This window comes from Pinus tabuliformis, chromosome 4_1 (assembly GCF_031772625.1).
Source record: "Pinus tabuliformis cultivar Carrire ecotype Pingquan chromosome 4_1, CPIR1, whole genome shotgun sequence".
Lineage (NCBI taxonomy): Eukaryota > Viridiplantae > Streptophyta > Pinopsida > Pinales > Pinaceae > Pinus > Pinus tabuliformis.
The window spans coordinates 876,531,620-876,603,708 of NC_142303.1; the positions used below are offsets into that span (position 1 = coordinate 876,531,620).

General features: G+C 40.6%; 1 protein-coding gene across 1 annotated transcript; it reads left to right on the top strand.

Moving 5' to 3' along the window:
- The first annotated feature begins 26,060 nt into the window (after positions 1-26,060).
- Positions 26,061-29,266, top strand: LOC149178979 (uncharacterized). The gene is given in 2 exon segments (XM_089422311.1): positions 26,061-28,221; positions 28,224-29,266. Coding segments are annotated over 2 exon segments (3,204 nt in total).
- The last annotated feature ends 42,823 nt before the right edge of the window (positions 29,267-72,089 follow it).

Sequence of the window (72,089 nt, forward strand, 5' to 3'; positions counted from 1 at the left end):
CCACAAACCAATCTTTGGACTGCAGGTCCTAGCCTACCTGCAGTCAGAGAGGGCTCTCTCTTTAGGATTTAGCTTTGTTTAAGGGATGATTTTAGGCTAGATATGGTGCACATGGGTTTTGTTTGAGTTTGGTGGGATGGTTGATCTATTCAAGCAGAGTTGGCATACAAAGTGTAAGAAGTTCAACCATTGGGCATGGAGTCAATGAATGTGAACTGAAGGGTGCATTTTCCTTGGAAGAAGAGGGGAATATGGAGCAGGATAGCTACGCATGGCACAATGATTAAATGCTGGAACAAGGATGAAATGGAGGTTAGGGGATGAGAGGCAATTAAGGATCTCTCATCCAGCCAAAGAGGGAAAGTGTATGAAGACTATATAGGAGCAATGAAGGATTCCTAAACAGCATTCAGAAATGAGAAATAGCTTAAACGTGATCAATTAAGTATGCATATTTATCACTAATTCAGAGGAAAACATAGAAAAGTTACAAGAATTGAGCACAGAGCACAAAGAAGGAATTCTGAGTTATTCTTTCTTTCTGTAGCTTAGATTGTGATATATAGATGATACAAACACATATAAACTGATAAACAGAGGGAGGAAAGACTTATTGGACCATGAGCAAGCACGAGAATTCCATATCAAGCTCTTCAGCCATTGAAAGCACAACCAGCCAGTTCAGATGCAAATATTCCAGCAATCTTTGATTACAGAAGTTCTTAAGATTATAGCGCAAGTCTGGAATGAGAAATACAACCAACCAACCCTTTACACTATCCAGAGGGTGGTATAAATACAGAAAATATCTACATAATATCTACAACAGTAGATCTGATAGCAGATCTGGAGAAATGAATGCTTCTAACCTAACATTTATTGAAAATAAATGAAAGAATGCCTATCTACCAGCTGCGCAGGGACAACAGCCTCAAGAATGAATTAATATGGTCCTTTGGAGCTCTGCGCTGGCAATTTGCCATAACTGCGCCTTGGGAACTTGCAGCGCTGCTCTCAGGTGTCTTTATACACTGTTCTGGCAATAACTGAGCTTTAAACACTTGAATTGCCCCTCTAGGGAGCCACAACCCTAGGAGAACTAATGAACAAGATAATGAGGTCATTATTGTGTCTGCTGGGAGGGTTTTGGGTAGATGCAACCAACGAGGAAGAGAGGGTCTAATTGAGACTAGGCCAAGTAGGTGAAAGGTGTCTTAGGCATAAAATCTGTGGGTATTTTCTCTGTTGTAGGGCGAAGTGTTGCATTGAAAGTGGAGGTGGATAGAAGGCATGTTTAGGGAGGCTGAGTAGGCTACAGACTCCCTAAATTAGGTCATGGACATATCCAGAAAGAACGCAAGGAAAGGAGACCTCTAGTGTGGAGAAAATTTGAGTTAATGCAGACCTTGTATACCATAACTAGGCCAAGACTTGAGGTTTGGTTTTTGCATGGATTTGAGGGCAGAATCATTGTTAGAGGAGTTGAGTTCTCCATGTACATATTGAACAAATTCTAGGTAATTTTCATGGTGTTTAAGGTGTGGGGAGACCTTCAATAGAGTCGCAAGCACCTGTAGCTTGGCATTCCTAGGTCGAGTCTGTAACATCTTGAGGAGAGGGCTGGAAAGCCTATAGATCAAGTGCAGATTTTCCATTAGGAAAAATGAAGGGAAGTGAAGTCTATTGGAGGGATGTCACAGTTGTAGGAAGGCTTGTTGGAGAATGGAACAAGGTTGACATGATCTGTAGTTAACCCTAACTAGAAACAACAACCTACAATAGAATCACACTATCCCTAGAGGTATGCATTAATGATGAGTTTGATGGGTAGTTGTAGGAGAACTTAAGAGTTGTTTGGAGGAGCCCACGTCGATTGTTGGGAGGCCTACCAAGCAGCCAAGGTGACAACATGCACATGAAGAGAGAGGCAAGAGGACAACAACAAAAGGAGTTGCAAGTGAATCTTGTATGATGGGTTGATTGTGTCCTAGGAGAGGACAGGTTGCTGGTGCCCAAGTTTGTTCAATAGCTCCTCTATTGCAGAGAAAAGGGAAGATTTGTGGAGTCCGTTGGAAAACATGTGTAAGGTTCTGCTTAGTGTGGGGATGACCTAATTAGGTGCATATGCTAAAGTGTGGACTTAGTCTCTTGTAGACTGTTGGAGGGCAGCGTGAGAGAAGACCATGTGTGGACATGATTGGGCACTTATGGTCTGCTGGAGGACAACATCATAGTGTCTGAGTTGGAGCTCGATGACCAACACCTTGATGGAAAAAGGTAGTTGCAAGAGAGGCGGTTGTTGAGCTCAAGGGTCTGATCAACCAGGAGTAGTTTGTGGAGCTCGAAAATTGTGTGTGCAGAAGCGGTTCTACAGTAGATGATGAATAGTACTCCTAGCTTGGTTTTCATCGGTGCAACATCGGAAGACCATAGTGGGATGATGTCCCTGAGTAGGTGAGGAGTAGAAATGGGAAGATCGAGAGTTGTTCACAAGTGGAGCTATGAACAACTCGACAAGAGTATTGATGTGTTGTGTCCTTTATGGACGAAGGCACAGCTAGAGAGGATATTGGATAACCTAGATTTAGTGGCCAGATGCACTTGCAGCATTGATAGAGACAAGAGCTGCAGATCAGGAGCCGAAGGGCCGAGCAGGTACAAGGTACGATCGAGAGGCATTGAGAGAGGAAGAGGAGGTACAAGGTACGAGCGAGAGGAGCTGAGAAGGCTTTTGAGGATTAGCTGGCAAGATTTTGACAGGTTTTGGTGGAGCTTTCTCTCTCTTATACTCTTGGACACTTAGAGTTTTCTTGGATCACTCTTGGAGGAGTGTGGCATACTTGAATTTTGGAGCAAGAAGGAAAGGGAAGAGTAGGAAAGTGCAAGAGGACATCAAGATCAGTAGCCACATCATGCTTTTCTTGCAGGTACTGAGTTTCATGTATGTTTTCCCCACTAGTTTGGGCATGCATGGCATATGCGTGTGGTTTCTTAGTTATGATTCATCATTGGGAGGGATGATTGCTTGGATTCATAGTGGACGTGCGTAGCCTTGTCATCTCTTGGATAGCCATGGTGTTGTGGGAGTCTTTCCTTTTGTTTTCTGCTTGGTTCTCATGTTCCTTTCGTTGTGGGTCGAGTTACTAGTTCGTGGAGCCTTAGTTGGAAGATCTCTCTCAAGCCCTATAACATCTTGGGTTGAGTTACTAGTCCTCGAGCCTTGGTTGGAAAATGAAGTGTGGTATTTCTCTTTTCTCATTTTAATATGAAGATGAATGGTACATATATAGTGGATGCTCTCATCACATGACTGGAGATAAGAGTAAAATGGTGTCTCTCATGAAAAACCAACATGGTAATGTTATTCTCGGAACTAATGTTTCAGTAAAAGTATTGGGACAAAAAAGCTAGAATCAATAACACTAGAGAAGCAACTGATGCTTTATTAGTTCAAGGGATAAAGAACAATATTCTAGGAGTAGGTAGATTGGTAGATAAGGGAAATATAATTGTGTTTACATCAACCAAGTGAAAGGTTATGAATGAATTACTTGGAAATTTCATAGCAAGAGGATATAGAAATCCAGAAAAAATTATATGTATTTGAAGAATGGAATTCTCATAAATATGAGAAAGATTCAGACTCAGAGTAAAAGAAGATGGTGCCTATTGCAATCCCTTATTCTTAAATGAATATTTCTAATAGTGACTGCAGAAGTGGTGAGAGGTACTTGACCTCATGAAAACAGAATATGATTATCAGGTCCTCAGAATCAGTGATGTGTAATCTCAGGGGGAGTAATACATGTTTGTCTTGATGATGATTCCCATGGTTGTTTCTTATTTTCATGTTGCTAGTACTACTGAGTCTGTTCTCTCTATGTATAGGTATAGACAGAACAGACTCAGGGGGAGTTGAAGGTGTGAAATTTCAATATTTCACTTTATGTATGTGGATCCTATAAATAAAAGTCATGTGTATATGCGAGTTATAAACTGAACAATCATGTATATCCTGGTATGATAAAGAAACAGTGGGACTGACTCAGGAAAAGGGTTCGATATGCTTCAGTCAATTATTGTTTGGCTTTCCTATTCTAAAGGTTATTAAAGTCTGTTGTTGATATTTAGAAGTGATTTTGGCCTTTATAAGTTGTTGATACCTTGATGGATGACTGGTTGATGAAGATTCTTTGATGATTCTTACTGATATATGACATGATTTGATTAGATATGACAGTGAATAGTTGGCACAAGTTCAGGGGGAACATTTTCTATGCTTCTAATGCATTGTTGGCATTATGTTTCCTTTATACATAATGATGCTTATCAATGGTGATGTTGCTTAAGTTTATGAAGTTCTTTATTAATGACGAAGAATTGAATGTTGTTGATCATATTGTTGTTAACAGATGCTTATGGTACAGATCATATGTGGTGTATGATGGTTATTGATGATTATAATAGTCTTATTTAAGTCTTTATCTTGGTTATAAATGTCATATTTATAATCTATGTAAAGGTCATGTAAATACCTACCATGTAATCATTGTCAAAATAAGTCATGTATGGACTATAGTGGTCATATTTTTGGGCATGTGATGTAATATGTAACCCCACTGTGATTGGGTGATTAATGTAAGTTTGAGTCCTTGGTGATAGGAAAAGTCATAGTCAGTTGAGTCATAAAGTCATGTACTTCATTATTTTAGCATGTGCTCAAGGGGACCATGGTCAGTATTCATTGTTCATACTCAGCAGTTCAGATCTACAACACTCAAGGGAGAAGCCTTCATTCAATATTGGTCATCCCTTTGCCCTTGATGTCAAAGGGGGAGAGGAACTTGGTGTTTGAAAAGATTGGTTCTTAGCTTGATGTGTTTTACAGGTGTCTACAAGTTGTGGTGACCAAAGTCCAAAGTGGTTGCCATCAAGTCCAAAGGGGGAGATTGTTGGCATTATGACTGATTTTTTGTCCTTCATGGAAACCTACTTGATGAGTTATCCTTTAATGGAAACCAACTTGATGAAGATGTGAATAGGATGCTTCTATAGATGTGACAAATAGTTTGGTCAAAGGCATAGCAGTTCAGAGGTAGAGGAATGAAAAAGTTGAAATTTCAAGAAGTATACATAGGTTTTGTGAAGCAAATCCGTGTACACACACGGGTATGAAGAAGCAAAGGCACGTACAATGTCCACACCATAGTATTCTAAATACCAAGGGTCCTTACCATGGTATTTCCCTATGGTATTGAGCCCAACAATGGATGTTTTGATCCCATCTAAGAAAACCATCAAGTAGAGTATGGTTTTGACCTGTGGTATTAGATAAGGGCTAAGCTATATAAGGAGATGAAGATAAAAGTGGTAGACATGTGCAAGTGATTAATGTTTTATGAATATTTAAGATCTTAAGAAAATATGAATGTAATGGGTTGTTTATGTTTTGCTTAATCTAAAACTAAGTATGCATCCGAGAATTTGACGATGGATCAAATCTAATAGATATGATATGAAAATCTTGATTATGAGGAGATTTGATCTGTGCTGATAGTGACTTGATGCGTCATTAATTATGTATGCTGAGATCTGAGTATGTTTGAATTTCTTTGTTGCAACAAAGGTTTGAGCGAAAAATTGCAAGATCTGTATGTGGTTTTTATAGTCTGCAAGCCGCGTACACACGCGGGTGTGATACTGGTAAGTCGTGTGTATTTTCTGATCTATATGTGGGTTTGTTTCCTAAAAAGCGTGTATACACACGAATATTATTTGAGGAAAGAACGTATAGAAAGTATGGTTTTGATGAAAAGGATTTTTGATCAGTTTAATTAGTCTTTCTATGTTTATGTTGTCTGTCAATGAAGTCCTCTTGATGACATGAGCTTAAACAATGATGTTTTGATTATGAAATAATTGATTGAAGAACGTTGAAGGTACTTGTTGTTTGTGATTGAAGTTCAGTGAAGGTTTTGTGGTTGTTTTAGAATAATGTAGTAGATCTGAGTATGATTTAGTATTTGTTTCATAATGATAGTGGTTTAGTTTTCATAATCCAGTGGTTTAAGATCTATATGTGGGTATGCTTCATGCAAAGCGTGTACATGCACGGGTTTGCTACTGTAAAGTAGTGTATATATTTTTATATATGGTTGATGAGGGTTGGACAAACATAATCTAGTTTTTGTGATGTGCAGTATGTTAATTGGTAATCTGGTGTTGTGGCTAGCAACAACCCCCCTTTTATTTAGTGTTATTTCTAATACTAAATAATTGGGGACCCTTATTTAAAAAATCAATTTAATGCTTAAATTTCCTTTTCAAATAAAACTTACCATCATAAGCTTAGGAAATCCCCTTGAAAAATCTAAAAAATCTAAGTTTTATGATAAGGTAAGACAAAATATTTCCTTAGGAAATATCATATCGCAAAAAGATGACAGGATACCACCTTACAAACTGAATTCAAACATTGCGAGATTGCTATATGCGATAATAAAATATCGCATCACATACATCAAGCACAACTTACATTTGAAACACTTTAATTTGCCGATATGCGATGATGTTGATCGCAAATCGCATTTCGCAGAAAATAGAATAAAAAAGATTGCCATATATCACGTTCCTACGATCTGTGATATTGCGATATTGCGATTTCGTGATACAGCGACAATGCGATAATGCGATGTCACGAGCGATCAACTCTGTGACGTTACGATTCTATGATGTTGTGATTTTACGATATTGCGATTTGCGATATTGCGAAGCAAAACGCAAAATCGCTTCATCGCAGATCTTTCTGGCGCGTGGTTCAAAAAAGCATTTTACATAAACTGACACCTGGTTATGCGCTTTAATGATAATAAATGAGTTAGTTGCCAGTTATTAATGGAATATGGTTTCGTTTTTATCGAAAAATCATCTCACGTAAGGTGGTATACTTTATCTATCTTCGACATTTAAAACTTTCCCATCACACTGCCTTATCATTATTTTCACTTCACTTGTGAATTGCACGAATGGAGAACAGAGAACGATACAAAGCAATACGCAGGATAAAATGGGAAAGAAAAGCAAAGCTCCAAGCTCTTAATAAAAAGAAATGGTGCCCTTGTATACAGACATGGCCTGCAACAGAGACGCAAGAATTGCTATGTGGGAGGGCATGTATAATTTTCTTGAGGAGGAGAATCCAAGAGTAATGGAAGTTACCACTACTGCGAGCTCAAATAGTTCTTCTGAGGCATCTATCATAGAGCTAGCTTGCTCATTCTTACACCGGATAGCAGCAAGGCCCAAAATTCTCCCATACACGGACATGGTCAAGTGGATACTGGACAGCGTTGATATCAGAAATAGACAGTTTAAGGCTCAGGGTCAAGAGCTTATGGAATCATTATTTTCACAAAATTTGAACTTTATATCCGCTAAAAGGAAAAAATGCAAAAGGCGAAAAATGCATCAAGGAAGCTCGGATCAAGAAACGGAGGTAGTTTCCGATGCTAATCGCGCATCACTTAGAAAATTTCTCAAAAAGGAAAGCTTCTAATTGCTCAGTCACGTGGAAGCCCCGAAAATTGCAAGAAAGCGACGATAGAGACCGAATGGAAGTAGAAGTCCCAAGAAAAGGCAGAAGTAATCCAAGGGTTAACCAAGTTGAACTGGGATTATTACTGGGCATACCTGGTAAAGCCACATAGCCAGTGGATGACTCTTAAGTGTATCATCAATTCGGCCGAAAAGATGGCGCCAACTCTTGTCGATTCAGTTCTCTCAGCTCAGCTAAAATTAGAACTCGGCCAACTGACTCTTCTCAAACAGATGCTGCATGCGTGCGATTTCAAAAACCAGATACAAAAGTAGTTTTAATTTTAGATTAATTTTAGTTTTAATTTTATTTTATTTTCCTGAAATGAGTATAGTCATTTAAACCATATCCTACATTTTTGTAATAATATATTTTTAGATTTAGGTAGTAGTATTTAAACACTTCTCATGCATTTAGAGAAGGGTCTTGAAATTTATCAAAAACTTGTCCCCAGAACATGCACTTTTGTACCCTCTGAGGAGGTTTTGATGAATGAATGGAATAGGATTTATTGATATTTTCATTTGATATCTGCTACTAATGTTGCACTTTTGTACTCTTAGTGGATGTTTGATCAAGAAGAGATAAATCATTATCGCTTGAAGCTCATGAGTAGGACTAGTTATAAATGGTACTTATATCTCTTAACTATTTCTGCCCTTGTGTTAAAGTGATTTTCATGTCCAGTTATTTATATATTGATGTATGAATGCCGGAGTTATCATTTGGCACTTTTGTACGGTGATAGCTATTTATTTATGCTTAATGTATGAATAGCTTACCATGCGATATGTTTTTCACAACTGTTTCATCTAACTTTTTATACGAAGTGGTTCATCTTTATTGAATTCTTTTCTCATAACAGTTGAATGATCTTTATTACCAATTGTTATTTGAAATTATTTTATATCGCATAAAAGAAAGGTTACACCCCGGGTTAGTGTAGATTTAGATATTTCTGCTTATTAGAATAAAATTTCCATATTATTAGATTAGAGTTAGAGTAAAAGTATTCCATTTAGAAATTGTTAGAAAGAGAAATATCAGTCCATCATACACATACACACAAATTGGGAAACTAGTCCCATATCCCCAGTCGGACCCACTATACCAAACGGAAAAGGAGCTGCTAACCAAGGTCTGGACCGGGTGGGTATCCCCCTTGTTGTAGACCCGATTTTCAAGGCTTCAACATATTTTTCACTAGAAGGACGGCCCCGAATTGTGAATGGAAAGTAAATCTAAATCTAAACACCATTCTGAGAGAAAATTTCCCTCACCATCTCCCCCGACTTCTCCGTTGCATTTAAATCCAGAATCAGATGTCGCTGGAGAAACAGCCGCTGCTACAAACCCTGACATTTCAAAACAATCTAGTATTGAACCTCCTGAAGTTGAATCTTTGATTCACAAACTTCAGCGATTTTCTATATCTCCTCAAAAATCTGATAAACCTCAAGGCAGCGTGACTTCGCAATATAACCCTGCTCATCTTCTTACCAAGTTAAAAAGCAAAAAGTTTGGTGTTCAACCAACCAAATTACCTTTACCTACAAGGAAGAGAGAAAGGAAGTCTCCTAAAGGTTCCGATAATGAGACTCTTTCATCATCATCATCCATCTCAACATCTTCACTGTGAAGTCAACCATCCACTCCTCCACTTCAGATCAGGAGGATGCGTGGAGTATTTACAACAATATCGGGTCAAAACATGGGCTTTGAGCCCTGAAACATGCCTTGGGGGGATTCCATGCCCAACAGGCCCCCAACACAAACATCTTGACTTGCCCTCAAGTCACTCGGTTGGCACGACAATCTTGGCGTGGAGTCCCTCCAACTGTTCTTGAACTGTGCTGAGGTCCACAGTGCACTGAGTTGTTGCTTGCTGGATCTACTGCATCCACTATTCTGAGACCTCTGTGTCTAAACTATTTCCATACATCTATACCGATATCTATTGCATATGTTTATAGTCTTGCGCCTGCCCACCCGTGTAGGGCTTCAAGCGGTTGCCATTCACCCTTCAATATTTTGTAGATATTTTGAATGTTAAAAGCCAAACAATATCAACTCATTAACGACGTTCTTTTTAGAATAAATTATGATTCTATTCTCCTTAGATGTCTTGAGAAAGCTGAAGCTGAAAAAGTCTTGCAGGAACTCCACGATGGGCCAGCAAGCAGACACTACGTTGGAGATGCTACTGCTCATAAAATTTTGCACGCACGCTATTACTGGCCCAAATTATTCAAATACGCACATAATTACGTGAGGAAATGTCAAGTCTGTCAAATCGCTACTGGGAGACAAAAGAAAACATCCTTGCCATTGCAACTAGTTACCATTGAACAGCCTTTCGATCAGTGGGGATTGGACATAATAGGTGAGATCGTTCCTCACTCTTATAAACATCATAGGTACATCCTTATAACAACAGATTACTTTACTAAATGGGTAGAAGCAGTCCCACTCAAGACGGCTAATGCTGAAAATATCATCGAGTTCATAGATCAATTCATAATCACTAGGTTTGGGTTGCCTTCGCTTTAATGTTTGATAATGTATCGTATTTTTCGGTTAATGCAATGACTGAATTTGCACTCAAAAGGGGTTTCAAGCTTAAATACTCTGCTAGTTACTACCCACAAGGGAATGGGTTAGCTGATTTTACAAATAAGAACTTAATTAGGATAATTAAGTGAACCATTTACCAAAATCATAAAAATTGGCATAAGTCTTTAATGCTTTATGGGCAGATTGAATAACGCAGAAAGCCTCTATCGACACTTCTACCTTTAATTTAGTTTATGGGAAATAAGTGGTTCTTCCAACACATCTGTCAATTCCCTCTTTAGCCTTGGTTCAATATATTGATGAAGCACCAACTTCTTCCTTACAGAAAAAGCAGCTAGAATTAATTAAGTTAGAAGAACAATGAGAACGGGCTAAGATAACTCACACCCATCACCAAGCATTAGTGAAAGCCTCTTTTGATTCCAATATGATATCCATAAAAGATTTTCAAATGGGAGATCTAGTTTTAAAATGGGACAAGGCTCATGAGGAAAAGGGTAAACATACAAAATTTCAAAGAATGTGGCTTGGTCCTTTTCAAATCATAGAATTCATAGGTCCGTGTACTTTCATGTTACAAGATTTAATAGGGAAGAGAGATTCTCTACCTGTTAATGGTCAGATACTCAAAAAATATTTTCCATAGAAGATCATTCTTCTATTTTTGTAGAGTACTTGTTTTTCTTTCCATAATAAAATCGGTTGTAAATGGTTATATTTGAGATTCACAAAAAAGACGCAAATTCTCTTCTATATTTTGTTTTTTCACTTGTATAAATAGAATTCTTTCTAAAAAATTGATCATTACTATTGAAAGGTACAGTTAAAGACTCTAGACTTAGAAATGATATTAGTTTCGACTTTGTAAATTTGATGAAAAGACGCCTTTAGTTAGATATTGTTTCATTTCAGTCAAATGAAAGGTATCAATAACTAAAAAATGAAGGTTCTCTATAGAAAGGGTCTTTCCAAAAACTCTATCATTGTCGTCCAGATCTGTCTTAAGGAAACAATGACTTCCTCCCCACCTAGGAAACTACATTATTCATAGAATGAACCAAAGATACACTTTAACTTAAAGAGTAAGAGGTCTCATCACGAACCGACTTATCATGATCATAGATGTTATAGCTTGCTGACTTTGCCAAATACTGCATACCACAACAGGGCAATGACTCAATATTGTTGCAATCAAAAGACAAGGGTTCTCATCACGAGCCAACTTGTTCATCGAAGTTATAAATTGTTGAATGATTGTTTCATGAATTGGCTACCAAACCAAGACAGTATTCTTTAAGGATAAAAAAGAAAATGAAAGCAAAAAGTGTGGAAATGGATTTTTCTTTGAAACGTTGTAAATTTCTCTAAGTAGGATACAGGATCATTGTTGGATAATAGGTAACCCTGTCAAAGATATAAACGCTTGCTAGCAGCATGTGATTGGTTGTATTGGATAGGCACCTAAACATTAGTGTTGCCTTGTTGGGGCCTGACCCAGGTTTAGAGGTGATTTAGCCAAACAAATCTCGTTAATACTGGCCCTTTCGGCAATAGTTCATGGAGTGTGGACTGAGGTCTCACCCGAAGTAGTATGGGAGGGTGCTAGAACCAGGTTTCCACACCCTGTAGATGTCTGATGAGTTCAAGTGGTCCGTGGTTCGACCTTGCGTGCACGTCGCTACATGCACTTACTGTACCTCGCAACCTGAGATACTGCCTTCGTGTAGCCCTACTCGGGGGTTGAACATTGTTATTACCCAAGTCCTTAATAGTATTCTGTTGTTAGTTGATTAACTTAGCCTACTTCTATGCGTTAAAGTATACTTAGCAATATAAATCATTGATACAAGTGTGTGGAGTAAATAAATAGTATATTTGCAATTTATATCAAACATGCAATAACCCAAGAACAGATACACAAAATTAAGATAAAACCTCTCTTTATTATTTTCTTCCTTGGTTACAGTCTCAACTCCACCCTACGCACTTAGCTATAGGGGTCCACACACTCAAATGCAAACTACTAGGCCTCTGCGCACTCAGCTGCAGAGCCTTCTCCTACTCTACAACCCAAGACACACTTAGACACTTAGACTCTTACTCTTTTCTTCTACTTTTCTATCAGTTTTCTTTTACACTTAGAGCCTCACTCTATTTATACAATGCCATGGTCCACGGACCATGGGTAGGCCGACATTACATTACAAGACTAGGGCGGACAACCCTATGAATCTTTCATATATTTCACGCTCCGCACCCACAATGCGTGGAGTCTTTACAACAATATCGGGTCAAAACATGGGCTTTGAGCCCTGAAACATGCCTTGGGGGGATTCCATGCCCAACAGGCCCCCAACACAAACATCTTGACTTGCCCTCAAGTCACTCGGTTGGCACGACAATCTTGGCGTGGAGTCCGTCCAACTGTTCTTGAACTGTGCTGAGGTCCACAGTGCACTGAGTTGTTGCTTGCTGGATCTACTGCATCCACTATTCTGAGACCTCTGTGTCTAAACTATTTCCATACATCTATACCGATATCTATTGCATATGTTTATAGTCTTGCGCCTACCCACCCGTGTAGGGCTTCAAGCGGTTGCCATTCACCCTAGGAAGGGTTCTCCATTTAGTTTGACTAGCTGGACCGTGCCTCTATCTATGACCTCCTTAACCACGTATGGTCCCAGCCAATGCATTCTAAATTTTCCCGGAAATGTTTCAAAATTACTGTTGTACAGCAACACTAAGTCATTTACCTTGAATGTGCACAACTTAATATGGTGATTTTTCCAGGAATTTTCATGCTGCTTTTGTACCTACTGATGAAAACTAGCCAAGAACCATTCCTCCTCAAGTTCTTCCAATTGCGCGAGCCTTTCCTCCAGAGCTTCATGGTTCGTCATCCCTGTGAGTGCTACTATGCACAAACTAGGTATGATATATTCCATTGGCATGACAGCTTCCACGCCATAAACTAACCAGAAAGGTGTTTGTCCCGTTAGTTTCTTGCACGTTGTCCAGTAAGCCCATAGCATTGCAGGTAAGCGCAGGTCCCAATTGCTTCGTTGCGCGTTGCATACTTTGGTTAGCACAGTCTCCAGTATTTTTTTGAATGCTTCTATAGTCCCATTAGCTTGTGGGTGATAAAGTGTACTTTTCTAATGATACACCTAGAACTCTTCTGTGAGCGCGCTGATGGTTTCATTCAAGAAATGTGTTCTGCGATCACTCATTAAGACTTTTGGACAGCCAAATCGGGTCAACACGTTTTCAAATAAAAACTTTGCAGCCGTAGCATCCGTGCAGTATTTGAGCAGTGACGCTTCTACCCATTGTGTCAAGTACTCTGTTTTAGTGATGATGCAGCATGGGCACATCTTTCCCTGAGGTTTGATAAGTCCCACAAAGTTGATTTCCCATTTCTCAAATGGCTGTAATGTCATTTGTGGATTCAACGTCATCTCATTCCTCCACGATGGTTTTCCAGTCCTTTGACATATATCGCGAGCCTTACAATGTGCTTATGAATCCTAGTGAAGGGTTGGCCACCACAACCCTACGCGAAGAATATTTTGTATGGTCGCTCATCCTGCATAGTGTCCTCCTATAGTGCCCCCATGTGCTTCCATGAGGATCTGACTTCGTTCAAATTCAGGTATGTATCTTCGCAATATCTCATCATTTCCCATTTTGTATAGGTGCCCCGTGATGACAGAAAAATCCGCCGCGTGCACCACCAATTCCTTCTTCTGTTGGACATAGTATTCCTTCGGCGCAGTCCCTATTTTTAGAAAGTGGATTATATCTTTGAAGTAACCATCCGTGACGCGCACAACAAAGAGTTGTGCATCACGTAATCCTTCCTCCAAACTAGTAGGTTCCTCACCCGTCTCAATATGCGACAAGTGATCTGGTCCAGTGTTCAGGCGTCCATGTTTTACCATGACCTCAAATTCATATTCTTGGAACAATAAGAGCCACATACATATGCACCCCGCCAACACAGGCTTAATGACCAAGTACTTTAGTGCGGAATGGTCTGTATACTTCTTGAAATTTCCTCTTGGCAAATAGTGCCGATATTTTTGGAGCGCGTACACCATTGCCAACCCCTCGCGCTCAGTTGTGGAATAGTTATTCTCAGCTTTGGACAATTAGTGACTTGCAAACATGATAGGATGATCCAAGCCCTCTTCGCCCTCTTGTGTGAGCACTACTCCTAGTGCGATACATGATGCATCAAAATGGACATGAAACTCCACATCCCATTTTGGGAAGACCAGGATTGGAGCAGTGGCCAATTTTCCCTTTAGGACATCCATGCTCTTCATACAATCATCATTCCAGCAAAATGTGACATCCTTTTTCAATAGTTTTTCCATCGGTGCAGTGATTTGGGCATAGCTTTTGAGGAACTTCCTGCAGTACCCCGTGTGTCCCAAGGTAGCGTGAAACTATTTAACACTTCGCGGTGCTTCCAAATTTAGAATCACTGCAATCTTCGTGGGGTCCACCATCAGTCCCTATTTGCAGACCAAATGTCCCAATAGGTTCCCAAAGGGAATGAGGAATGTGCACTTTTGAAGGTTTAGCACAATTTGGTGTCGTCGACAAGTATCTAGCATCAAGCATAAGCTTGCTACGTGGTTCTTAACCAATCCAAAGATATTCCAATCATCTAGATAGACCTCCAGGAACTTGTCAATGTATTCTTTGAATGCGGAAACAACAATGCGCGAAACGATGGCTAGCTTGTTCTTCAACACAAATGGCATAATGGTGTATTGAAAGCCACCCCATTCCATTGTGAATGTCATATTGCTCCTGTCTTCTGATGTGATTTTGATCTGGTGGTACCCTGAGAACCCATCCATGAATAAGTATGCTTCTTGTCCACCAACATTTTCCAATACTTCATTTGTGAATAGTGTCACGAATGGGTCATGTACATAGGTGTCATTCAGTTTCCTGAGGTCCAGGCATATTCTTATTTCCCCCGTCTGCTTTTTCTCCTGCACTACCATAGGGCTCACCCAATCGGATTCTTCCACCAGCTCAATAACTCTGGCTGCGAGCATTTTGTCTAGTTTTACATGACTTTTCCTTATACTTCATATTCAAGTGGTAAGGCCTCTATTTGGCCGGATTCACGTCGGGTTTTAGGGTGATCTTCATCATCCTTAAGTTGCCAACGATCCCTTTTACATCCATAATTTTTGTCAGGAATAAGCCTTGGTACTCACAGAGTAACTCAGTGACCTTATCCACTGTGGCATCATCCCAATAGTCATCGAGCATTGCATATTTTGGTTTGGCCTCTGTGCGAATGTTTACCTACTTTGTTTTTAGTGGCGCAGTGATGTCAATATCTTCAATCAATGGTACTCGCACCTCGCGACAGCCTTCAGTTTCTGGAATGTTAATTTTTCGTGGATCCTCATTATCCTCCTCAACATTTACATTGTAACACTCCAGCGCACAACTCATCTGGGTCACCCATTCTGGCTGAGGCACTTCCATTTCCTCCTGGGGTATTTTGAACATAGCTTCTTTTACTACTTGTAGCACATCATCAACAGTATCCCACCAATGATATTCAAACGTGAAGGTTAACAGGAATCCTTCGTGCAAGATATCCCATTCGCTTGTGCCATGGTGGAGCTTCATCTTAGTATACCAATTCATGGGTATGATATCCAGGGTATGACAAAACAGATATACCCATTTAGGTTGTGGCTCTTCCCCATAGACCTTAGTCCATTTCGCGAGCTGTGCACGTGGGTCATCCCGTCCGTCATACTTGTTTGTTAGCCACATCTGCGGTTTCCCAATCGTAGTCACATCATCCTTTTACATCCCTGCAAGTTCTTAAAATTCTGCTGGTGCGTATCCCACCACCTTGCGGGTGTACCATGTAGTACCCATTTCAGAGCATCGAATCGCTGCTATTCTGGCACCTCTATTTCAAATTTGTTCAGGAAATCATCCACCGCTGTCAACCCATCATACATAGGAAAATCTCTTACCTCTATTGTCACGCAGTGCAGTGACCTCATCATCATGTTGCAGTTGATCGTGGTTACCTCGTGTAATTGGTTCTGCCATCGTTTCTATTTCCTCGACCGAATCTAAGGTGCAGGAGCTTTCATGCTCCCAGGAAATCCTACCATCTGTTGTAGGATTCACCTAGTCTTTCTCCCAAGTAGTTAGCTTGTAGATATAGTCTAGATCGTCGTTGTTGTCACAGTCGCGCATTGGCTCTGTGTAGCGTGATCGTTCCACAGGGTCTAAAGATACCACTACGCGTAGTGACTTTTTCTCAAAAATAATCTTACGCTTCTTTAGATTTATCACTCCATTCATGTTAGTGGCCCAATCAATTCCCAGTAGTGCAGGATAGGGATTTCTGTCATCAACAATCTCTATCACTTCGAAATCTGCAAGCGTGCTCGCACCTTCGATATCTACCATTATTCCCTGCATTCTTCCCATCAGTATGATCTTCTGTTGCTTTGCCATTTGCAGTTGAATAGGAGACCATTGCAACGTGGGCTTGCCCATGCGCTCCCATGTTTGCTTTCGCAGGACATTCGCGTCTGATCCTAGATCCAAAATCACTTGATCCATTTCATATTCCTCAATTTGCGTAGTCAATCTCATCTCCCTTCCTGTTCACGTTGTGTGCTTTCCAAGCTTCCGGAGTACGCACGGTTCTCCTAGTCCAGCACATCTAGTGATGAGTTCTTGTGGCCCCTTGTTAAAATTGGCAACCAGGGAAAACCTTCATGTGGGTCATCCTATTCATGGCTGATAATATTTTTATTAGATTCCTCTCGTCGAGAGGTGTAGGATTGATATAAGGATCATCCAATTCCGATAAGTATTCATGGAGATATGAATTTATTTTGATTATGGAATTATTATCAAGCCGACCTACAACTCATGTAGGCTCAGAAGCCCAACAGTCGCATCTATTCACCCACCAACGTTGTGTATAAATATAATACTTTTCCTCATTTGGACTCACTCATCTCATCACATCTCTCTCTCTCTCTACTGCACAGATATGAGTCTCTTCTCTACTGCGCTGAAATGGGTCTCTCTCTCTCACACATGTGAAGTCGGAAGCTGTTGAATTTGAAGCTGCAACTGCAGAAGTAAAGATTGACTTGCATGGCCTAGAAGATCTCCTCTTTGGAACTGAACTGTAGGTTCATCTGAACCTCCTTTGAAAGCCGCAACTTTTGGTGGTGGAATGAAGTCAATCTGACGAACGGTTTGCAAGATATCGACTGCCCTAGTTTGAAGCCCGAAACTGCTCAAACTGAAGCTACAACCGCAGAAGTAAAGATTGACTTGTGTGGCCTACAAGATCTCCTCATCTGAACTGCGCTGTAGGTTCATCTGAACCTCCTTTGGAAGCTGAAACTTTTGGTAGTGGAATGAAGTCAATCCGGCTGTCGGTTTGTGAGATATGGTCTGCCCTAGTTTGATAATGAAGCCGCTAATGCTGATGCTACTGATCTAGGGTTTGATACTGCTGATATGAATCAGATTTATTGTCCTATTTCTCTCTGTTGAATTATTGAAGATAAAAGAATATTTGATCAAAGGGTTTCCCCACACATTGTGGGGTTTGTCCCTGGCTAGCTGCCACATCTTGTGTCTCTTGTCTTGGCTTGTTTTCTGTCGATCGTTTAATGTTCTATCTGCACTTCACTTTATGTACATGTGATTGATAATCGGTGGAATATAATAAGAAAAAGAAGTAACCTGTTATAAGCATAGAACATACCATAACTTAACATGGTATCGGAGCTGAGGTGAAGACAAAGCCCGAGCAAGAGCAAGAGCAATCATTGAAGAGAAGATTGGCAAGGCTATCCTAAAAGAACTATGGGGTCCTCAACACTCTTTCCTGCCGAAGACAAGCTCTGTGGGAATGCTGACTATCACGGATGGAAGATGTCTATCAATCTAACCCTTGAAGATCAAGGAGTGCTGGACCATGTAAGAGGCAATATTGTTGAGCCTTCATCAAATGCATCTGCTACTGCCTGGAACAAATGGAAAAATGGAGAAGTCAAAACAAAGAAGATCATCCGGGAATCTATCGACAAGCGCTTGGTGGCCTACATCTCTGATCTAGACACCTCCAAGGAAATCTACGACAGACTGGTGAGTTTATTTAAAGTTAATGATGCAAATCAAGTTTTGTTTCTTAGAAATAAGTTGAGGGAAATCAAGAAGGGTAAAGATGAAAGTATGCAACCATACTTCTTAAGAATCACCGAGATCAAGAACGATCTCCTATCTATTGGGGAAACCATTACTGATAGAGAAATGGCACTCACAACTCTCGGATGATTACCATCTGAATGGTATGTGTTCAAGACTACTCTTCTGAACAATAATGTAATTCCTAGTTTCGAGGAATTAATGGCTAGATGCATTCAAGAACAAACAAGGGTAGAAGAGCAGGAAATGCCCTTGCTTAAAGGTCCTCCTACTGCTTTTTCTTCTCATGCTAAGTGTTATCACTCAGGTTGTCCCTTTTGACTCCCAAAGGGATACGGCCGAGGTAACCACAAACCAATCTTTGGACTGCAGGTCCTAGCCTACCTGCAGTCAGAGAGGGCTCTCTCTTTAGGATTTAGCTTTGTTTAAGGGATGATTTTAGGCTAGATATGGTGCACATGGGTTTTGTTTGAGTTTGGTGGGATGGTTGATCTATTCAAGCAGAGTTGGCATACAAAGTGTAAGAAGTTCAACCATTGGGCATGGAGTCAATGAATGTGAACTGAAGGGTGCGTTTTCCTTGGAAGAAGAGGGGAATATGGAGCAGGATAGCTACGCATGGCACAATGATTAAATGCTGGAACAAGGATGAAATGGAGGTTAGGGGATGAGAGGAAATTAAGGATCTCTCATCCAGCCAAAGAGGGAAAGTGTATGAAGACTATATAGGAGCAATGAAGGATTCCTAAACAGCATTCAGAAATGAGAAATAGCTTAAACGTGATCAATTAAGTATGCATGTTTATCACTAATTCAGAGGAAAACATAGAAAAGTTACAAGAATTGAGCAGAGAGCACATAGAAGGAATTCTGAGTTATTCTTTCTTTCTGTAGCTTAGATTGTGATATATAGATGATACAAACACATATAAATTGGTAAACAGAGGGAGGAAAGACTTATTGGACCATGAGCAAGCACGAGAATTCCATATCAAGCTCTTCAGCCATTGAAAGCACAACCAGCCAGTTCAGGTGCAAATATTCTAGCAATCTTCGATTACAGAAGTTCTTAAGATTATAGCGCAAGTCTGGAATGAGAAATACAACCAACCAACCCTTTACACTATCCAGAGGGTGGTATAAATAGAGAAAATATCTGCATAATATCTACAACAGCGGATCTGATAGCAGATCTGGAGAAATGAATGCTTCTAACCTAACATTTATTGAAAATAAATGAAAGAATGCCTATCTACCAGCTGCGCAGAGACAACAGCCTCAAGAATGAATTAATATGGTCCTTTGGAGCTTTGCGCTGGCAATTTGCCATAACTGCGCCTTGGGAACTTGCAGCGCTGCTCTCAGGTGTCTTTATACATTGTTCTGGCAATAACCGGGCTTTAAACACTTGAATTGCCCCTCTAGGGAGCCACAACCCTAGGAGAACTAATGAACAAGATAATGAGGTCATTATTGTGTCTGCTGGGAGGGTTTTGGGTAGATGCAACCAACGAGGAAGAGAGGGTCTAATTGAGACTAGGCCAAGTAGGTGAAAGGTGTCTTAGGCATAAAATCTGTGGGTATTTTCTCTGTTGCAGGGCGAAGTGTTGCATTGAAAGTGGAGGTGGATAGAAGGCATGTTTAGGGAGGCTGAGTAGGCTACAGACTCCCTAAATTAGGTCATGGACATATCCAGAAAGAACGCAAGGAAAGGAAACCTCTAGTGTGGAGAAAATTTGAGTTAATGCAGACCTTGTATACCATAACTAGGCCAAGACTTGAGGTTTGGTTTTTGCATGGATTTGAGGGCAGAATCATTGTTAGAGGAGTTGAGTTCTCCATGTACATATTGAACAAATTCTAGGTAATTTTCATGGTGTTTAAGGTGTGGGGAGACCTTCAATAGAGTCGCAAGCACTTGTAGCTTGGCATTCCTAGGTCGAGTCTGTAACATCTTGAGGAGAGGGCTGGAAAGCCTATAGATCAAGTGCAGATTTTCCATTAGGAAAAATGAAGGGAAGTGAAGTCTATTGGAGGGATGTCACAGTTGTAGGAAGGCTTGTTGGAGAATGGAACAAGGTTGACATGATCTGTAGTTAACCCTAACTAGAAACAACAACCTACAATAGAATCACACTATCCCTAGAGGTATGCATTAATGATGAGTTTGATGGGTAGTTGTAGGAGAACTTAAGAGTTGTTTGGAGGAGCCCACGTCGATTGTTGGGAGGCCTACCAAGCAGCCAAGGTGACAACATGCACATGAAGAGAGAGGCAAGAGGACAACAACAAAAGGAGTTGCAAGTGAATCTTGTATGATGGGTTGATTGTGTCCTAGGAGAGGACAGGTTGCGGGTGCCCAAGTTTGTTCAATAGCTCCTCTATTGCAGAGAAAAGGGAAGATTTGTGGAGTCCGTTGGAAAACATGTGTAAGGTTCTGCTTAGTGTGGGGATGACCTGATTAGGTGCATATGCTAAAGTGTGGACTTAGTCTCTTGTAGACTTTTGGAGGGAAGCGTGAGAGAAGACCATGTGTGGACATGATTGGGCACTTATGGTCTGCTGGAGGACAACATCATAGTGTCTGAGTTGGAGCTCGATGACCAACACCTTGATGGAAAAAGGTAGTTGCAAGAGAGGCGGTTGTTGAGCTCAAGGGTCTGATCAACCAGGAGTAGTTTGTGGAGCTCGAAAATTGTGTGTGCAGAAGCGGTTCTACAGTAGATGATGAATAGTACTCCTAGCTTGGTTTTCATCGGTGCAACATCGGAAGACCATAGTGGGATGATGTCCCTGAGTAGGTGAGTAGTAGAAATGGGAAGATCGAGAGTTGTTCACAAGTGGAGCTATGAACAACTCGACAAGATTATTGATGTGTTGTGTCCTTTATGGACGAAGGCACAGCTAGAGAGGATATTGGATAACCTAGATTCAGTGGCCAGATGCACTTGCAGCATTGATAGAGACAAGAGCTGCAGATCAGGAGCCGAAGGGCCGAGCAGGTACAAGGTACGATCGAGAGGCATTGAGAGAGGAAGAGGAGGTACAAGGTACGAGCGAGAGGAGCTGAGAAGGCTTTTGAGGATTAGCTGGCAAGATTTTGACAGGTTTTGGTGGAGCTTTCTCTCTCTTATACTCTTGGACACTTAGAGTTTTCTTGGATCACTCTTGGAGGAGTGTGGCATACTTGAATTTTGGAGCAAGAAGGAAAGGGAAGAGTAGGAAAGTGCAAGAGGACATCAAGATCAGTAGCCACATCATGCTTTTCTTGCAGGTACTGAGTTTCATGTATGTTTTCCCCACTAGTTTGGGCATGCATGGCATATGCGTGTGGTTTCTTAGTTATGATTCATCATTGGGAGGGATGATTGCTTGGATTCATAGTGGACTTGCGTAGCCTTGTCATCTCTTGGATAGCCATGGTGTTGTGGGAGTCTTTCCTTTTGTTTTCTGCTTGGTTCTCATGTTCCTTTCGTTGTGGGTTGAGTTACTAGTTCGTGGAGCCTTAGTTGGAAGATCTCTCTCAAGCCCTATAACATCTTGGGTTGAGTTACTAGTCCTCGAGCCTTGGTTGGAAAATGCTCTGGATCCCTTCATAGGTTGAGTTACTAGTCCTAGAGCCTTGGTTGGACAAACACTTTAGATCTCACCAACAATTGTGGGTTGAGTTACTGGTTGTGGAGCCTTGGTTGAAACAAACTCTTTGGAGCCCTGGAGAGCTTGGGTAGAGACAAATATGGTGATGGCTAGTGATGTATGAACGTGGGGTGGAATCACTGGTTGAGGGTTTAGGTGGTTTTTCTTGTAGAATCCCTGGATGGTTTTGATTGATTTGTTTTATGAGTTCTCACATTCATGCTTGGAATATGGCATGGGGGTGATTGACTAAAAGAAAGATTTGGTTCAGCCTAGTCTATGGTTGGGTGGTTCATGGAAGTCCCATACGTGGTCGGTTTATGCAATCATCAATAAGATCTCTCTTTCTCCTTAGTATTTTATGGCTAAATATACTTGTTTATATGTGGATTACATGGTTGTTATATCCCTGATATTTCTATTGGTTATATGTTGGTTATGAATCAATTTTATGACAATGAAAATGTATGACTCCCATCATGTTTTGGTTAATCATTAAATGTACAATGAATATGTGACTTAAAAGATGGTAATGCAGTTGTTGTAATGACACATCAATGCTTCTTAGTGATTCTCAAATAAGTATGTGACCCCTATGCTTAGATATGTTGTTTAAACCTATAAAATCCATATTTGTAACATGTTTGACGAAATGCATGTCATGGTTAGTAGGGGTCCAGTCAAGTCCTTGTTCAATTAATTACATGTGTATCATTATTGATGTTATCTTTCATTTCTGGAAGTGTCACGAACTTATGGGCAGTGACTTGAGCCATGGGCCAGAAAAAGTGGCACAAAATTCAGAGTCGTAGGCACAAAACTGCTTGGGAAAGTCCCCATTCACAGGCATACCAATGGTCTGGGAGCAATTGGAGGGTCCCAATCCCACTCATGCCCTTGTCATGGGAGTGACTGGGGGATTAATGCAGTAAAAATGTTAGTTTGTATGAGGGGCTAGTCACCTGGAAGATTTGGATGGTTCCTAGGGGTTTTGTAGTAGGTCTAGAAGGTATGTGTTGTTGTGTTCCACTGGTTATAATTCGTTAACTGACACATGGGGAGTGTAATCATATCATAGTAACTCTTCGTCACATTTTACCTCGGTTGGTCGGTTACATGGGTAGATGTGGGAGGAGGGCGTTACATGCCCTATTGCTTTTTATTTTATATGTAGTAAACTCAACTTCAATATTCATAAAAAAGAGGGGGATTACTAATATTTCATGGCATCAAGACATGTTGAAAGAGTGGCATTAAATTCCTTAAGGTGTAAAAAATCCATTTCCAAGTAATATACTTATGTATATTGTACAAATTGTTAATACATGGATACCACCAACTTTTCGCTTCCTATGTGTTAATTTCACATCATTTATTTTGAATCAACAAGCTCAAGCACCAAGCTTCAAAAGCCATGTTCCTTATTTCAGTGTTCACAGTCATTAATTAACTAACTTTCTACATTTTTTGAAGGTTAACTTTCACCACTATACATGAGTTGACTTAGAATAAATGTTGACAACTACTAATGTTGTCATAGTTATAGTCCATTAACAACGGACTAATATATAACATATACACATTGACACCCATACACATATGGACAACCACCGATATACATATAACACATATTTTCCGTGATGTGTTTTCTATTTTGCAATAAATGATTGAGATCAATTGTTTGAAAACTAGCTTTCAATGTGTATACAACATGGTATAGTTCGCTCAAATTGAGCCAATATTTTCTCCTTACCTCTAGGATAATAAAATTCTAACTATCAAACAACATCCAAAATTTATTCATTTGGCATTGTATTGTGTAGGGGCTTTCCAAGGCTAATATGCATTGATTTTGGAGCAGTTTGTTTAGTAAAATTTAAAAAACATATATAAAATATTGAATAAAATTGGGAAAATATACTTATTAGAGCCTTATTTCAACCTTTTCTTTTAGGGATACTTTCTAACATCATATTTTAGTTAGCTGGGTGGATTGTTTATTCTTCTCTGCACCGAGATTTATTTTCACAAAATATATATTAGCCAATTGTAATAATCCTAAAAGCAAAGATGCAACCGTGAAGTGGGATCCCATGTGGGTGTGTCTATAAACATAACGTCTCTAAGTCATAAATTTCCTACTCAACACTAATTTATAGGTTAGAGTGGCTCTTAAATGATCCAAACTAAATAATCTTAAAAAATTATCAATTTCTCTAAATCTTTAAAAAAATCAAAATCAATATCATGCCCAATTTGCGATATATGATTGCACCCTTCATAAAATATAATATAATTTGATTTCTTACAAGATTTTGTGATAACATCATCAATGCTCCTGTGCAAATTGAGAGTCTTTCCACTAAAATAACGGTACAAGGATATTCTAAACTGAATAATGAGAATTTTTCCTTAGAAAGATGTACAAGGTATTTTATTGGAAATCCTTAAAATCCCTCAATGGGGAAAACACTCTTAGTTTCATCATCAAAATTGAATTTTGCAACACTACATTTAATAACTATGAGTTATTAAGTTACATTTATTATTAAAAATAACTATGAGTTATTAAGTTACATTTATTATTAAAAATATATATTTGATTTAAGATTTAACCGATGGAAAGAATTAATTGTATAAATTTTTTATTTTAAAATGTTAATTGAAGCTAAACCGACCCACTATAAATTAGAAACGGAATATTCAAACACGGTTACAAACACGGTAAGTAACTCAAATAAGTTAACTCAATTTAGAACCTTGACGGACCCACTATTAATTAGAAACGGAATATTAGAACCCAAGCACACCCCATATTGATTAGAAAACACTTTCTTCGTGGGGCGTCCACCATTTCATCTAGCCGACCACATGGACTTGAAAGAATCCATGTATTATTAAATCTATAAAAGGAATGCAATGTACCATTGGGAGGGTGTTAATACAAGGTGCCATTCCGGGTCAGTTTGGTGACATTTTCAACTGTACGAGCTGTAACATCTCCACACGACGCAGCGTGCTAGTCTCGGCGGGGTCTGCTACTGTACAAGTCTTTCATCCGGCCAACACTCTGAGTAAGAAGCCGTTTATTGTGAACGGAGTAAGTTTATCGCATAGTGAAGAATTTTTTAATAATGTGATAGAAATGCAGATATTTCAAATTCTCACTAGATTTCAAATTTTCCACGATATAATTGTATTGCGAGATTTTGTTAAGTTGAATCGGCCAACTTTTTCCAGATAGTCAAATTTTAGATTTGTAAAATTCTAAATTGATAGGAGTGGTAAATGTTTCAGATCTGCCCAGATTTACTATAGAATTCAAGATTTTGTTTATTTGAATCGACCAATTTTGTTAGATTATCAAAATTCTATACATGTAAAATTCTAACGTCTTCGGTCATCGCATTCGAGATACAATAAGAATTTAGTAGCCGATTATATGCACAAGGGCCTCATCGTAAAATCTCCACACGACGCAGCCTGTTAGCCTCGGCGGGGTCTGCTACTGTACAATTAAAATGCCTTACCGGATTAGATCATAACTACCATCCGCATAGCCAATATTCCTAATCTTTTACCGATCTGCATGAATTGACGTTTTCTGCAGGTTGCGACAATGGACCACAGCCGTTGATTCCTTTCCTTGAATGCGTTATCATCACCCACGTGGTTGATATTCATAGATATGTCATGACCGGATTATTTGGGAAATCATAAAAGTCTAAAGGAAACCCTAGGATCCAATTTACGGTGTCCGTCCAATTTGGAAATCATAATCATTATTGCTTCCTCAGGCAAATCCCTGGCTTCGACCATTCTGAAATATTCTCTTGGCCTATCTGTACTGTAGGGATTAGTCCAAATGCAATACTCTCCTATGCCTCTGGAGATACATCTGAACTTTCGTAGATCGGATATTTTATGCAATTTATTTTGTTGTGAAATGTAGTTGATCTTTTCTTAATTGTATTATGAAATTATTTTTCTTGGTTGAATCTTTCAAATTATTCCTATTATGGTGTTAATGATTTCTGCACCTGTCTTTTTTGAAACGTTGATCATTTTCATATATGGACAGGAGGGACTGTTGGAAATAATACGTTCTCGCAGGCTGGCGATCCCTGAAGTGGGAATGGGAAACCAAACAGAATATAACATTCTCAGATATTCTGGTGAGGCTGATTGCTCCCACTATGATGCTGCTGGTAAGACCATTTTGGGCACCCACGATGATGCTGCTGGTAAGACCATTTTGGGCACCCACGATGATGCTGCTGGTAAGACCATTTTGGGCAAACGCAGGATTGAAGAAAACCCGAACATGGATGATTCCCTGAAACATGTACATTTATCTAAGCTCAAGAAGCAGAAGTCTGGTAAGAGTGTCAACCCTGATCATAGTGAAGTTCTAAATAAAATTGTAGGGAAAAAGATAGTTGAAAAGGACAACAACCGTTCAGAGGAAAGTAATCTTATTCCTGAGCTTAAGAAGCCAACCAAACCATCTGCAGTCAGGGATTTTCCTCCTGGCTGTGGGAGATATATATCTACTGTTGCACCTGCGAGTTATAAATGTTTGCCACAAAAAAATTTCACGCCACCAGTTTCAGATTCTGCATATTATACCTCTAGTAATGGTAGAATTGTTCCCTCAGTGAGGAAGGAGCAGTACCAATTATCCGCTTCCCCTGAGACCCATACGGGCGGTGTTAAGGGCAGCAGTCAACAACATTCTAATTTTAAAAATCATTCAAGTGCTAAAGAAAGTGTCAAATTTAGAGGCAACCTTCAGCCGGATTGTGTGAACAAAGATGTTGCTAGAAACAAAGAAGATGGTTTTGGAAAGAAAGAGAAGAAAAACATGGTGTATTCTAATTTTAAAAATCATTCAAGTGCTAAAGAAAGTGTCAAATTTAGAGGCAACCTTCAGCCGGATTGTGTGAACAAAGATGTTGCTAGAAACAAAGAAGATGGTTTTGGAAAGAAAGAGAAGAAAAACATGTTGTATTTTAGAAACAGAAAGGGCGACCTTCAGTCGGATGGTGTGAACAAAGATATTGCTAGAAACAAAGAAGATGGTTTTGGAAACAGAGAGAAGAAAAACATGCTGTCTTTTAGAAACAGAGAGAATGAGAACCTCCAGCCTTGTAGACCAGCGTTGAAAGAACCACACTATATTTCTCAGCATTCTAGCCAAGTAAAGTACAAAAACTTGCAACATTTCCAGGTGCGACCCAAAACAGAGAATGCTAATCAGGTGGCCCATATGGTCAAGAAAGAAGCCAACCCAAGACATTCTACAGTCAAGGTTCAAGGGTTATGTTCTCAACATAATACAATTGGAACCAATAGAGTGGCTCCATTTAAGGGTGTGTCAACCCCTAAGCAGCTCTCTTCAAAAAATGTCAGAACCAGAGATCCACCAATTGGAACCAATAGAGTGGCTCCATATAAGGGTGTGTCAACCCCTAAGAAGCTCTCTTCAAAAAATGTCAGAACCAGAGATCCACCAATTGGAACCATTAGAGTGCCTCCATATAAGGGTGTGTCAACCCCTAAGCAGCTCTCTTCAAAAAATGTCAGAACCAGAGATCCACTGTATCCGCATAGTCTTGTGACAAATACCCCAAAGCTTCCCCCATCTAAATCTCTGACTAATGCAGTTCTTAAAATTGGAGAGTCCCATGCCCGGTCAAAAGTTAAAGAAACCGTGCGATTATTTCAAGTGGTTTGCCGGAAATTGTTGCAGAATCATGAAGCCCAAGTTCAAGACCATGCACTAGCTGGTAAATGTTTCCGTGTGGATCTAAACGCATCCAAAATCTTAAGAGATAATAACCTTTATGTCAATACGGGTAAACAAATTGTGGGATCTGTTCCTGGAGTAGAAGTTGGAGACCAATTTCATTATAGAATTGAGCTCTGCATTGTGGGTCTTCATCGGCAGGTACAGGCTGGGATTGATTTCTTGAGACAAGGAAATGTGACACTGGCTACCAGCATCGTGGCATCAGGTGGTTATGAAGATGATATAGACGGTGGGGATGTGTTGATATACACTGGCCATGGTGGAAATAACTACAGTGGGGACAAAAGGCAATACAAACACCAGAAACTTGAACGCGGAAACTTGGCACTTAAGAACAGCATAGACAGGAAGACACCCGTGAGAGTTATCCTGATGTGCTCTATGATGTGCAAACATACTGGCTCGATGAAGGGGAATCTGGATACTCAGTATTCAAGTTCCAGTTAAAAAGACGGCATGGTCAACCAGAAAGACGGCATGGTCAACCAGAGCTGGGCTTGAAGGCAGTGCAATTTATAGGGAGCGAACAAAAACATCGAATTCGTGAAGGTCTTAGCGTTAAGGACATTTCTGGAGGCAAAGAGAGAAAATGCATTTGTGCAGTGAATACCATTGATGAGGAAAGTCTACCAATTTTTTTTTATACAACTAAGGTTATTTATCCATATGGGTGTAAGCCTGAGCCTCCCAAGGGATGTGAATGTAAAGACGGGTGTTTGGATCCTTCCAAATTCTTCTGTGCTTCGAAAAACGGGGGAGAATTTCCATTTAATCACGATGGTGCTATTGTGTTTCCTAAGCCTATTGTATATGAATGCGGTCCTTCTTGTAAATGTCGTGGGACTTGTCACAATAGAGTGAGTCAACATGGTGTTCGATATACACTTGAGGTTTTCAAGACAGATAAGAGAGGTTGGGGGGTTAGATCGTTAGAGTCCATACCTTCTGGTAGCTTTATTTGTGAATACACTGGTAACCTTCTTTCTGATACTGAAGCTGAAAAATGTGTTGGGAATGATGAGTACCTCTTTGATATTGGTCGCAATTGCAATAGCAGAGATCAATCTCTTTGGAGTGATCTTTCTAGTTTGATGCCCGACATTGAGGCTAGTGCAACCTCTGACATGATGGAAGATGGAGGATTCACGATTGATGCAGCCGAGTGTGGAAATGTGGGTAGATTTGTTAATCATAGTTGTTCTCCTAATCTGTATGCACAGAATGTTCTTGATGACCATGATGACAGAAAGTTACCACATATCATGCTCTTTGCTGCTGAGAACATTCCTCCTATGAGGGAGCTTTGTTATCACTATAATTACAGTGTGGATGAGGTTCGTGATTCTGATGGTAACATAAAAACGAAACCCTGTTACTGTGGCTCTTCACAATGCACCGTGAGGATGTATTAAGTGCCTGGAAGTTCTGGTTGCAATATCTGATATACAATTAGAGATTTTTTCCCAGGTACAGAACCATTCTCTGCATTCATAATTCTTATGCTTTTTAAATTTGCTTCAATCAGCTATTCAATTAATCAGCAAATGATGTATTCTGATTTGCTATAGTCTAGATTGATTTGCTCTTTAACTAATGGTATATTGAGAATGAAACACTTGGGAATGGGATTGATTCTTAGAATATATACTGTGTTGGAACAGGTGGACTTTTACAGGTGCATGGATTTTTGTGTTATTTGAAAGCAATATATCTACGGAGATTTTTGTGTTATTTGAAAGCACGATATCTACAGGCTTTGTTTGGGTCAGTGTTCTAAGTGTGTTTTTGTTGCTGGGAAGCTTTGCTATGCATATAAACCAGAATTGTAGTCATTCTATACAAAGTATTTAGCTCTTTTTTATTCATGGGATTTTTCAAGTGTTCAATACACATATAACAAAAGTTGTTTTTGATATAATTATTATTGAAATAGAGAAGGAAAAACATTGTGGTCCTGTAGATTTATTGGAAAAGTTAGACAACAATCATTAAGAAGCAAATAAATCTGAGAGTCTTAAAACTTACAAATGTTGTAAGAAGCCACTAAAGATAACAGGAATAAAGCATTATTTTGAAAATAGTCATCAAAACTTTGTGATTAGGAATAGAAGGTTTTGTGGTAAAATTGTTTTAAATGTGATATTAATAACTTCAAGATATTTTCCAAATATTTGTTAGTTTTATTATCGATTATGATTAGATTTAGAAGAAATTATTCATTAAATGTTGTCTATAAAATACTGAATTGAGAAAATTATATCAACATAAAATGTTGAAATTACATTATGCTTATTTTATATAAAAAACTTATAACCATAATATTTATATGGTGTGAGTTTTGCACTCTCCTCTCTTGTTTCTTAAAACAAAGCCTAAGAACATTTATGATAAAAACTTGAGATTGAAGGATGAACTTTTTCACTAGATAGAATGAGGATTTTGAGTCATTACATCTCAAACTTTCCGTCTTCCTTGCCGCACCAATCACATGAATTTTTTTTTCTGAAGTTATGTGCCTTCTCTTTATCTTTAAAATGATTCTTTTTCTCTTCTATATAGACCAATTATTTTGTCCAACAATTGACATAGGTCATATACATTGGGGAGTTACATTATATGCTAAGTGCCAAAATTATGTATTGTAAATAATGAAGCATAACTTTCTTCTTGGAGCTAAAAAAGTAGCATAAGAGTAGTCATCATAAATATATCAGATAGGAAAGTCTACCTCCAAAGTTATAATTGGAATATGAGCACTCAAATCCTTGAGAGATAAGAAGCAAGTTTCTTGTTGAAATTAAAGGGAAAATTTGGCCAAAATTGACAAAATTCATATGATGATAACTCTATGAATGGGACATATGAATAATCCCTAGAAAGTTTAAGATTTAAATACATCTCTCCACCTATAATTTTCATTAAGGTAATGTAAATCTAAAAAAAATCAAGAAAAATAAATTAGTGGTCTTAAAGAGTAAAATAGTACATGTAACTTCCATAATTATAGCATTACCTGTATATAATAGTTTTTGTTTTCTACACATTGCAAAATCATGAGGGCTAGAAGCAGAAAGGATGACTAGAGAGCTCTTAGCCATTAAGGAGAAGTAAGAAACATGGATGTTAATATGGGCAATCAAGACATAGTGTAGTGGACATTGGAGTAGAGCATATCTGATTAAGATAAAAACCACCATGAAGAGTTTAAATGAAAGTGCAATGTTAGAGATTTGATAATAGGAGAATAATGAGGAGTATTCTAAACATATATGCATCCTTTGAAGATCTAAAAGTTGAACATGAGTCTAAACGAAAGTGCAATGTTAGAGGTTTGATAATGGGAGAATAATGAGGAATATTCTGAACATATATGCATCCTTTGAAGACCTAAAGTTGAACATGAGTTACACATGATTGAGGTGGAAGATAAGGCTAGTGCAATTTGGTCCCATTATGATTCTAAGCTACCGGATATATTTCACTTGAAAAATAACCATATTGAAATATCTTGGTCGTCAAACAAACCATTGGATCCAAGAGAAAGATTAGCAAAATTTTCTAAGTGGGGTGGAAACACTAGTTGAGGGTTGAGGTGGTTTGGCCAATAGAATCCATGGATGGTTTTGATTGATTCTTTTATGAGATCCCACATTCATGCTTGGAATATGGCATGGGGGTGACTGACTTAAAGAAAGATTTGGTTCAACCTAGTCTACGGTTGCGTGGTTTGTGGAAATCCCATACCTGGTCAGTTTATGAAATCATCAATAAGAGCTCTCTTTCTCGTTAGTATTTTATGGCTAAATATACTTGTTTATATGTGGATTATATGGTTGTTATATCCATAATTTTTCTATTGGTTATATGTTGGTTATGAATGAGTTTTATGACAGTGAAAATGTATGACTCCCATCATGTTTTTGTTAACCATTGAATGTACAATGAATATGTGACTTAATAGATGGTAATGCAATTATTGTAATGACACATCAATGATTCTTAGTGATTCTCAAATAAGTATGTGACCCCTATGCTTAGATATGTTGTTTAAACCTGTAAAATCCGTATTTGTGACATATTTGACGAAATGCATGCCATGGTTAGTAGGGGTATAGTCAAGTCCTTGTTCAATTAATTACATGTGTATCATTATTTCGATGTTATCCTTCATTTCTGGAAGTGTCACAGAGTTATGGGCAATGACCTGAGCCTTGGGCCAAAAAAAGTGGCAAAAAATTTAGAGACGTAGTGTTATAGACAATTTTGTGCCTTACAGCAACAAGCATGAATTGTCAATAATCCAAGGGATCCAAAGTTCCCTAAACATGATGTTCCTACCCCTGGAGGAACAAGGTCAGCAAACCAACAGCTCTCAGATCAGTTCTCCACCTGAAAACACTCAAAAACAAGCAATCCTGAAATCAAAGCAGGTGCTCCACTAGGTTTCTGCGCTGAAAATCAGTTGCTCCATGGTGTACCTGCATTGCAAAGCAAGTGGAACAAAGGCCACCTGCGCTGAGCGGGATGGGACAAGTGGCACAATGAGTCATTGCTTTGGAATCTTCCCAAAATGACACTTGGATCAGGGATTTCGCCTTGTGATGAGTCAGAGGCTCTGTTTCTCCAAGTGGAAGCAAGGTTCTCCAAGTGGACTCAAGAACTGAAGATCAACTAAAGATTAACTGAAGAGAGAGAGGACACAAGGCAGCTACACATCAGTTGCAAGCTGACTCATCCTTTCTCAATTCATCTATATATTGAGTTCTCTCCTATGAGCTTAGAAGGCTGGAATTTTGTGCAAAGTAATGATATGCTGTTGGTTTCACTATTGAGTTATTGGGTGATTGTTTGAGAGAGGTGAAGAGGAGCAATTCTTTCTGCTGGGAGGTGTTGCTGGGTTGGAGCCTTCAATGGTTGTAATACTCTCAGAACCTTTACTTCTTCATTAATAAAAGCTATTGAGGTTCTTCTATGTGCTCTTGTTTCAATAATATATTGTGATAATTGCATGTTTGGTTTACACTAATCCATGAACCAGTTATGATTGCATGCCTCTTGTAGTTTCCTTCTTTGTTATTTTGCAGGATCTCATTGTAGCTGGGCAAGTAAAAGAACAAGGAGCTAGGAGCAAGCGGCCAAAGAGAAGAGTTTGGATTCGACATTAAGCGCAAGGCAACGGTTAGTGAATTTCTCCATTCTCTTTTGCTTTCATAAAGAAGTAAACCTTAAGTAGTTTGTTTTACAGTTGTTGCTAAGGAACTATCACCCTTAGAGTGGGATAGGGTCATCCGAGTCGGATACTTTTCCCTACAACAAACTGGCGACTCCGCTGGGGATCGTATCTGTTTGATTGTGTTTGTAGTATTTTGCTATTCATTTCCTGAACAAAAGAGTACCAAATCGAAAAGCTTTTGACTATATCAAAAGCGAAGTAGAGGGCAGCTACTCTAGCTCATTTCTGAGCAAGTTCATGATTTGAAGAGCTGATCTACAAGGATCCTTGTAAGCTCTTAGTGATAGCTTTTCACCTTCCTTATCATCCCTTTGAGTGTGCTTGACTGATTGCTTCTGATTTGAGCAAAAACTGTGCATTTTTGAGAAAATTGTGACCCGGAAACTGAGAAAATGTAACTTTCGTTTTCCAAAGCAGGTAGTACACAGGCTACCTGCTTTGCAACGCAGGTCCCGAAGGGGCTACCTGCGCTGAGAGCCAGACTGGCTGTGCAGCACCTGCGTTGGCCCAATTTTGCCTAATGCAGTTGGGGTTTCCTCCCTTTCTCTTGCCTGTTTTCACCATAGATTTGGCTGCCAGTTACCAGTCTTGTACCTGTTCTGAAACCAACATTACTTGCCATCATTCCGCCTCTGTTATATAACGAAATTGTACTTGTTCTTTTGTATTTCTTACATCATTTACAATTTCCCATAACGAAAGTGAACTAGTCCTGCTTTGGCCTCTTAGATCTGAACCTGTGTTAGGCATTTTTGCTGGTCTAAAGAGTTAGCTTGTTTGCTGTCCATAGCTGATTAGTCTTTTTAATTTCGTCATTATGGTTTGATTTCATGTATTTCCAGTGATTAAACAAGTAAATCTTAAGGTGTCTTTTGATTTTGGACTAGCTTGTTTACTTTCGCTTTAAATCGAAATCAAAGTTATATAACAACTTTCTTTTTGTAATACATCAACATTAAGAAAGGGAAAAGAAAATACATGCATTGTGCATTTTGCATTTGAAAAAGTTTGCATGATGATTTAGGAGAAAGTGCATTAGTTTGTGCTGTATGAACTGTGTGAAAAGATATGCCTTTCTTCTCCCTCAGTAGTTAAGATTTTCATCAGTCAAAAAGATTTGAAAAAGCTTGCTTCTCATCTTAGACTGCATTTAGGAATTTGTATCAAACATCTCGCGGTGAACCTTGAAAGGCAAACTTTAAAAAAGATCAACTTAAAATATATTGAATGAACCTAACAACGCTTTGAAACATAACGCAAACACATAGAGGTCTAAGTTAGAGACGTGTTCCGGCGTCGTTAAACATAGTGACTGTCGATCTCGACGAAGGTGGGTGATTCCTCCTGAGAGTCGGTGACACTAATATGGACTTGTGCTCCCACGTACCGTCGCGTATATATTGGGAGACCCCTATAGGCATATATCTTTTATCCATAGGAAGTCGTGTCGGCCGCCCTACTGATCGCAATGCAGTGAACACAGCATTCACGAAGATCGACCACCCGTACCGTAAAACGTATTCTGTGGTTTTGCGAAAGGTTTGGCACACCCTCTGCCTAGATCTCCAGAGCAGTTTCTTTTGGCCTTTTTCAAACTCTATAACTGAAAAAGTCCATCCGAGCATTTGTCACTTCGGGCTCGTTAAAACATCGAAGGAGACTAGAGTCATCTTTAGCTTTTTCTCGACTCTTTAAAACTGAAAAAGCAAGTTGTGTCTAAAGCGTCGTTATAAAATTTATTTTAAGCGGAATAATCATCACCCTTCCCTCGTTGATCTTCGAAGTTAATCCACCACAAGTGGAAGTTCCTGTAGAATCGCTGAGAAATCTTTTGGATAGACTAGATATGTCTGAACAACCGTCGACATCTAGGACTGTGTCGTCCGACACAGCAGCAGCAGAGCCTCCTGCTGCTACTCCAACGATGTTCGCTGGTATACCATCTGTCCCGGCAAATTGTCAACAACAAGCCGGAGTCCCATCAGGGACGATGACATGGTTAGTTCCTATTTCTTCATCCGGATTATCATCTGGTACTTCTTATGTTGAAACTCAACAAATTGATCCAACGTGTCTTCAAAGGCCAATCTACCCTTTAAGTACTGGATTGCCACCATATGGAGGACAATATGCCTTTTCATTGTTCCCCCCTGGAGAACAACCATATGGGAGTTTACAACAAAATTCAGGTCAAACTGGAATTACATCTAGCGGTTGGGTACCAATACTGCCTCAACAACCAAGAGTTGCATATTCAATGCAACCAGTCCACCCTGTGTCGAATGTTGCCACTATACCTGGTATGGTGATTGCGTCGCAAGTACAAGCGCTGCCTACTGTATGTCAACCCCAAGTTTCTTAGGTTGCCATAAAACAACCTCTTGTCTCGACATCTCAATCGCAACCTCAGGTCAGTGCCTCCTTATCCGGAGCGACTCAGGATCAAACAAGTACTGTGACTCCTCATCCTGGTCAATCATCCAGTATTGGTCAACAACAAATGGTCCAACAACCAGAGCTGCTTCAATCTCAACAACCGCCATTCCAGCAATCATATCAAGGACCTGAGCAACAAGTCTTTGTAAGTAATGGGCAACCATACTATAATGGTTATGCCCATCCTGGATATGGTTCGCCTAACCTGAACCAACATTTGCCCTTTGTAGCAACTCTAGAACTACCAGATCTAAACCGGCTGACGAATGATCCAATTGCTTATGCCCCTTGGTGGCCAGCGATTCCACATAAACTTCCGTCAGATATTCCTAAATTTAATGGAAATCCGGGTGAAGACCCGTCGAATCATGTGATGACATTCCATCTATGGTGTTCATCGAACACCTTGAATGATGATTCGATAAGACTTCGCCTCTTTCAGAGGACGTTGACGGGTCCAGCGGCAAAATGGTACATTGAATTGCCAAGAGCCTCTTTCGACAATTTCAGCTCCTTAGCCACGACTTTCTTAACCCATTTTCAATTACCGATAAGGTATGAAACAGGAACAGAACTCCTTACCAACTTCAAACAAACAACGGCCACTCACATATCTGATCATATACATGAGTGGCGACGTCGTCGTAGGATGGTGAAAACTTACGTTCCCGATCAGCTGTTAGCTGAATGGTTTATAAAGTCGTTACTTCCGGCTATAACGGAAGATGTGGCCAAGGGGGGAGTCGTAACAGAAGAGCAAGTCATTGCTCGTGCTCAATACTTAGACTTAGTATATACTCAGTCGGGCACGCTCTACGACAAAATACCTGACGCCCCTAGACCTGAATTTTCAATTCCTCCCCCTCCTGAATCGAATATTAACTCTCACGCCAGTAATGGCATGACTGGCAAACGCAAAATTTCTAGTCAAAATGCAAATGAGCAACTTCTTGCCTCAGAAGTAAATGCCATGTCGACCGACAAGGGCAAACAACTGAAGCAACCAGGGGGCAAGAAGATAAAGAAAAGGAAAGGGAGACCCCCGACAGGGTGTTATATATGCGATGAGGATCATTGGACGAAAGATTGTCCACATATACCTGAAGTTAAGAAACTCTTCAAGAGTTCAAAAACCCCTCTTGGGATTCATTATAGTGTCGAAGCATCTCCTCTATTTGTTGGTTTCACTGATTCCGATTGGGCTGGTGACCCTGATGATCGGAAGTCTACTGCAGGTTATGTGTTCACTCTTGGTTCAGGACCTATTACATGGGCTTGCAAGAAACAAGGTGCCATTTCTCTTTCTTCAGCAGAAGCAGAGTATCGTGGTGCCGTAGAAGCTAGTAAGGAAGCCTTGTGGCTTCGTCAGATCCTGTCAGAGTTTGGCTTTCAGCAGCAGCATCCGACTACACTTTGTTGTGATAATCAAAGTTCCATTCAACTATGCAAAGATCCATTCCAGCATCAGCGTAGCAAACACATTGAACTGCACATGCACTTCATCAGAAAGGTCATTCATGACCATGTTCTTGAAGTTCAATATTGTTCAACAGATGATCAAGTTGCAGACATCTTTACAAAGGCTCTCACAGAGGTTAAGTTCACTAAACTTTGATTTATGGTTGGAGTTCAGGAAGTTGTCACTAAGGGGGGATAGGCTCTAGTGCCTCCTTCCTTCTCCTATTGTGTCATATTTGTAAATCCTTCAATCCTGTCCCAAGTTGTTCTTAAGGGGGGATGTTAGGATATTCTGACACATAGGAAATAGTTAAGTACAACTTGGTCTAGTATAGAGTTAGGTATAGAGTTAGGTAAAGTGTGCTTCTTTACTATGTACATTTTGTAACTTACAATCTGACGGTCACGATATGTAGTGATCCAACGGTTCATTCTCTCCTCGGTATTACCGACACTTGATCCATGGCTTAACACCTGATTGGTCCATGATCTCTATTTAGAGAGCATGGAGGGTCATTTGTAGGTTAACCGTTCATGAGAGAAGCTTATGTAAATATTCATTCTTTTATTAATAAATTGCCTGAAGTGGCCGTGTTGGCACAGGTCATGGACTGTTTCACTCTTTGAGGGTTTTAAACACGTCAAAAGTACTGATGTATTGATCTATGATCTGTTTGTGAGCAGTGTCCTTTGGTGTTCTATCTGAGGAACTTACCCTGTAAATTCCTACAGTTAAATGATGCTTGCGTACATGATCCTTTCCCGAATCGATCCACTAATGAGGTATTGGATAATGTACGTGGCTAGGAAGTGTACTCCTTCACTGATGGGTTCTTTGGGTACCATCAGATCAAAATCGCGCTGGAGGATAGAAGAAAGATGATCTTTGTGACTAAGTGGGGATGTTTTCAGTACAATGTAATGCCTTTCGGATTGAAGAATGCACCTGTGATTTTTTCACGCGTAGTCATTGCTCCATTCAAACTATTCATTCATAAGTTTCTGTAGGTGTACATTGATTACTATACTATGTTTGGGCTGGTTAAATGCCATGTGGCAAGTTTGCGCGTGATGCTAGATACTTTTTGAAGGTACCAGATTGCACTCAATTTGAAGAAATGTTTGTTTTGTGTTCCTTTTGGGACTTTGTTGGGACATGTGGTTTGTAGATAGGGACTGATGGTAGATCTTGCAAAGATCACAATGATACTTAAGTTGGAGGTGCCGAGGAGTGTGAAACAGTTGCGCGCAACATTAGGACATACTAGGTATTACATGAAGTTTATCAAGGGCTATGCCCAGATCACCGCGCCTATGGAGAAGTTGTTCAAAAAGAATGTCACATTATGTTCGAATGAGTATTGTAAGAAAAGCTTGGATGTATTAAAATAGAAAATGGTCACCACGCTGATTTTAGTCTCCCTAGATTGGAAGGCGTTTCATGTACATGTAGACGCGTCATGTATAGCACTAGGAGTAGTATTGGCATAGGCTGGAAGAGGAGAATTGGACCATCCTATATCATTTGCAAACAGGAGGCTATCTAAGACTGAGAAGAACTATTCCACCACCGAGCGCGAAGGGTCAGCCATTGTATACATGCTCTAGAAGTCTAGACACTATTTGTTGGGTGGACATTTTAAGATGTGTACGGATCATTCCTCGTTGAAATCCCTCGTCAATAAACTTGTGTTAGGGGGGGAATCTGTAGATGGTTGTTATTTTTCTAGGAATATGATTTTGAGGTTATTGTGAAGCCTCGACGACTGGACGCAAGACCAGACCATCTATCGCGCATCGAAACAGAGGAAGAGTCCACTAATTTGGAGGAGGGATTTATTGACATGCAATTGTTTCACACTCCTCGGACCCTCCAATTGATCCCAGAGCATTGGTATGCCTGTGACTAGGGACTTTCTCAAGTAGTTTTGTGCCTACGACTCTAAATTTTGTGCCACTTTTTCTGTCCCATGGCTCAGGTCACTGCCCATAACACTGTGACACTTCCAGAAATGAAAGATAACATCGGAAATGATACACATGTAATTAATTGAACAAGGACTTGATTGGACCACTACTAACCATGACATGCATTTCATCTAACATGTCACACACATGGATTTTACAGGTTTAAACAACATATCTGAACATAGGGGTCACATACTTATTTGAGAATCTGTTAGAAAACCAGCTCACAAAAAGATAGAAAAGATAGATCAACGCCTTATAATTCAACCTCTTCAAGGGGGGAACCTCCTTTACATTAGACAAATGAACAAATCTTGGATGATACAAATGACTAAACCTCCCTTCTATATATAGGAGTCTAAGGTGTCATAATATAATCAAGCTGACATAACAGTAATAACCTAAGGGCACAAAAATAACAATAGTGGGTTTCTATGGGGCATACTAATAACAATATGGGGACAATAGGGGCACAATAATAACAATAAGCGATACAATAACAATAGTAATGGGGGAATCACTAGTATTATAGGGGCCTAACATGCCCCTCTCATTCCGAAAAGTGTTGTCCTCAACACTTGAGTAGTTATGGATGCTTCTATATAAAATTCTCATCCTCCCATGTGGAATCTTCAGTGGATAAGTTTTTCCACTTGATGAGATACTCTGAAATTGATCGATTTCGTAGATTTCGAGTTCTTTTTTCAGTGACTGCTTTCGGGTCCAATATGATTTTTCCTTCCTCTTCAAGTTCTGGCAATATTGTTTGAACTGGGAGCTTGTCACCTATAACGTTCTTTAAACATGAAACATGGAAAATTGGTTGCACTCGTGAAGTTGCAAGAAGCTCCAATTTGTATGCCATAGTACCAATATTTTGCAACGCCTTGTACAAACCATAATACTTTGGTGATAATTTATTATCCTTCTTAGCTTGCTTGAGGGACATTTGTTTATATGGTTGTAGCCATAAGAATACCCAATCACCTACATCAAAACTTCTTGCATTGAAATGTTGATCTGCCTATTGTTTCATTCTATTCTACACCACTGCTTGAACCTTAGATTTTTATCATAAATATGATGTGATGGATGGTGGATGATATCCATAAAGTGCCATAAATGGGGTCATTTTTGCTGCAGTATGGAAGGAAGTGTTATACCACCATTTAGCTAGAGGCAACCATTTGACCCATTGTGTTTGTTTATGAGATACAAAGCAACGAAGATATCCTTCAAAACATTTGTTTACTATCTCAGTTTGCCCATCAAATTGTGGATGATAAGATGACCTATGAGCTAACTGAGTACTGAGACAAAAAAATAATTTTGTCCTAAAATTTCCAGTGAAAATGGGATCTCCGTCGCTTACAATAATCTTTGGGTTTCCATGTAGGCTTTTTATTTCCATAAATGCAGTAGAAACTGTATTGGTTTTAAATGGATGTGATAATGCACAAAAGTGTGCATACATGGTAAGTTTGTCAACTACCACCATGATGACACTCTTTCCCTCATACTTGGGTAAACTTGTGATAAAATCCATTGAAACCTCCTCCCAATGTTGGCTTGGAATGGATAAAGGTTGTAATAGACCTAAGATCTTAACTGTTTCAACTTTATTTTTTTGGAAAACTAAACGCTCCACAACAAACTTTTGAATATCCGATTTAAGGCCATCCAAAAAAAATTCCTTCCTAACCCTATGGTAATTTTTTAAAAATCCTGAATGCCCTCCTAAGGGAGAAGTGTGCAATTCCATAAGAATCTTTTGTTTCAGTTGGGATTTCTTACATAGGTATAAGCGATCTTTGTACCATAATGAATCATTTTTCCAGCTAAATGTATCAGATGTACTGGGACCTTGTTGCAACTTTCGAATGAGTGCCCATAATTCTTCATCATTCTTCCATTCCCCCCTTGCTTCATTTATCTAATCTGGTTGGATAATAGAAATGGCGCACAAAAATGCTTCCACATCCTCATCCTTTCTTGAGAGTGCATCTTCCACAACATTTTGCTTCCCTTTTTTGTAGATGATTTCAAAGTCATAACCCAACATATTTGTGACACATTTTTGTTGCTCCTTATAGGATAATCTTTGTTCGAAAAAGTATTTAAGACTATCATGGTCAGTTTTTACCTTGAAGTGTCTTCCCATTAGGTAGGGTCACCATTTCTTATGTGCATGTAGTATTGCCAACATTTCCTTCTCATAAATAGCTTTGTGTAAATACTTTCCCTTGATTGGACGACTTTAGAAATCAATGGGCCTTTCATCCTGCATTAAAACAACACCAATTCTATTTCCTGAAGCATCACATTCCACAATAAAGGTTTTTGTGAAGTCTGTTGTAGCTAAGACTGGTGCTTGGCACATTGCCTCTTTAAGATGTTCGAAGGCATTTGTTTCTTCTGGAGTCCATGAAAATGCATCTTTCTTCAATAATGTTGTTAGAGGTGCTGCTATTCTCCCATAATTCTTAACAAACTTGCGATAATACCTTGTCAACTCAAGAAATCCTCTCAGATGCTTTATGGATGTGGCGATTTTCCATTCCTTAATGGCTTTAATTTTTCTAGGGTCCACCTTAACACCTTCATGAGATACAATATGACCCAGATATTCCACCTCTTGTATTCCAAAGAAACATTTGGAGCTTTTTTCATATAATTGTTTCTCCTCCAATAGTTTGAGCACCCTGTCAATGTGTTCAACATGATCCTTCCAGGACTTTCTGTAGATTAGTATATCATCAAAAAATACTAACACAAACTTTCTAAGGAAGTGTTTGGAAATGCAATTCATCAAACCTTGAATTGTAGAAGGTGCATTGGTAAGGCCAAAAGGCATGACCAAAAATTCATAATGACCCGCATGAGTTCGAAATGCTATTTTCGGAATATCTTCAGTCTTCATTCTGATTTGATGATATCCTGAACAAAGATCCAACTTGGTGAAGTAAATTGATCCATGCAATTCATCCAATAATTCATTAATGATAGTAATGGGAAATTTATCTCAAATAGTGAGCTTTTTCAGCTCCTTATAATCCAGACACATGTACCATGATCCATCCTTCTTGTGCACCAATACTACTAGAGCAGAGAAAGAACTTTGACTAGGTTAAATTATACCAGCCTCTAGCATTTCTACAACCATATGTTCAATTTTTGCAATCAAATGAATATCATGATCGTGATCACGAATAGGTGGGATACCTTTGGGAGTCTTAAATACCTTGGAATCATTGTCCAAGACCTTTTGGAGATCTAGAGAAATAGATGATTTCGATGTGGGAACCTCTAGCAAACATAATTGTGCAATTACACCTCGTCGTTCCTTCTTTAGAAGCTTTCTCATGCCGTTAGAGCTAATTATCTTTCCCAATTTCCCTGAAATACCCCTTAATTACACTTCCTTTCCTTCTGCACAAAATTTCAGGAAACATTCTTGAAAATTAAAGGCTATTGTACCCAAGGATTGTAGCCATTGGACTTCTAGTACAACATCATCACCAACCATTGGAATGGAAAGCATTGAGCTATTCAGTACATATTCTCCCATGGATAGCTTGATATTATGGCACTTTTCAGAGAAATTTATGGTCCCTCCACTTTCAACCATCACTTGACACTCTGGTGCTGGATATAGGAAGAAATTCAATTCCTTTCCTATCTTACAATGAATAAAATTATGGGTACTTCCCGAATCAATCAACACTATTACCTTTTTCTTCTTGATATGTCCTTCTATCTTGATAGTTTGAGGAGTGGTAATTCTAGCCAATGCATTACAAGATATGGTTAGATTCATTTCTTCTTTATTTAGGGTTTGTTCCTGGACTATATCCTCTTCTTTTGACATTCCTTATTCCTTTTCTTCCTCCTCTTTTCAATCTATGTAGAATAATTTCTTCTCGGCACACTTATGACCTTTGGTGTATTTGCTATCACAACTGTAACAAGCCCTTTTTCTCTTTTTTCTTCCAATTGTTGTGGTGTCAACATTGTAGGTTTTTGAAGGCTAGGGGAAACAAAACTTCCATCTTTATAGTTGTGAGTGGTAGGCTTCCTGGTTGCCATAATTTTTCTTTCAATTTGCTTGCTAACTTGAATGCCTTCTCCAATGAATCAGGTTCCCAAAGGCGAACCTCATGTTGGATATTATCCTTTAAAGCCCCTATGAACACATCAATCCTATGCTCCTCTGGAATATCTTTTACACTTATGTTCAATTTTTGGAAGTCCTCAATGTGCTCCATCATTGAACCCTTTTGTTTGAGATTTATCAATTGGCTAAAAAAGGTGTTGTTTTTTGTATCCTCATAATGTGCTATCATTTCTTTCGTAAAAATTGCCCAAGTGATAATTTTTTTACAAGAGAAAACCCATTGATACCATACAAACTGATTTGAACGTAACTATTGTGTGTTTTTCACATTATGGAGATCGAAAAATTGCTCCATCTGTAGTATCCATGTTCTGGGGTCCTTGCAACAACTTATTCAAATTTATCTTTAATTCTTCCATCTTATCGTCCATGCCATTCATCTTAGTGTCCATTCCATCCATCTTAGCTTCCACACCATCCACCTTAGCTTCTATCTTAACTTGCATGCCATTCATATTAGCTTCCACGCCATTCATCTTGGCTTCATTTACCTTTAGTGAGAGTGAAATTTGTTGTACTTGGTCATGTAATTTTGATATATCATGTTGTGTTTCTTCCTCTTCTTCACGAGTCATGCTAAATCTTCTAGGTTGCTTACTAGGTGTTTCCATTTTATTTCTTCAGGGCATTAATTAATGATAATAATTCTTCACTATTCCCAAACTACTATGATATATTCCATTGGCATGACAGCTTCCACGCCATAAACTAACCAGAAAGGTGTTTCTCCCGTTAGTTTCTTACACGTTGTCCAGTAAGCCCATAGCATTGCAGGTAAGCGCAGGTCCCAATTGCTTCGTTGCGCGTTGCATACTTTGGTTAGCACAGTCTCCAGTATTTTTTTGAATGCTTCTATAGTCCCATTAGCTTGTGGGTGATAAAGTGTACTTTTCTAATGATACACCTAGAACTCTTTTGTGAGCACGCTGATGGTTTCATTCAAGAAATGTGTTCTGCGGTCACTCATTAAGACTTTTGGACAGCCAAATCGGGTCAACACGTTTTCAAATAAAAACTTTGCAGTCGTAGCATCCATGCAGTATTTGAGCAGTGACGCTTCTACCCATTGTGTCAAGTACTCTGTTTTAGTGATGATGCAGCATGGGCACATCTTTCCCTGAGGTTTGATAAGTCCCACAAAGTTGATTTCCCATTTCTCAAATGGCTGTAATGTCATTTGTGGATTCAACGTCATCTCATTCCTCCACGATGGTTTTCCAGTCCTTTGACATATATCGCGAGCCTTACAATGTGCTTATGAATCCTGGTGAAGGGTTGGCCATCACAACCCTACGCGAAGAATATTTTGTATGGTCGCTCATCCTGCATAGTGTCCTCCTATAGTGCCCCCATGTGCTTCCATGAGGATCTGACTTCGTTCAAATTCAGGTATGTATCTTCGCAATATCTCATCATTTCCCATTTTGTATAGGTGCCCCGTGATGACAGAAAAATCCGCCGCGTGCACCACCAATTCCTTCTTCTGTTGGACATAGTATTCCTTCGGTGCAGTCCCTATTTTTAGAAAGTGGATTATCTCTTTGAAGTAACCATCCGTGACGCACACAACAAAGAGTTGTGCATCACGTAATCCTTCCTCCAAACTAGTAGGTTCCTCACCCGTCTCAATATGCGACAAGTGATCTGGTCCAGTGTTCAGGCGTCCATGTTTTACCATGACCTCAAAGTCATATTCTTGGAACAATAAGAGCCACATACATATGCACCCCGCCAACACAGGCTTAATGACCAAGTACTTTAGTGCGGAATGGTCTGTATACTTCTTGAAATGTCCTCTTGGCAAATAGTGCCGATATTTTTGGAGCGCGTACACCATTGCCAACCCCTCGCGCTCAGTTGTAGAATAGTTATTCTCAGCTTTGGACAATTAGTGACTTGCAAACATGATAGGATGATCCAAGCCCTCTTCGCCCTCTTGTGTGAGCACTACTCCTAGTGCGATACATGATGCATCAAAATGGACATGAAACTCCACATCCCATTTTGGGAAGACCAGGATTGGAGCAGTGGCCAATTTTCCCTTTAGGACATCCATGCTCTTCATACAATCATCATTCCAGCAAAATGTGACATCCTTTTTCAATAGTTTTTCCATCGGTGCAGTGATTTGGGCATAGCTTTTGAGGAACTTCCTGCAGTACCCCGTGTGTCCCAAGGTAGCGCGAAACTATTTAACACTTCGCGGTGCTTCCAAATTTAAAATCACTGCAATCTTCGTGGGGTCCACCATCAGTCCCTATTTGCAGACCAAATATCCCAATAGGTTCCCAAAGGGAATGAGGAATGTGCACTTTTGAAGGTTTAGCACAATTTGGTGTCGTCGACAAGTATCTAGCATCAAGGGTAAGCTTGCTACGTGGTTCTTAACCAATCCAAAGATATTCCAATCATCTAGATAGACCTCCAGGAACTTGTCAATGTATTCTTTGAATGCGGAAACAACAATGCGCGAAACGATGGCTAGCTTGTTCTTCAACACAAATGGCATAATGGTGTATTGAAAGCCACCCCATTCCATTGTGAATGTCATATTGCTCCTGTCTTCTGATGTGATTTTGATCTGGTGGTACCCTGAGAACCCATCCATGAATAAGTATGCTTCTTGTCCACCAACATTTTCCAATACTTCATTTGTGAATAGTGTCACGAATGGGTCATGTACATAGGTGTCATTCAGTTTCCTGAGGTCCAAGCATATTCTTATTTCCCCCTTCTGCTTTTTCTCCTGCACTACCATAGGGCTCACCCAATCGGATTCTTCCACCAGCTCAATAATTCTGGCTGCGAGCATTTTGTCTAGTTTTACATGACTTTTCCTTATACTTCAGATTCAAGTGGTAAGGCCTCTATTTGGCCGGATTCACGTCGGGTTTTAGGGTGATCTTCATCATCCTTAAGTTGCCAACGATCCCTTTTACATCCATAATTTTTTTCAGGAATAAGCCTTGGTACTCACAGAGTAACTCAGTGACCTTATCCACTGTGGCATCATCCCAATAGTCATTGAGCATTGCATATTTTGGTTTGGCCTCTGTCCGAATGTTTACCTACTTTGTTTTTAGTGGCGCAGTGATGTCAATATCTTCAATCAATGGTCCTCGCACCTAGCGACAGCCTTCAGTTTCTGGAATGTTAATTTTTCGTGGATCCTCATTATCCTCCTCAACATTTACATTGTAACACTCCAGCGCACAACTCATCTGGGTCACCCATTCTGGCTGAGGCACTTCCATTTCCTCCTGGGGTATTTTGAACATAGCTTCTTTTACTACTTGTAGCACATCATCAACAGTATCCCACCAATGATATTCAAATGTGAAGGTTAACAGGAATCCTTTGTGCAAGATATCCCATTCGCTTGTGCCATGGTGGAGCTTCATCTTAGTATACCAATTCATGGGTATGATATCCAGGTTATGACAAAACAGATGTACCCATTTAGGTTGTGGCTCTTCCCCGTAGACCTTAGTCCATTTCGCGAGGTGTGCACATGGGTCATCCCGTCCGTCATACTTGTTTGTTAGCCACATCTGCGGTTTCCCAATCGTAGTCACATCATCCTTTTACATCCCTGCAAGTTCTTAAAATTCTGCTGGTGCGTATCCCACCACCTTGCGGGTGTACCATGTAGTACCCATTTCAGAGCATCGAATCGCTGCTATTCTGGCACCTCTCTTTCAAATTTGTTCAGGAAATCATCCACCGCTGTCAACCCATCATACATAGGCAAATATCTTACCTCTATTGTCACGCAGTGCAGTGACCTCATCATCATATTGCAGTTGATCGTGGTTACCTCGTGTAATTGGTTCTGCCATCGTTTCTATTTCCTCGACCGAATCTAAGGTGCAGGAGCTTTCATGCTCCCAGGAAATCCTACCATCTATTGTAGGATTCACCTAGTCTTTCTCCCAAGTAGTTAGCTTGTAGATATAGTCTAGATCGTCGTTGTTGTCACAGTCGCGCATTGGCTCTGTGTAGCGTGATCGTTCCACAGGGTCTAAAGATACCACTACGCGTAGTGACTTTTTCTCAAAAATAATCTTACGCTTCTTTAGATTTATCACTCCATTCATGTTAGTGGCCCAATCAATTCCCAGTAGTGCCGGATAGGGATTTCTGTCATCAACAATCTCTATCACTTCGAAATCTGCAAGCGTACTCGCACCTTCGATATCAACCATTATTCCCTGCATTCTTCCCATCAGTATGATCTTCTGTTGCTTTGCCATTTGCAGTTGAATAGGAGACCATTGCAACGTGGGCTTGCCCATGCGCTCGCATGTTTGCTTTGGCAGGACATTCGCATCTGATCCTAGATCCAAAATCACTTGATCCATTTCATATTCCTCAATTTGCGTAGTCAATCTCATCTCCCTTCCTGTTCACGTTGTGTGCTTTCCAAGCTTCCGGAGTACGCACGGTTCTCCTAGTCCAGCACATCTAGTGATGAGTTCTTGTGGCCCCTTGTTAAAATTGGCAACCAGGGAAAACCTTCATGTGGGTCATCCTATTCATGGCTAATAATATTTTTATTAGATTCCTCTCGTCGAGAGGTGTAGGATTGATATAAAGATCATCCAATTCCGATAAGTATTCATGGAGATATGAATTTATTTTGATTATGGAATTATTATCAAGCCGACCTACAACTCATGTAGGCTCAGAAGCCCAACAGTCGCATCTATTCACCCACCAACGTTGTGTATAAATATAATACTTTTCCTCATTTGGACTCACTCATCTCATCACATCTCTCTCTCTCTCTACTGCGCAGATATGAGTCTCTTCTCTACTGCGCTGAAATGGGTCTCTCTCTCTCACACATGTGAAGCCGGAAGCTGTTGAATTTGAAGCTGCAACTGCAGAAGTAAAGATTGACTTGCATGGCCTAGAAGATCTCCTCTTTGGAACTGAACTGTAGGTTCATCTGAACCTCCTTTGAAAGCCGCAACTTTTGGTGGTGGAATGAAGTCAATCCGACGAACGGTTTGCAAGATATCGACTGCCCTGGTTTGAAGCCGGAAACTGCTGAAACTGAAGCTACAACCGCAGAAGTAAAGATTGACTTGTGTGGCCTACAAGATCTCCTCATCTGAACTGTGTTGTAGGTTCATCTGAACCTCCTTTGGAAGCTGAAACGTTTGGTAGTGGAATGAAGTCAATCCGGCTGTCGGTTTGTGAGATATGGTCTGCCCTAGTTTGATAATGAAGCCGCTAATGCTGATGCTACTGATCTAGGGTTTGATACTGTCGATATGAATCAGATTTATTGTACTATTTCTCTCTGTTGAACTATTGAAGATAAAAGAATATTTGATCAAAGGGTTTCCCCACACATTGTGGGGTTTGTCCCTGGCTAGCCGCCACATCTTGTGTCTCTTGTCTTGGCTTGTTTTCTGTCGATCGTTTAATGTTCTATCTGCACTTCACTTTATGTACATGTGATTGATAATCGGTGGAATATAATAAGAAAAAGAAGTAAACTGTTATAAGCATAGAACATACCATAACTTAACATGGTATCGGAGCTGAGGTGAAGACAAAGCCCGAGCAAGAGCAAGAGCAATCATTGAAGAGAAGATTGGCAAGGCTATCCTAAAAGAACTATGGGGTCCTCAACACTCTTTCCTGCCGAAGACAAGCTCCGTGGGAATGCTGACTATCACGGATGGAAGATGTCTATCAATCTAACCCTTGAAGATCAAGGAGTGCTGGACCATGTAAGAGGCAATATTGTTGAGCCTTCATCAAATGCATCTGCTGCTGCCTGGAACAAATGGAAAAATGGAGAAGTCAAAACAAAGAAGATCATCCGGGACTCTATCGACAAGTGCTTGGTGGCCTACATCTCTGATCTAGACACCTCCAAGGAAATCTACGACAGACTGGTGAGTTTATTTAAAGTTAATGATGCAAATCAAGTTTTGTTTCTTAGAAATAAGTTGAGGGAAATCAAGAAGGGTAAAGATGAAAGTATGCAACCATACTTCTTAAGAATCACCGAGATCAAGAACGATCTCCTATCTATTGGGGAAACCATTACTGATACAGAAATGGCACTCACAACTCTCGGATGATTACCATCTGAATGGTATGTGTTTAAGACTACTCTTCTGAACAATAATGTAATTCCTAGTTTCGAGGAATTAATGGCTAGATGCATTCAAGAACAAACAAGGGTAGAAGAGCAGGAAATGCCCTTGCTTAAAGGTCCTCCTACTGCTTTTTCTTCTCATGCTAAGTGTTATCACTCAGGTTGTCCCTTTTGACTCCCAAAGGGATACGGCCGAGGTAACCACAAACCAATCTTTGGACTGCAGGTCCTAGCCTACCTGCAGTCAGAGAGGGCTCTCTCTTTAGGATTTAGCTTTGTTTAAGGGATGATTTTAGGCTAGATATTGTGCACATGGGTTTTGTTTGAGTTTGGTGGGATGGTTGATCTATCCAAGCAGAGTTGGCATACAAAGTGTAAGAAGTTCAACCATTGGGCATGGAGTCAATGAATGTGAACTGAAGGGTGCATTTTCCTTGGAAGAAGAGGGGAATATGGAGCAGGATAGCTATGCATGGCACAATGATTAAATGCTGGAATAAGGATGAAATGGAGGTTAGGGGATGAGAGGCAATTAAGGATCTCTCATCCAGCCAAAGAGGGAAAGTGTATGAAGACTATATAGGGGCAATGAAGGATTCCTAAACAGCATTCAGAAATGAGAAATAGCTTAAACGTGATCAATTAAGTATGCATGTTTATCACTAATTCAGAGGAAAACATAGAAAAGTTACAAGAATTGAGCAGAGAGCACATAGAAGGAATTCTGAGTTATTCTTTCTTTCTGTAGCTTAGATTGTGATATATAGATGATACAAACACATATAAATTGGTAAACAGAGGGAGGAAAGACTTATTGGACCATGAGCAAGCACGAGAATTCCATATCAAGCTCTTCAGCCATTGAAAGCACAACCAGCCAGTTCAGATGCAAATATTCTAGCAATCTTTGATTACAGAAGTTCTTAAGATTATAGCGCAAGTCTGGAATGAGAAATACAACCAACCAACCCTTTACACTATCCAGAGGGTGGTATAAATAGAGAAAATATCTGCATAATATCTACAACAGTGGATCTGATAGCAGATCTGGAGAAATGAATGCTTCTAACCTAACATTTATTGAAAATAAATGAAAGAATGCCTATCTACCAGCTGCGCAGAGACAACAGCCTCAAGAATGAATTAATATGGTCCTTTGGAGCTCTGCGCTGGCAATTTGCCATAACTGCGCCTTGGGAACTTGCAGCGCTGCTCTCAGGTGTCTTTATACATTGTTCTGGCAATAACCGGGCTTTAAACACTTGAATTGCCCCTCTAGGGAGCCACAACCCTAGGAGAACTAATGAACAAGATAATGAGGTCATTATTGTGTCTGCTGGGAGGGTTTTGGGTAGATGCAACCAACGAGGAAGAGAGGGTCTAATTGAGACTAGGCCAAGTAGGTGAAAGGTGTCTTAGGCATAAAATCTGTGGGCATTTTCTCTGTTGTAGGGCGAAGTGTTGCATTGAAAGTGGAGGTGGATAGAAGGCATGTTTAGGGAGGCTAAGTAGGCTACAGACTCCCTAAATTAGGTCATGGACATATCCAGAAAGAACGCAAGGAAAGGAGACCTCTAGTGTGGAGAAAATTTGAGTTAATGCAGACCTTGTATACCATAACTAGGCCAAGACTTGAGGTTTGGTTTTTGCATGGATTTGAGGGCAGAATCATTGTTAGAGAAGTTGAGTTCTCCATGTACATATTGAACAAATTCTAGGTAATTTTCATGGTGTTTAAGGTGTGGGGCAATAGAGTCGCAAGCACCTGTAGCTTGGCATTCCTAGGTCGAGTCTGTAACATCTTGAGGAGAGGGCTGGAAAGCCTATAGATCAAGTGCAGATTTTCCATTAGGAAAAATGAAGGGAAGTGAAGTCTATTGGAGGGATGTCACAGTTGTAGGAAGGCTTGTTGGAGAATGGAACAAGGTTGACATGATCTGTAGTTAACCCTAACTAGAAACAACAACCTACAATAGAATCACACTATCCCTAGAGGTATGCATTAATGATGAGTTTGATGGGTAGTTGTAGGAGAACTTAAGAGTTGTTTGGAGGAGCCCACGTCGATTGTTGGGAGGCCTACCAAGCAGCCAAGGTGACAACATGCACATGAAGAGAGAGGCAAGAGGACAACAACAAAAGGAGTTGCAAGTGAATCTTGTATGATGGGTTGATTGTGTCCTAGGAGAGGACAGGTTGCTGGTGCCCAAGTTTGTTCAATAGCTCCTCTATTGCAGAGAAAAGGGAAGATTTGTGGAGTCCGTTAGAAAACATGTGTAAGGTTCTGCTTAGTGTGGGGATGACCTAATTAGGTGCATATGCTAAAGTGTGGACTTGGTCTCTTGTAGACTGTTGGAGGGCAGCGTGAGAGAAGACCATGTGTGGACGTGATTGGGCACTTATGGTCTGCTAGAGGACAACATCATAGTGTCTGAGTTGGAGCTCAATGACCAACACCTTGATGGAAAAAGGTAGTTGCAAGAGAGGCAGTTGTTGAGCTCAAGGGTCTGATCAACCAAGAGTAGTTTGTGGAGCCCGAAAATTGTGTGTGCAGAAGCGGTTCTACAGCAGATGATGAATAGTACTCCTAGCTTGGTTTTCATCGGTGCAACATCGGAAGACCATAGTGGGATGATGTCCCTGAGTAGGTGAGGAGTAGAAATGGGAAGATCGAGAGTTGTTCACAAGTGGAGCTATGAACAACTCGACAAGAGTATTGATGTGTTGTGTCCTTTATGGACGAAGGCACAACTAGAGAGGATATTGGATAACCTAGATTCAGTGGCCAGATGGACTTGCAGCATTGATAGAGATAAGAGCTGCAGATCAGGAGCCGAAGGGCCGAGCAGGTACAAGGTACGATTGAGAGGCATTGAGAGAGGAAGAGGAGGTACAAGGTACGAGCGAGAGGAGCTGAGGAGGCTTTTGAGGATTAGCTGGCAAGATTTTGACAGGTTTTGGTGGAGCTTTCTCTCTCTTATACTCTTGGACACTTAGAGTTTTCTTGGATCACTCTTGGAGGAGTGTGGCATACTTGAATTTTGGAGCAAGAAGGAAAGGGAAGAGTAGGAAAGTGCAAGAGGACATCAAGATCAGTAGCCACATCATGCTTTTCTTGCAGGTACTGAGTTTCATGTATGTTTTCCCCACTAGTTTGGGCATGCATGGCATATGCGTGTGGTTTCTTAGTTATGATTCATCATTGGGAGGGATGATTGCTTGGATTCATAGTGGACGTGCGTAGCCTTGTCATCTCTTGGATAGCCATGGTGTTGTGGGAGTCTTTCCTTTTGTTTTCTGCTTGGTTCTCATGTTCCTTTCGTTGTGGGTCGAGTTACTAGTTCGTGGAGCCTTAGTTGGAAGATCTCTCTCAAGCCCTATAACATCTTGGGTTGAGTTACTAGTCCGTGCAGTATTTGAGCAGTGACGCTTCTACCCATTGTGTCAAGTACTCTGTTTTAGTGATGATGCAGCATGGGCACATCTTTCCCTGAGGTTTGATAAGTCCCACAAAGTTGATTTCCCATTTCTCAAATGGCTGTAATGTCATTTGTGGATTCAACGTCATCTCATTCCTCCACGATGGTTTTCCAGTCCTTTGACATATATCGCGAGCCTTACAATGTGCTTATGAATCCTAGTGACGGGTTGGCCACCACAACCCTACGCGAAGAATATTTTGTATGGTCGCTCATCCTGCATAGTGTCCTCCTATAGTGCCCCCATGTGCTTCCATGAGGATCTGACTTCGTTCAAATTCAGGTATGTATCTTCGCAATATCTCATCATTTCCCATTTTGTATAGGTGCCCCGTGATGACAGAAAAATCCGCCGCGTGCACCACCAATTCCTTCTTCTGTTGGACATAGTATTCCTTCGGTGCAGTCCCTATTTTTAGAAAGTGGATTATATCTTTGAAGTAACCATCCTTGACGCGCACAACAAAGAGTTGTGCATCACGTAATCCTTCCTCCAAACTAGTAGGTTCCTCACCCGTCTCAATATGCAACAAGTGATCTGGTCCAGTGTTCAGGCGTCCATGTTTTACCATGACCTCAAATTCATATTCTTGGAACAATAAGAGCCACATACATATGCACCCCGCCAACACAGGCTTAATGACCAAGTACTTTAGTGCGGAATGGTCTGTATACTTCTTGAAATTTCCTCTTGGCAAATAGTGCCGATATTTTTGGAGCGCGTACACCATTGCCAACCCCTCGCGCTCAGTTGTGGAATAGTTATTCTCAGCTTTGGACAATTAGTGACTTGCAAACATGATAGGATGATCCAAGCCCTCTTCGCCCTCTTGTGTGAGCACTACTCCTAGTGCGATACATGATGCATCAAAATGGACATGAAACTCCACATCCCATTTTGGGAAGACCAGGATTGGAGCAGTGGCCAATTTTCCCTTTAGGACATCCATGCTCTTCATACAATCATCATTCCAGCAAAATGTGACATCCTTTTTCAATAGTTTTTCCATCGGTGCAGTGATTTGGGCATAGCTTTTGAGGAACTTCCTGCAGTACCCCGTGTGTCCCAAGGTAGCGCGAAACTATTTAACACTTCGCGGTGCTTCCAAATTTAGAATCACTGCAATCTTCGTGGGGTCCACCATCAGTCCCTATTTGCAGACCAAATGTCCCAATAGGTTCCCAAAGGGAATGAGGAATGTGCACTTTTGAAGGTTTAGCACAATTTGGTGTCGTCGACAAGTATCTAGCATCAAGCGTAAGCTTGCTACGTGGTTCTTAACCAATCCAAAGATATTCCAATCATCTAGATAGACCTCCAGGAACTTGTCAATGTATTCTTTGAATGCGGAAACAACAATGCGCGAAACGATGGCTAGCTTGTTCTTCAACACAAATGGCATAATGGTGTATTGAAAGCCACCCCATTCCATTGTGAATGTCATATTTCTCCTGTCTTCTGATGTGATTTTGATCTGGTGGTACCCTGAGAACCCATCCATGAATAAGTATGCTTCTTGTCCACCAACATTTTCCAATACTTCATTTGTGAATAGTGTCACGAATGGGTCATGTACATAGGTGTCATTCAGTTTCCTGAGGTCCAGGCATATTCTTATTTCCCCCTTCTGCTTTTTCTCCTACACTACCATAGGGCTCACCCAATCGGATTCTTCCACCAGCTCAATAATTCTGGCTGCGAGCATTTTGTCTAGTTTTACATGACTTTTCCTTATACTTCAGATTCAAGTGGTAAGGCCTCTATTTGGCCGGATTCACGTCGGGTTTTAGGGTGATCTTCATCATCCTTAAGTTGCCAACGATCCCTTTTACATCCATAATTTTTGTCAGGAATAAGCCTTGGTACTCACAGAGTAACTCAGTGACCTTATCCACTGTGGCATCATCCCAATAGTCATCGAGCATTGCATATTTTGGTTTGGCCTCTGTCCGAATGTTTACCTACTTTGTTTTTAGTGGCGCAGTGATTTCAATATCTTCAATCAATGGTCCTCGCACCTCGCGATAGCCTTCAGTTTCTGGAATGTTAATTTTTCGTGGATCCTCATTATCCTCCTCAACATTTACATTGTAACACTCCAGCGCACAACTCATCTGGGTCACCCATTCTGGCTGAGGCACTTCCATTTCCTCCTGGGGTATTCCTCCTGAGAGTCGGTGACACTAATATGGACTTGTGCTCCCACGTACCGTCGCGTATATATTGGGAGACCCCTATAGGCATATATCTTTTATCCATAGGAAGCCGTGTCGGCCGCCCTACTGATCGCAATGCAGTGAACACAGCATTCACGAAGATCGACCACCCGTACCGTAAAACGTATTCTGTGGTTTTGCGAAAGGTTTGGCACACCCTCTGCCTAGATCTCCAGAGCAGTTTCTTTTGGCCTTTTTCAAACTCTATAACTGAAAAAGTCCATCCGAGCATTTGTCACTTTGGGCTCGTTAAAACATCGAAGGAGACTAGAGTCATCTTTAGCTTTTTCTCGACTCTTTAAAACTGAAAAAGCAAGTTGTGTCTAAAGCGTCGTTATAAAATTTATTTTAAGCGGAATAATCATCACCCTTCCCTCGTTGATCTTCGAAGTTAATCCACCACAAGTGGAAGTTCCTGTAGAATCACTGAGAAATCTTTTGGATAGACTAGATATGTCTGAACAACCGTCGACATCTAGGACTGTGTCGTCCGACACAGCAGCAGCAGAGCCTCCTGCTGCTACTCCAACGATGTTCGCTGGTATACAATCTGTCCCGGCAAATTGTCAACAACAAGCCGGAGTCCCATCAGGGACGATGACATGGTTAGTTCCTATTTCTTCATCCGGATTATCATCTGGTACTTCTTATGTTGAAACTCAACAAATTGATCCAACGTGTCTTCAAAGGCCAATCTACCCTTTAAGTACTGGATTGCCACCATATGGAGGACAATATGCCTTTTCATTGTTCCCCCCTGGAGAACAACCATATGGGAGTTTACAACAAAATTCAGGTCAAACTGGAATTACATCTAGCGGTTGGGTACCAATACTGCCTCAGCAACCAAGAGTTGCATATTCAATGCAACCAGTCCACCCTGTGTCGAATGTTGCCACTATACCTGGTATGGTGATTGCGTCGCAAGTACAAGCGCTGCCTACTGTATGTCAACCCCAAGTTTCTCAGGTTGCCATACAACAGCCTCTTGTCTCGACATCTCAATCGCAACCTCAGGTCAGTGCCTCCTTATCCGGAGCGACTCAGGATCAAACAAGTACTGTGACTCCTCATCCTGGTCAATCATCCAATATTGGTCAACAGCAAATGGTCCAACAACCAGAGCTGCTTCAATCTCAACAACCGCCATTCCAGCAATCATATCAAGGACCTGAGCAACAAGTCTTTGTAAGTAATTGGCAACCATACTATAATGGTTATGCCCATCAACCTTGTCAAAGTTGTCAGCATTATGCTGGTCTGCCAAGACCCATTGCTCAGGCGATACCATCTTATCCTGGATATGCTTCGCCTAACCTGAACCAACAGTTGCCCTTTGTAGCAACTCTAGAACTACCAGATCTAAACCGGCTGACGAATGATCCAATTGCTTATGCCCCTTGGTGGCCAGCGATTCCACATAAACTTCCGTCAGATATTCCTAAATTTAATGGAAATCTGGGTGAAGACCTGTCGAATCATGTGATGACATTCCATCTATGGTGTTCATCGAACACCTTGAATGATGATTCGATAAGACTTCGCCTCTTTCAGAGGACGTTGACGGGTCCAGCGGCAAAATGGTACATTGAATTGCCAAGAGCCTCTTTCGACAATTTCAGCTCCTTAGCCACGACTTTCTTAACCCATTTTCAATTACCGATAAGGTATGAAACAGGAACAGAACTCCTTACCAACTTCAAACAAACAACGGCCACTCACATATCTGATCATATACATGAGTGGCGACGTCGTCGTAGGATGGTGAAAACTTACGTTCCCGATCAGCTGTTAGCTGAATGGTTTATAAAGTCGTTACTTCCGGCTATAATGGAAGATGTGGCCAAGGGGGGAGTCGTAACAGAAGAGCAAGTCATTGCTCGTGCTCAATACTTAAACTTAGTATATAATCAGTCGGGCACGCTCTACGACAAAATACCTGACGCCCCTAGACCTGAATTTTCAATTCCTCCCCCTCCTGAATCGAATATTAACTCTCACGCCAGTAATGGCATGACTGGCAAACGCAAAATTTCTAGTCAAAATGCAAATGAGCAACTTCTTGCCTCAGAAGTAAATGCCATGTCGACTGACAAGGGCAAACAACTGAAGCAACCAGGGGGCAAGAAGATAAAGAAAAGGAAAGGGAGACCCCCGACAGGGTGTCATATATGCGATGAGGATCATTGGACGAAAGATTGTCCACATATACCTGAAGTTAAGAAACTCTTCAAGAGTTCAAAAACCCCAGCAGTATTGACTGATCCGTTCCCTAATCCAAGCCAAAATCTGGTTGCCAATCAAAATGCTTCCCGATCCCAAGTGCTTATGTTGTCCACCTCAAAGCAGCAGAGTAATGCTTTGACAAGGAATAAAGGTTACCGGAACCCACAGCGGTCGAATAACAAGGCTGATAAACAACCTAGTAGTTCGACAACAACTTTGAACGAAGTGGTGCCACCCATCGTTCCTAAGCCAATAATAAACTCGCCAAAGGGAGTAGTACACAAATCGACATTTAATCCTCGTGAAAAAATAACACAGGATTATAATATAATAGAGGACCTGACCCAATCGTCGTCCGCTATGTCGACACTTGAGGTAGCGCAAAATTGCACCTCCCAAGAGCAAGCTTTATTATCAGCCATAGGTGGGATTGGCCCAATGGATTCCAATCTTGTGGCCTTTGATCATAAAGGATATGACCCTAAGTTACCAGCTCAACAAGCTTTCCTTATTAAAGTGAAAGCCCTCAACAAAACTGTTCATCGAACAATTATTGATGAGGGGGCATCTACATGCCTTATGTCGATGAGTTGCTGGAAAAATTTAGGCTCACCACCCTTGTCAAAATCATCAACGACGTTAAAAGAATTTGATGGACGATCATACACTCCATACGGGATTTTAAGTAACTTGCAAGTTGAACTGGGGGGCAAAACAGTAGAAGTTGATGTGGAAGTAATCGACGGAAACCTCGATTACAACATCCTACTGGGAAGGCCTTGGATATATGCCATGGCCGCAGTTGTGTCGACCTACTTCAGGAGGATTGTATTTCCTTTTCAAGGACAAATTACAATCGTCGACCAACAAACATTTCTCCCCAACAGTTCTCAAGTTACGAGAAGCAGCACAATGATCCATGAAAGTAATCAATCACTCCAAAATATCGGAGTAGGTCTCCTAAAAGACCCTGCCTTAATGGGTACTTTTGCCCTACCGCCGGAAAGTAATCTGGCGGAAGTAGCCACAGTGGAAACCTACAATATGAAATCTTCCATATCCAACGGATTCAGAAGATTCCTAAATATTTTGTCAGCATGGATCGTCGCCCTAATGGAAATACTGTAAATACAGTGGGCCCCGAGGACGGTTCTTATCTCGTGTCAACCTCGTTAAAAAATGAAACAAGGAGTCATGAGGATAGTTCTTTTACTATGTCAACCTCAATAAAAAATGAAACAAATCCCCTTTTTAAAATTCAAAGGTAAACCTTCATTCCAACCACCAAGTTGAATGCAATGAAGCTTGGGGGGCACCCTCCTTTGACATACGTTATTATGATGCTGGGGGCATGCATAAAATCGAGCAGTTTTAGCAATGTTCATGCTCGTTAAAAAATAAACGCAAGAATCGAGCAGTTTTTGTGTAGAGTTCATGCTCGTTAAAAAAAAAAAAAAAACATAAATTGTGAGCAATCTTTCCCTAACAGTTCAAGCTCACCCAGAAAAAATGAACCGGTAAACAACCTCGAGAAATGTAACCTTTGAAAGCCATATTAAAAGCCCTTGGTCGTGTTTATATGCCATCACCTCCATCCGCTCATTTGGCCAATCGTTCACCTCCATATGTTTGTTTACCCATTTTGAGGAACAGCTGCGAAGAGTGATTTCACTTAGCCATCCTTGTGACACTGCCGTGATTGGAAAATTCCAACCTGTACCTGGAATCTGCTGCTATCCCTGTTCATCACTCGTTCCTCAAAAGACGAGTCTTCTTTGAGCTCTTTTCACTGACTCGTAAAATATGAAAAGTTTGCCAAGTTTTGGCCTTCCAGCTCGTTAAAAAGGACCGGAAGAGCTATCCCTCCTCTAGATTTTAATCTTTTTGGACCTGAGGGATTATTGCACAAAAAGATCGAGCGCTTGTTTTGTTCGGCTCGTTAAAGAAATAAAAAATTCATCCCTTCTGTATGGTTTTATACTTTTTCGGACTTAAGGGATTAGAAGACGAAAAAGGAATTTTGGAGTTAACTTTTCGTACCTTTTCAGACTCTCTAAAAATGAAAAGGACCGAGTTTTCCTTGTCGTTAGACTCGTTAAAATGATTAAATAGCGACAAACTTGTCTTTAGACGAGAACGAGTTTCCCTATCGCTAGGCTCGTTAAAACATAGCGATGGGCTTGCCCGAAGGGCAGGTTATAGAACAAGCATATGTTATCCTCCTCAAGCTTGACAAAAATAAAGAGGTACTGGTCAGCAATGACTGGGGAAAAATTGGGAGAACCTCACAGCATTAATGGTAGCAAGTCGCTCTTGAACATGACACTTTGTCCTCCGTATCACATCGGGTTGGGTTGTTTCATTCACCCGTCTCATAACGATGGTCCTCGCCACACCATCCACAATTGGGGTAATGCTACCAATCCATCACATCAGTGTCGTTATATGTTCAAGAGATGTGGTTCTGTAAAAAGTCAACCGTGTTCCACCCACTGCCATACATTATCCTTCATCCACTTCATGACCGCCACCCTGAATCATACATCACAGTTTGTTTTCACCTCATCACAATCACTAGCTCCGTTCCGTGTCACTGATGTGGGATTCATTAAGGCCCTCCTTTGACGGATCGCTCCTTGTCGACATCAGCTCATTATCCAAGGAGTTGATCTAGGAACACCCCCCTCAGTACTTTGAAGCTTGCATGCCTCAATGGCAAGTTTCTCACTTCCGGCGACAGGTATACATCAATGACCTTCGACCAGAAGATTTTGCATGGTGGTCGACGCCAAGTCCTTTATTCCCACCATGTGGATTGTACTGCCGTACCTTGAGGGTCATCATCCTTATCGGTGATTCCTCTCGCGCTTGTTAACGGTTTACATCATTGACCGGTAATCAAGCGATGTCTTTCCATGTTCGACTTCAAGAAATTCTCACATGGATCGTCTTGTACATCGAGTGAAGATCGGAAGAGATTGAAGACCCCGGATCTAGTTTCATCCATCCGGGCTGCGATATATATTCAGGATATAAAGACATTTGATATGTACATCATTACAGCAGATGATCATCCTTCTCAAAGGATGATAATTTCAGTAGAGAATTATCAGTCTACAATCAGACGATCGTCTGTTCTATGTACCGAAATGTATTTATAAAGCTGAGCATGGGAATGCCCGCCTCAGCTAGATCATGAAAATGTATGAAAAAATAATGTATTGTATCTTATTACAGGACACTTCTCAGCAGATTGAATGAACTTCGGATCCTCTCAATAAATCATTTCACCCGATAAACGACCTCATACTTTAGGGGGCATCTGTTATAGACAATTTTGTGCCTTACAGCAACAAGCATGAATTGTCAATAATCCAAGGGATCCAAAGTTCCCTAAACATGATTTTCCTACCCCTAGAGGAACAAGGTCAGCAAACCAACAGCTCTCAGATCAGTTCTCCACCTGAAAACACTCAAAAACAAGCAATCCTGAAATCAAAGCAGGTGCTCCACTAGGTTTCTGCGCTGAAACTCAGTTGCTCCATGGTGTACCTGCGTTGCAAAGCAAGTGGAACAAAGGCCACCTGCGCTGAGCGGGATGGGACAAGTGGCACAATGAGTCATTGCTTTGGAATCTTCCAAAAATGACACTTGGATCAGGGATTTCGCCTTGTGATGAGTCAGAGGCTCTGTTTCTCCAAGTGGAAGCAAGGTTCTCCAAGTGGACTCAAGAACTGAAGATCAACTAAAGATTAACTGAAGAGAGAGAGGACACAAGGCAGCTACACATCAGTTGCAAGCTGACTCATCCTTTCTCAATTCATCTATATATTGAGCTCTCTCCTATGAGCTCAGGAGGCTGGAATTTTGTGCAAAGTAATGATATGCTGTTGGTTTCACTATTGAGTTATTGGGTGATTGTTTGAGAGAGGTGAAGAGGAGCAATTCTTTCTGCTGGGAGGTGTTGCTGGGTTGGAGCCTTCAATGGTTGTAATACTCTCAGAACCTTTACTTCTTCATTAATAAAAGCTATTGAGGTTCTTCTATGTGCTCTTGTTTCAATAATATATTGTGATAATTGCATGTTTGGTTTACACTAATCCATGAACCAGTTATGATTGCATACCTCTTGTAGTTTCCTTCTTTGTTATTTTGCAGGATCTCATTGTAGCTGGGCAAGCAAAAGAACAAGGAGCTAGGAGCAAGCGGCCAAAGAGAAGAGTTTGGATTCGACATTAAGCGCAAGGCAACGGTTAGTGCATTTCTCCATTCTCTTTTGCTTTCATAAAGAAGTAAACCTTAAGTAGTTTGTTTTACAGTTGTTGCTAAGGAACTATCACCCTTAGAGTGGGATAGGGTCATCCGAGTCGGATACTTTTCCCTACAACACGTAGGCACAAAATTGCTTGGGAAATTCCCTAGCCGCAGGCATACCAATGCTCTGGGAGAAACTAGAGGGTCCCAATCTCACTCATGCCCTTGTCATGGAAGTGACTGGGGGATTAATGCAGTAATAATGTTAGTTTGTCTGAGGGGCTAGTCACTTGGAAGATTTGGATGGCTCCTGGGGGTTTTGTAGTAGGTCTAGAAGGTATATGTTGTTGTGTTCCGCAGGTTATAATTCCTTAACTGACACATGGGGAGTGTAATCACATCATAGTAACTCTTCGTCACATTTTACCCTAGTTGGTCAGTTACTTGGGTAGATGTGGGAGGAGGGCATTACACACCCTATTGCTTTTTATTTCATATTCTTATTTCTTCTGTTCAATGTAGTAAACTCAACTTCAATATTCATAAAAAAGAGGGGGATTACTAATATTTCCAGCCCTGACTTGTGCTCCTTGCATCCATGCTTGCCTGCACTGGCATTTTCTTGCACTCATGCATTCCTGCACTCGCGCATTCCTGCGCTCATGCGTTCATCCTACACTTGTGCATTCCTGCACTCGTGCGTTCCTGCACTAGCGCATTCCTATAGTCGTGCATTGCTGCACTCACATTCCTTTACTCGCATTCCCACACTGTTGCGTTCTTGCACATGTGATTTTCTTCACCCATATTCATGAACTTGTGCGTTCCTGCACTCATGCTTCCTACGCTTTCACTACCTTTATTAATGTGTAGATATGAAAGATGCTTCTCGGATGTGTCTACATTCCTCACACTTGATCTATATTCATAGGAATCAAGTGGCTCCAACGAAAATAGTCATTGTTCACTACTTTAACCTTAACTCGACCTACCCAACTAGACAAATTTACCCATCTTAACCTAAAAATTCATTTCTCTTCAACCACAACTCGGAATCGAATGAATTTCGATGTGTCAGATTTGCCTCAATGAGTACTATCATCCTCATCCATCACATGTAAAAATATCTCCATAGTTGTTTCCCCAACATCGATGGATTCAAAACCTCAAACTTGGGTTTCAAGCCCACAAGGCCATTTGTGGAGCTCCTTCCTCCAAATTCTCAATCCTCATGGCTTGGAGTACCTAGAAACCTATAAAAATCAACACTCCCTCTTAGCGAGGGAGGTATGTTACACAGTAAATTGTCACTGTTTGTCACCGCCCCTGTTACCCCTCACTCTCACACTAGAGGACTCCTGCAAAATATCCATGAAAATAGCTCTTTTGCCTTAGCGCGGGTCCACAGTTCAGTGCCCGCTCCAATGAGGGAAATCCTCTAAAGAGGGCGTGTCATTGGCGCTCTGTCTCGGAGTTGCACTCACGCCAACCGAATTGAGTAAAGTTTTCAATGAACTAGCTTCCGAAGGTTCTCCTTAACCCATTCACCAACTGAATCTATGTTGAGCTAGGATGGTTTGGCTTCGAATCTCCATAGAAGGGAAGTGGTTTGCCACCTTTCATGGAAGTTTCCAAGTGATAAAGCCAATCCCATGAATAATGTGGTTGATCCTATCTCTTCCCTCTCTATCTATAAAAGCTTGTCTCTATGCCTTGAGCAAGCTAGTAGTTCCAGTTCTAGCATAGTGATAGAGAATTCCAGGAGCTCAAGAGTTTGAAGCTGCAAGAGCCTTCTTTGCACCCATAAGGCAAAATCTAAGTAAGGAGATTCTTGTCACCCAAAGAGAGAGAGGCTTGTTCCCATCCCAACAAGCTTTGCAAGACTTGTGTAGCTGACTACCCAGCCAAAGGAGGATTTGACATCAGAACAATGGTTGTATTCTTCTTTGTTATTTATCAATAATAGATGACTATCATTATGGTTCCACTCTCATTGTCCTATGTTTGATGTTGAGTTATATCTTTTCTGACTGATATATGATTGCATCTACTAGATTTTATGCTTGTATTCGTGTTACTCTTTGCATGTGCAGGTGTCCAATCACGGAGATCATGGGGATCGTGACCGGCCGAGGCAAAGCAACGAGGGCGACGTCTCTTCTACGAACATTAGCATTGGAATCCAAGTAGGTTCTCACCATCCACTTTTTATTTGCAATTAGGAACTTGCGTGATAGCACTGTGTGATTGTGTCTAGACCCGGTCTGGGCTAGTAGGGATCGTCTATGTCCACAGAGAGGATTTACCTCCACAACAAGGTACTTCCAAGACTAGGAAGTAACCATCATCATTGGTGACAATAGCCCATATGGTGTTCATTAGTGTAGCATACCTTATCTAATGAACCCGACAACCTCGGTAGTACCTCTATCTAAACCTAAAGATCAGAAACCTCCATTGGGCTCCTCCCTCTAAGTCTAGACTCTCTTTGAGCCTATACAATCTCCATTAGCTCAGTCCTGCAAGCACTCATCCTTCTGGATCAAATACTACTCGTGCAAATCCCTCAAACCTTGGCTATGCAACATCGTGATTCAATGAATACTCTAGCCTGCCAATCTAAAGTCCCTCACATGAAGCCATCTCGATCAACCTAATCTCATCGGTGCCAAAGAAACCCTCGAACTATCCTAATTATCCATGAAAATTCGAAGGAAGTCCATGATATGAAAAGCACCACACAACATATTGAAGGGCACAAGGATCACCACCGATCCACCAGAACTCCCAGCCCATCTCGCCATGTAACCTATCAAGACCACATCTCCATGTCCTTAGCTTAACCATTTTCTCCATGATGTAGACACCCACAACTCCATTTGAGTTTTCTTGTTGTGAAAAATCTCATTCATTTCCCTTAAAAGTAGTTCAGGTACCGTTTGATACAATGTTTTTTTTTCCACGACCTTGGTGTCTAGGATAGAGACTTAAAATCTTTGATACTACCACACCAAGAATCACAACAATACTACTTCATAGAGTGGAATATAAACAATAGTAGATCTACTAGTGCACAAAATATAGACAACTTTTTACAAATTTCAACCCAAGTTTGTTATATTAAACCACATATTATACAACAGTCTAGGGCTCTCGTATCAGGGATAATGGACCTCATACATCCAATGATACAAGACACAAAACTGGGGCTTGGTGTTAGTTCATCGACAACCAATATGCACACCGAGCTTCAACTTAGACACTATCATGTTTGTAACCACTCTCATGAAAATTCCATGTAATAAATGTTAAAAACTAAAAACGGATGGACAGGACACTTATTCCAAGATGAATGTTGGGAAATACATCCTAGGGGGTGTTCATTTGATTGTTTATGGCTAAGAAAATTGGCAAAGGCAATGGTTGTTGCATTAAATGACATTTTGGCACGTCTATTTATGGAAATAATTGAAATTAGGAGAAAAAGGAGGTGAAAGGTCATAGGTTGCATGTGAGGAGGAAAATGAACAAAAATAATGGAAAATGAAGAACATAGAGGCCTTATTCATAAAAAGGCTTCTCACAAACATCGGCACCGACAACCCCTCCTCTCCTAGGACACAATCAATCCATTACACAAGATTCGTTTGCAACTCCTTTTGTTGTTAACCTCTTGCCTCTCTCTTGATGTGCATGTTGTCACCTTGGCTGCTTGGTAGGTCTCCCAACAATCCATGTGGGCTCCTCCAAACAAATCCTAAGTTCTCCTACAACTACCCATCAAACTCATCATTAATGCACACCTCTAGGGATAGTGTGATTCTATTGTAGGTTGTTGTTTCTAGTTAGGGTTAACTACAAATCATGTCAACCTTGTTCCATTCTTGAGCAAGCCTTCCTACAGCTGCAACATCCCTCCAATAGACTTCACTTCCCTTCATTGTTCCTAATGGAAAGTCTGCACTTGCTCTCTAGGCTTTCCAGCACTCTCCTCAAGATGTTACAGACTCGACCTAGGAATGCCAAGCTATAGCTGCATGTGACTCTATTGAAGGTCTACCCACACCTTAATCACCATGAAAACTACCTAGAATTTTCTCACTATGTACATGGAGAACTCAACTCCTGTAATAATGATTCTACCCTCAAATCCATGCAAAAATCAAACCTCAAGTCTTGGACTAGTTAGAGTATACAAGGTTTGCATTAACTCAAATTGTCTCCACCCTAGAGGTCTCCTTTCCTTGCGTTCTTGATGGATATGCCTACAACCTACTTTTGGGAGTCTGTAGCCTACTTGGCCTCCCTAAATAGACCTTCTATCCACCTACACTTTCAATGCAACACTTTGGCTTGCAATAGAGAAAATACCCACAGATTTTATGCCTAAGACACCTTTAACCTACTTGGCCTAATCTCAATTATACCCTCTCTTCCTCATTGGCTGCATTTGCCCAAAACTATCCCAACAATCACAATAATGACCACATTATCCTTTTCATTAGTTCTCCTAGGGTTCTGGCTCCCTTAGGTATACTTTGACCTCCTTCCTCCTTAAACGATTTCCTTTCTATGCTCCTTAAGGTGTGACTATAACCTACATAACACCTTTTATTTATACACCAACAAGAGGGCTTCTCCAATGTTATCTAAGGGCTTGAACAACTATCACAATTAATTTTTACACCAACCCAACCTTGACACTTCACGTGCAAACCCATTAAATAACTTCAACAATTTGTAACTCCTCAACGACAACTTGAAATCAGATGATTCTCATTGAGTTAGAATTGTCTCACTGAGAGCTATCATCCTCATCCATCACATGTAAAAGACTCATCACGTTTTTTACCCAAACATATATGGGTGAAAAACCCTAGGCTTGGGTTCTAAGCCTGTAAGCATACTTGTGGCGCTTTTTCCTCCAACTCTTGAACACTAGTGCTTGCAGTAGCTCACAAGCTACACAAAAATATACACTCCCTTTTAGCGAGAGAGGTGCTTCAAAGACTAGGAAGTAACCATCATCATTCAGCGACACTATCCCATCTGGAATCCATCACTACAACGTACCCTATAGAACGAATCTAGCAATCACAGTAGTGCCTTTGCCTCTATCACATCCAAACCTCAAGATCCTTAATCTCGACAAGGTTGCTCCTATGAGGCTAGACTCCATATAAGCCTATACGATCTCAAGTGGCTCAGTATTGTAAGCACTCATCGTCCTAGATCGAATACCACTCATGCAAGTCCCTCCAATCTTGGATATGAAACATCACAATCTGATGAAGAATCTAGAATTCTAACCTGTAGTCCATCAAATGAAGCCATATCAATCAACCTAATCTCTTCCCTGCCAAAGAAACCCTCGAGTTGTCCCAACCATCCATGACAAGACATAAGAAGTCCAGATCTATAGACTACCACACAACATGTTGAAGTGCACCAGGTTCACCACCGATCCACCAAAACTCCCAACCCATATCATCATGAAGTCTGTCAAGACCACATCACCATGTCTTTTGCTGAGCCCTCTACTACATGATCCAGACACCCACAACTCCCTCTTTTTTGTTTCTTTGTCCACACTTTGATTTATTGTCCCTCAAAGTAGCCTAGATATGCTTTGATACCATGTTTAATTTCGATGAACTTGGGCCTAATATAGAATCTTAAAATCTCTGACGTTACCAAACCAAGAATCTCAGCGATACTACTTTGCATAGCGGATTATAAACAACAACAAATCACACACTTACAAAGTATAGACAACATTTTACAATTTTCACCCCAACTTTGTTATATTAAACAACATATAATACAACAGTTTAAGGTTCTCATACCAAGGATAATGGCCCTCATACATCCACTAGTACAAGACAATATATAGGGGCTTGGTCTTAGTCCATCAACAACCAATATACCCTCAAGAAGATACGCTTACCATATGACTGTAGCGTGCTCTCTCAGCTCCTCTTAGTCGTACCCTGTACCAACATGGTCCTTCGGCTCTCGATCTGTAACTCCTGCCTCTATCAATGCCCTAAGTCCATCTCACCACATAATCTCGGTTATCCAATATTCTCTCTAGTTATTCCTTTCTCCATCAAGGCCACAACACATCGAGACCCATGTCAAGGTTTTCACATCTATACCTGTGAACAACTCTCAATCTACCCACTACTTCTCCTTAGCTACGCAGGGACTTCAACCCACTATGGTCTTCTTGTGCTGCATCGATGAAGACCAACATATGACTCAGAGGGATGCTACCTATCACTGCAAGATTTTCATATCCCACAACGAACACGGTCTAGGAGGATTGCCCATCATATTTTGTAGAAGTCATTCTCCAAACACAAGTCTCGGGCTCCATAAACTTCTCCTAGTTAATGAGACCATTGAGCTCGATAATTGCCTCTCTCAAAGCTACCTTTGTCCATATAGGTGTTGCTCATTAGGATCCAACTTGGACACTATCGTGCTATCCTCCAGCAGACCATAAGTTCCCACTCACATCCACACTTGCTCTTCTCTCACGTGCCCACCAACAGTCGATGAGAGACCAAGTCCACATTGTAGCATCTACACCTTGTTAGGGAATCCCCACACTTACGAGACCCTTACACATGGCTTCCCACAGACTCCACCAGTCTACCCTTTTCTCTACCATAGAGGATCTATTGCACAAATGTGGGCACCAACAACTTGTCCTCTCCTAGGACACAATCAATCCATCATACAAGAGTCAATCTACAACTCGTTCTCTTGTCCTCTTGCCTCTCTCTTGATGTGCCTGATGTCACCTTGGCTACTTGGTATGCCTCCTAAAAATCCACATGGGTTCTTCCAAACAACTCCTAATATCTCTGAAAAGTTCCCATCAAACATACCATTAATACATACCTCTAGGGTTGGTTTGATTTTGTTGTATGTACGCAAGCATCATTTAACTGTAGGAGTTACACATGATTGAGGTGGAGACATGGAGTTGTGGTCTCGATAGACTACATTATGAGATGGGTTGGGAGTTTTGGTGGATCGATGGTGAACCTGGTGCACTTCAGCATGTTGTGTGGCAATCTATAGATCATGGACTTCCTATGCCTTGTCATGGATGGTTGGGACAACTCGAGGGTTTCTTTGGCAAGGAAGAGATCAGGTTGATCGATATGGCTTCATTTGATGGGCTACAAGTTGGAATGTTGGATTCTTCATCAGATCATGATGTTTCATATCCAATATTGAAGGAACTTGCACGAGTGGCATTCGATCTAGGAGGATGAGTGTTTGCAGGACTGAGCCACTCGAGATCGTGTAGGCTCAGAGGGAGTCTAGCCTCATAGGGAGCAATCCTATCGAGGTTCAGGATCTTCAGGTTTGGATGTGATAGAGGCAAAGTCACTACCGATATTGCTAGATTCGTTCTATAGGGTACGTTGCAGTGATGGATGATAGATGGGATAGTGTCGCCAAATGATGATGGTTACTTCGTAGTCTTGGTAGCACCTCCATTACTAAGAGGGGGTGTTGATTTTGGTGTACCTTATGAGCTACTCCAAGCACTAGTGTTCAAGAGTTGGAGGAAAAAGCACCACAAGTATGCGTATTGGCTTAGAACCCAAGCCTAGGGTTTCTCACCCATAGATATTTGGGTCAAAACCATGACGAGTCTTTGACATGCAATGGATGAGGATGATAGCTCTTAGTGAGACAATTCTAACGCAATGAGAATCATCTGATTTCAATTTGTCGTTGAGGATTTACAAATTTTTGAAGTTATTTAATGGGTTTGCACATGAAGTGTCAAGGTTGGGTTGGCATAAAAATTACTTGCGATAGCTGTTCAAGCCCTCAGATAACATTGGAGAACCCCTCTTGTTGGTCTATAAATAAGAGGTGTTCTGTAGGTTATAGTCACACCTTAAGGAGCATAGAAAGGAGATCATTTAAGGAGGAAGGAGGTCAATGTATACCTGAGGGAGCCACAGCCCTAGGAGAACTAATGAAGAGGATAATGTAGTAATTATTGTGACTGTTGGGCCAGTATTGAGCAGATGCAACCAATGAGGAAGAGAGGGTCTAATTGAGACTAGGCCAAGTAGGTGAAAGGTGTCTTAGGCATAAAATCTATGGGTATTTTCTCTATTGCAGGCTAAAGTGTTGCATTGAAAGTGTAGGTGGATATAAAGCCTATTTAGGGAGGCCGAGTAGGCTACACACTCCCTAAAGTAGGTCATAGGCATATCCAACAAGAACGCAAGGAAAGGAAACCTCTAGGGTGGAGAAAATTTGAGTTAATGCAGACCTTATATACCCTATCTAGGCTAAGACTTCAGGGTTGATTTTTGCATGGGTTTGAGGGAAAAATAATTTTTAGAGGAGTTGAGTTCTCCATGTACATATTGAACGAATTCTGGGTAGTTTTCGTGGTGCTTAATATGTGGGTGGACCTTCAATAGAGTCGCAAGCACCTGTAGCTTGGAATTCCTAGGTCGAGTTTGTAACATCTTGAGGAGAGGATTGGAAAGCCTAGAGATCAAGTGCAGACTTTCCATTCAGAACAATGAAGGGAAGTGAAGTCTATTGGAGGGATGTTGCAGCTGTGGGAAGGCTTGCTGGAGAATGGAACAAGGTTGACATGATCTGTAGTTAACCCTAACTAGAAACAACAACCTACAATAGAATCACATTATCCCTAGAGGTATGCATTAATGATGAGTTTGATGGGTAGTCATAGGAGAACTTAGGTGTTGTTTGGAGGAGCCCACGTGGAGTGTTGGGAGGCCTACCAAGCAAACAAGGTGACAACATGAACATCAAGAGAGAGGAAAGAGGACAACAACAAAAGGAGTTGCAAATGACTCTTGTATGATGGGTTGATTGTGTCCTAGGAGAGGACAGGTTGCTGGTGCCCGTGTTTGTGCAATAGCTCCTCTATTGCAAAGAAAAGGGAATATTGGTGGAGTCTCTTGGAAAACACGTGTAAGGTTCTCCTAAGCGTGGGGATGACCTAACTAGGTGCATATGCTAAAGTGTGGACTTGGTCTCTTGTAGATTGTTGGAGGGCAGCATGAGAGAAGACCATGTGTGGACGTCATTGGGCACTTATGGTCTGCTGGAGGACAATGTGATAGTGCCCGAGAATCGTGTGTGAAGAAGTGATTCTACAGTAGATGACGAATAGTACTACAAGCCTAGTCTTCATCGATGCAACATCAGAAGACCATAGTGGGATGAAGTCCCTTAGTAGGTGAGGAGAAATAATGGGAATATCGAGAGTTGTTCAGAAGTGGAGCTATGAACAACTCGACAAGAGTATTGATGTGTTGTGTCCTTTATGGACAAAGGAACATTAGAGAGGATATTGGGTAACCTAGATTCAGTGGCTAGATGGACTTGCAGCATTGATAGACACAAGAGCTATAGATCGGGAGCCAAAGGGCTGAGCAGGTACAGGGTACGACCGAGAGGAGGTACAAGGTACAAGCGAGAGGAGCTGAGAGAGCTGAGAATGCTTTTGAGGATTAGTTGGCAACATTTTGACAGGTTTTGGTGGAGCTCTCTCTCTCTCATACTCTTGGACACTTAGAGGAGTGTGGCATACTTGAATTTTGGAGCAAGAAGGAAAAGGAAGAGCAGGAAAGTGCAAGAGGACATCAGGATCAGTAGCCACATCGTGATTTTCTTGCAGGTACTGAGTTTCATGTATGTTTTGCCCATTAGTTTGGGAATGCATGGCATATGCATGTGGTTTCTTGGTTATGATTCATCATTGGCAGGGATGATTGCCTGGATTAATAGTTGATTTGCGTAGCCTTGTCATCTCTGGGATAGCCATGGTGTTGCGGGAGTTTAAGAGATCATGTTATTTCAAAGGAGTGTTCCTGAGAAATGATCCATCAAAGAATTATTGTTAATATATCTCATCAAGGAATACATAAGGCCCCATTCATAGATGGCTTCTGAAAAAATGTTTAATCATCATAAGAGCCCCCTAACTGTATGCATGATCTTCCTTTTGGCGTAGTCTCCCCATCAAATGCTTAGATTGTCGAAGATTAGCTCAACAGAATGTGTTGTTGGTAGGAAAATTTAGGAGACTTTCAGATCCAATTTGTTTCTTTCTCCATACTTGTGTAACTTTATTATCTAGCATAGTTCTAGCTTGAGTAGGTGCCCAAATCAAGTTACAATTACGTGCCATATGACCAATGTTATGACACTTGAGGCATTCTATTTTGTTCATGAATAAGAATTCATGGCTTCTTCTTGCGAAATTGCTTCTCGAAGATTGATATGGATCATTATAAGCGCTGCAATATTTTTCCATGTGTCCAAAGTTTGTACAAGATTAACAATAACCAAGAAATAAAATCTGGTACATGGGAGATGGAGATTTACCTGATGTGCTTCTAAAGTCTTTCTACCTTGAGATCCTTTGATGATAAACATTACTTCTCGCATCCTTGACATCATCTACATTTCTTCTTGGAACAAGACTTCCTTCATTGTTGCCTTGTCTCTTATCCTTACCTTTGCTGAAATTCGGAGCATCAACATTTCTTTCTAACTTCCTGACATCCTTTTTGTTTGAAGTATTATCATTCTTGCTTGAGGATTCACCTTCATAGCCAAGACATGATTTATCAAATGGAGATCTTTCATG